Source organism: Bombyx mori, chromosome 21 (assembly GCF_030269925.1).
Source record: "Bombyx mori chromosome 21, ASM3026992v2".
In the NCBI taxonomy this organism is placed as follows: domain Eukaryota; kingdom Metazoa; phylum Arthropoda; class Insecta; order Lepidoptera; family Bombycidae; genus Bombyx; species Bombyx mori.
The window spans coordinates 3,467,331-3,539,419 of record NC_085127.1 but is presented as its reverse complement, the minus strand read 5'-3'; the positions used below and the strand labels follow the sequence as shown (position 1 = coordinate 3,539,419).

At 38.6% G+C, this 72,089-nt stretch overlaps 2 protein-coding genes and 1 long non-coding RNA gene across 3 annotated transcripts in view; 2 read left to right on the top strand and 1 right to left on the bottom strand.

The window, feature by feature from the left end:
• Positions 1 to 23,165: 23,165 nt before the first annotated feature.
• Positions 23,166 to 39,191, bottom strand: LOC134200842 (uncharacterized). The gene is made up of 2 exons (XR_009975913.1): positions 36,800 to 39,191; positions 23,166 to 23,441 (listed from the first exon to the last, which is right to left on the bottom strand). It is a non-coding gene; the product is annotated as an uncharacterized LOC134200842 (long non-coding RNA).
• Positions 39,192 to 44,602: 5,411 nt separating this feature from the next.
• Positions 44,603 to 51,480, top strand: LOC101742057 (uncharacterized). The gene is made up of 3 exons (XM_004926698.4): positions 44,603 to 46,016; positions 47,870 to 48,430; positions 51,059 to 51,480. The coding sequence occupies exons 1-3, from the start codon at positions 45,567 to 45,569 to the stop codon at positions 51,164 to 51,166; spliced, it is 1,119 nt and encodes a 372-aa protein (XP_004926755.1). The 5' UTR covers positions 44,603 to 45,566; the 3' UTR covers positions 51,167 to 51,480.
• Positions 51,481 to 69,128: 17,648 nt separating this feature from the next.
• The window catches only part of LOC134200832 (mucin-2-like), a 6,525-nt gene continuing 3,564 nt past the window's right edge, over positions 69,129 to 72,089 (top strand). The window contains exons 1-2 of the mRNA XM_062674609.1: positions 69,129 to 70,243; positions 71,127 to 72,089. The exon at positions 71,127 to 72,089 is cut by the window's right edge and continues 3,564 nt beyond it. Coding sequence (XP_062530593.1) covers positions 69,854 to 70,243; positions 71,127 to 72,089 — 1,353 coding nt within the window. The 5' untranslated portion in view covers positions 69,129 to 69,853. The remainder of the gene's footprint in view (positions 70,244 to 71,126) is intronic.

The following is a 72,089-nucleotide window of genomic DNA, read 5'->3' as shown; positions in this document are numbered from 1 at the left end:
AGTAATCATATTATTTACTGCATACTATTTTTTAACGAGTACTTACCATGATTTTAGAATGTAATGTAAATAGCCGGAAAAGTGTAAAATAATTCATGTTCATTTATTTTAAGAATCCAAGTCTCTGCAATTTATGACCCAGCCCCTAAAACTAAAAATATACATGTTTTTTTTATATATTTTTATTACCCTTGTAGGCAGACGAGTATGCGGCCCATCTGATGGTAAGTGATTACCGTCGCCCATGGACTTCAGCAATGCCAGGGGCAGAGCCAAGCCGCTACCTACCACTTAATACTCTCCACAAGCCTCGTTGAAGCGTCGAAGAAGGACATCTATGTCATAGCGCTCGGAAAACACCGTGGAGGGGGAGCTCATTTCATAGCCGGATAGTACGTGGCAAAAAAGACCTCTGGAAATGCACTGTGGATGACCGTAGTGGTAGTATGGATGAACTCTACTCCGGTGGCAGGCGGTGCGATGGTAAAAACGAGATGACGGTATCATCTCGAACAATTCCTCAGAGCATATGTGTTTTTGGAATTGTCATATCCTAAATATGCCATAAAATAAAATACCAGATGCAATATTATCGAGTGATTGGTCTGTACTAGTGTTCGAATCCTGCAATTAGATACCAATTTTTCTAATGAAATACCTAAGTTCTTAACAAAATAGCATCGTGTTATAAACATCAAACTCGCCAGTAAAATATTATGTGTAGTTACTGACCATCGGTTGTATTCCATGCATTTTGGATTACAAAGGCAAACCTTATATCAAACAATTCAGATCTTATGTCTCAAAGTAGTCCTATAACTAAACATCGATGCAATAATAAATAAATAAATAAACCTACAAATAGATTTGCTTTTAAACACAAATCAACAAAATACCCTAACCGTAAAATTAGCTTCGACCTCGTCAATTGATCGCCGAAGGCTCAAAACTTCATTGAGGGGCAAATAGCAACGGCGACTGATTGGCCATTATGCAAATCCCGCGCCAACAACACACCCTGGGGTGTCTTGCATATTCTATGCGATTACCTTGTTTGTCACCAATAACTGACAAGCTAAGGCGGCGTTACGTCACTGGGAGCGTGCTGATAATTTTACACTATCTTTCTTTATAATGGGAGAAACAGATGGAATACCAATAGAAGCGATTATAGAATTTTTAGGTTCTGATTTTTGATGTGAAACATCTATAGCCGCACGTAAAGTCGATTGATAGTATGGCGACGCATGTCGTGGCGACGCATATCGTAGCGACTCTTCGCCGTGCTATATTATAGTATATACGGACTATATGTACAGTCTATATGTAGTGGGGTGCACAACAACAACAACAACGTGACACTTTACAAAACTTGCATAAGACCCGTCACGACATACATGAGTGTGGTGTTTGCTCACGCGGCCCGCACACATATAGACTCTCATACCCCTACAATCCCGTTTTTGAAGGTTAGCCGTCTTATCGTTGCCGCCGCTGACTATTCCCAGATCCCGGAGCTAGTCATCGCTGACCCCCTAGACACGGCCTTACAGATCAATCAGATCCATTAACCACAGCACTAGACGCCTTCACCACTAACACTAGGAGCAGGCTTAAGGACCCTGGAAACCGTACTCATCGCACTCGGCAAAGAGTTCGACGTGCAACCTAATCCATACATCAGCCCGCTAAGTTTTTCGCCGGATGCTCTCAGCGGGACGCGATTCTGATCCAGTAGTTGATTCATTCGCGAAGCAGCTGCCCTTGAGTTGTTAGGAGTCCTCTGGAGGCGCTCGGGTAGCTGTTCACAGATCTCTTCCCTCGGCCTTGCTCGCCCACCTGTCCTGGTGAAAGTGGAAAGGCCTCCGAACCACTAGTTATACTTCGTTCGTAAAAAAATTCAACTAATTCTCCTGTCTACAATTCAAGAGATCTTAATTTATTATTCGGTTCTGGAATTAAATTCGCTACGCTGTATTTCCTTAGCGTCGTGATATGTTTTTGTTTGAACAAGGCTTAAATAGATTCTCAGAAGTAGACTAAGTTAACTAACTAGCAAATTTTGAAATAACATTCCGGCAAGAATTACTGAAGCACCAACTAGTTTCAAATACAAGTATTATATTGGAGTAGCACGCTACCTACGAATTATCAGGGAATACAATATTTCCTTCCGTAGTCCATTGAGAATCACATCAAACCAACGATCAATTAATATCAAGTCTCCGTCTGTCATTGACAAAGTAGACGACATTCACGCTGTTCGATCCGAACCCAGCGCCCTCGTGGCAGCCTAGGGCTCCGGAAACCAGCACGAGGTGCCCGTCGAACATGTGCCGCGATGTATATACTATTTTAACAAAATATCGTCTAATCACTCACCGGAACCGATGACCTCGTCGACTCACGCCGTATCACTTAGGGAGAAAGAAGGCTTTAGGGCAGGAATGGATAAGGATTAGTGATAATGCCAACCGTAGCGTAGACCGTCACACATGAGGGTACCGTTCGAGAAGCAAGCCAAAGTGTAACAGATGTCAAGTCGTGAAGGCACCGTCAAATTGCGACCCGTGTTGCCGTGGTAAAAATTCAAATACCCACAGATTGGTTTCGAACAACGCTGTATATATATATATACAAGCTCTAGTAAGTACTTAAAACGAAGCGAGCCGTGAGCTCAAAAAAGAGCATTCCATAACATCATATATACGCTCGAAAAACATTACCCTCTTTCGGCTACATTTCAATCCTTGACCCATACATTACAAGAAATCCCCAAGTCCCATACGACGCCACTAAAAAATATTTACCTCGAACCCAAGGATTCTATTTAGGAATGAGTGCGGCACGAAGGGATGATACCACAATACAGTTGATCCTTCTTCAGAGTCAGTAGGTCAGTAATCGATTCCGCCTTGTCTTGTTTTTTTTTCGACCAATAGACAAGTTCATTGCTTACTTACTGCTACATTTTATACTGCAGTCCATAAACATCTCAATATGAGATATAAGATAGAAATTCCATTAATATTCTGAATCAAGTATCTTACCCTCCAAATCGGAACGCATGACTGCTTCAGAGATAAGCAAGATTGCGGTATCTACCTGTATGGACACGCTATACGTGCTGTCAGTAATACGAGTATTAGTCTTCTTAAGTTAACACTTTATTCGAAAAGTGAATTGCTTCGAATGGCTTCTGCAAATTATACATTTAACCCTAAGTGATCAGACATCAGACCTTCATTATTCCATTATGTGTGATCAACTAAATTTCCCCGACTTTATTAACTAGATTCGCTTCAAGTACGCGGAAATATCAAGAGCAATTTTCACAAACAAAACATTTCTCTGTCGGAAAGAATAGAAACGTTCTCTGGGGGCTCCTTTTTGAAATGCCGTTAGACAAAGCGAAGATCAAATAACTGAACTGAAGTTATCTTGTATCCCTTGTTAGTAAGAAGGAGCAACTTGTAACAAGCTGCTTTCAAAGGGCTAAAAGCTTAGAAATGTTCCTCGTTATCCTTTAAGTTTGGTTCCATAATCGTCTTGCACGAAGCCGTGGATTTTTTTCGAATAGAATATCATTGTACATCGCGAAACGCCCATAAGCTGATAGTTAAGAGACCGGGTGTTTGGATTGTAATCAAATTAGACAACAATAGGGTAACTCAAATCCACGTGCAGCACGTACCATTTTTTCCTGTCCGCAAGAAGCTAGAATAGCCCTTTAGGCTACCAACCAAAAAGCAGGAAAAAGAAACAATGTCTCAGTTTTGGAATTTCATGCAATTTCATGTTTTAAGTCTTAATGACGCGATAAGTCGCGACTTTTTTTTTTTTTTTTTTTTTTTTTTTTTTTTTTTTTTTTTTTTTTTTTTTTTTTTTTTTTTTTTTTTTTCCACAGGAGAAAATCGCCGGATCCCCACCCGCGCGGCAGGTGGGGTATGTGGGAGTTGAACCTCACTAAAAACTCCTGCCGCTCACAACCGGCGCCCTACCTCGGACCGGGCCAGAGCCCAGTCGGGGCTATTGAAACGGCGGGACAGGGTTGACGCAGAGCACATTACATCCATCCCACCGTCCCACGGACGCCGGACCGGTGGCCGCCAGCGAAACGACCACCGGTTCCCTCGTTCAGCGGGCCGAGAGCCCGCTTTGATGGCGCCGCGTTACACCTTCCCCCAGAGCGGTCGGGGGAACGCGGTCTACCATCACCCGGCTTCCTATTGCGGGTGAGCGTGCAGAGCACGCCACCCCTCGTCTGGGTCCCTCCCCGCACAAAACGGGTGGGACCCCTAGCTCTTAGGGGGCCAGGTCACGGATACGACCCCGGTCCCGACCCCCTGCTCGGCGGCGGCGGGTTTCTGCGTAGTGAGGAGAGCTTTCCCTCACTCGCCCCGCCGCCTCCTTCTGCGAGATGGTGCACTCGCAGAAGTCGAGCATAGCCTTCCATGACTCATCGCTGCCAAGCATCGACGCCACGACGCCAGGCAGCGACAAGTCAGGTCCTATCTTTGCGACCAGGACACGGCGCTGCACCTCCCAAGTGGGGCAGACAGCGAGCGTATGCTCCGCCGTGTCCAGGTCGTGTCCACAATGGTGACACCTCGTCGTCGGCTCAGCCCCTATCCGGCGCAGGTACTTCCCGAAGCATCCGTGCCCGGTCAGCACCTGCACCAGACGAAAGGTGAGACGTCCCTCGCCACGATTCACCCAGTCATCAAAGACCGGGTAAACCGCCTCGACGGTCCGTAGCCCCCACGTGGGGTTGGCCAATCGCCTCGACCACGACTCGAGCACGGACCGCCGAGAATGGGCCTTCCGCGCCCGCAGCTCACTCTCGGGATAAGTCGCGACTTAGACTAACCACGAAAAAAATCTGTAAATGTTGCTGTATAATCCAATAGTTTCCAATATACGGTTTGCTTTTGTTCATGAATGACATTAACTTCCAATCAGGTAGGCAGGTAGGTCTGCGTTCGATGATAATAAGTATAAAAATAACTAGTGGTCCCTCTGTAGTCGAAATTCGACTATAATTAATTGAAATTATACATAACTTCGAACATTAATAAGGTTCTATTGTCAAAGACTATCTATCATACTTATATAATCACAGATTTTGCCAAGACTACACTACTCATATAGACAAATATTAACAAAGATAAGCAATATTAATCTATTCTCAATTTGACCACAGACTTTAAGCAATAACAAAAGTTTGACAATTAACAAAGAGTGTATATGTGTGTGCGTGTCAAATACATGGTAGTGTGTGTAATGTTTTTTTATTTGTATTCTTAATGCATTTTTCAAAAATATTAGCTTTCTACACTCCTTCTCTATATTCTCTATAAGTGTAGGAAATTTCATACTCCTCCGTCCGCGCAATTTGCGTAAAAAAGGGGGTACAAAGTTTTTGCTTCACGTATTAATATATAGATAAAGCAATTTTTGGCACGTGACCACCTCTCAGTCTCAATTAAAGTCCTGAGTACTATTCGTGAACAATATTATTATGCCTGTTAAATTAATGGGGCCCAGCTGCTCCGTCTGCATTTCAATTATACGTATTGCCGAAACAATTCACTAAGGCACGATTAATTTGATCGGAGTCCATTTGTATTTAGCTGTTTAATAAACTCAGCTTTATCAAGCGCTTCTGTCCAGTCTCAAGCTTCGGCATTGTTGGAATGCTTGTCTCATTTCCGAATTTAGATGTAAATTTGTAATGTATGTAACTTTGAAATTGATCAGTCCGCTTGTGGTTCTGTTGTATAGATATTGGGTATCTTTTGGAAAAAAGAGATCCTTAAAATTTAGTTGACACCACACAAATTTTATTCATGTTTTTGCAAAAAATAGGGCTAATCTAAGGATCCAGTTATTGACATATTATGGATCACGTTTTTCGTACAAGTTGGCCTTAATAGACGCTTTTAATTATAGTCATGACTTTAGGATCGATTCGGAACGCAATTTCTCCACTTAAAAAAAAACGACAAAAAACTTAGGGCTTACTCTTTTCCAAATAAATGTATCACATCACACAAACATTTACAAAATTTAATTAATATTAACTAATTAAAAATGGATTGCTATAGAAAAATCGCCTTAGACTTGCATTTACAAATGTCACAAAATTTGGTATAGACTGTATTGTTCTAGCAATTGGTTTTTTTTTTGCTTAGATGGGTGGACGAGCTCACAGCCCACCTGGTGTTAATTGGTTACTGGAGCCCATAGAAATCTACAACGTAAATGCGCCACCCACCTTGAGATAAGTTCTAAGGTCTCAGTATAGTTACAACGGCTGCCCCACCCTTCAAACCGAAACGCATTACTGCTTCACGGCAGAAATAGGCGGGGTGGTGGTACCTACCCGTGCGGACTCACAAGAGGTCCTACCACCAGTGATTACGCATATTATAATTTTGCGGGTGTGATTTTTATTACATGATGCTATTCCTTCACCGTGGAAGTCAATCGTGAACATTTGTTGAGTACGTATTTCTTTGGAAAAATTGGTACCCGCCTGCGGGATTCGAACATCGGTGCATCGCTAGATACAAATGCACCGGACGTCTTATCCGTTAGGCCACGACGACTAGTAACAATAGTCCATAAGTACTCGTATTTTTAGCATGGCTGATTAAAAATATACAAACGTAATATAAACAAAACACTAATCAATAAACCAAATGACGGAATTCGAAAATATAATTCGATATTTTGAAGATAAAATTAATTTGAATTTAATCTTTATTGCCAGCGATATATAAATTACGTTTTAAATAGCCAGCCTTATAAAACGGCAAATTCTGTAGAAATCTATTAAAAAGGAACGGCTTGAAACTTATTTACATCGTGCAACTGGTATCAGAATAGGACCCCGGTAGAGTCGAGTGGCTCGATACGACGAACACTTCGTTCTTATACGTATTAACAGCTAAAACACAAGATATCAAATAACGTTACCTGAAAGATCCGATCAGTCAAAATTGTAAAACAAAAACACACGCGAGCAAAAATTGAAAGCACAAACACCGACTCACGGAACTCCCAGACGAACTGGGGTAATAAAACAGTTTCGTCGGTAATATTACCCCATTATGTCCACCAGCTTAATTTATGCCGCTGTTCAGTCATAAGGTAGAACAAGACAGTAGTGCGGATGTAAGTTTACCTAGATGAGCTACGAAATTTTGAAGCTCTATTTTTTTTTTGTCGATTGGTCTGTTTGCTGCTCTTAACACGCATTACTGCTAGGTCCACCCACAGACACAGCCCACTGAGTTTCTCGCCGGATCTTCTCAGTGGGTCGCGTTTACGATCCGGTGGTAGATTCTGCGAAGCACTGCTCTTGTTAGGGCCAGTGTTAGCAACACTCCGGTTTGAGCCCCGTGAGCTCACCTACATGTTAGGGCGAAGCTGAAATAGCCTCTATAGGCTATTTATTAGCTTAGGAACGAAAAAAAGGCTGATGTTAGAAGCAGCTGTATTCTATTCCAAATGCAGGCAAAACTGATTTTGGATGACTGCGTTTGATTCTTTATAGATAATTTATGAATATTGTTAATTTCTTTATCAGTTGACGAGCTCATTCACGATCTTTGTGGGTGAAAGTTTAACTGTAACAATGAGCTGGGACCGTGCTTGCCCTTTTTTATTGCCCTTATTGATTAGCAAACGGCCCATCTGACGGTAAGTGGCTACTGTCGCTCATGGGTACCAGCAATGCCGGAGCAGAGCCAAGCCGATGCCTACCATAAACATCCTACCGTTTTTTTGTTTCGGTTTTAGCAATGTCGTTCACATAATTAAATCTACACAATCGTCCGTGACCACGAAAACTGTAAAGTATTTCCGAAACGCCCGGAATAATAATAATATGTATAATGGCAATGAAAACCTATAAATTAAACCGTAAAATCGGGTTTAGATATAGAGTGAAATATATGTTTTTGGTTTTATAGTTTTTTCAAGATTTGCTATTAGAATGTCATTTTGAAGTACATAAAGTATATGAAGTATTATATATATCGATGCTTGAAAGGCAAACGTGACTAAGCGACAATGCGTGAACTTTACAGTACTTTAGTCTACTAATTTAAAGTTGAAATACCTGAAAAAAATTATATTTTAACGAATCTAGCTGTAGGATTGAAATGATTTTAATATACCTAGAAATATATATTTTTTGCGCATCATATATGGTTATTGCCTATAATTTATGTAGAAAGCAGTTATTGTGCTTAGTCAGGTTTGCCTTTCAAGCGTCGATATATATACATTCTTGGATATTGTCACATCTAGTTATCGTATGTCGAGTTTAGAAAACTTGCAGGCTCCGAGAGAAACTTGACGATTTATTATCATACTGCTTTCTGAAAGTTTTATCTTGCACGTTAAGCGGTGTCAGCTTCACGTCTTGTATGTAAAACGCTCCCCCTCTCAATTGTGATAAGGAGTTTGACATTGTTAACGGCTGTATGGACATCTTTGGAGTCTTCCTTGAGGATATCGTGTATTTAGCGAAAGTCTGTTTCACGTTTTTTGTGACACTTTAATATTATACATAAAAAAAAACTTATTTATTGAAATAAACAAACAGCTTGAAGTTAATTTACTAAAGCACATTTGTGCCGTGAAGCATTTACGTATTCCAGCTTGAATAGTAGGACAGCTTTTTTACCATACAATTGAGATTTTCATAGTGATGTCTATGGGCTAGTATAACCACTTAACATCAGATACGTAGTAAGCTCGTTTAGTAATTTAATAAACAAAAATAAATTAAAAAATTATAATAATATTAATAAGTAGTCAATAACGTACAAATCATTCAAACTCCGTTAGTTAAATTATTTGAATTTTAATCTCGAAACCGTCACTTAGCATATTTCTCAAATCACCGAAGTTTCTTTGTTAATGTTATTTCAACGGCGGATGATTTTCACAAGATTTTCATGGGTGACGTCAACAATTAGGGTAATTTCACAAACTTAGGATGAAGTTCGGAGCGAAAGTTGTTTATCTTGTTGTTCAAATGTTTGTTGGAGATTTCATAATGTGAATTTCATGTGTGTCACGGGTTCATTTCGATCAGTTTTGTACGCAACTACCTTTTTGCTCTTTGAAGTAAAAATCACAAAAGATCAAAGGTTTGGAATGAGCGAGCGAGAGAGTAGTGGAAGGGAGACAAAAAACATTTAGTTTTCGGACCAAATTTGTTCACGCATCATCTGTTTTTCAAAGACTAAACGAGCCGATAAAAATCACGACTTAAATTTACCAATTAATCGTACTGCTCAAAGAAGGTCCCACTTAACAGAACATGCGATTGCTTCGCGACAGATCCAGACAGCGTAGTAAAACCTACTAACTAACAAAAACTTACAACTTTTTTGAAGGGTGGAGCAGCCGTTGTAACTAAACTTGAGACCTTAGAACTTTTATCTCAAGGTGGGTGGCGCATTTACGTCGTAGATGCCTATGGGCTCCAGTAACCACTTCACACAAGGCGGGCTGTGAGCTCGTCCACCCACCTAAGCAATAAATAAATAAATCGGTGGTCTGTAAAGTCGGTTTATTGACGATAGTTGAACGTGACAATGTCTTAAGAAAATACTGATGGAATGGTTTCATTTTTCAATTATCGTTGTTATAAACAATTGACACCACATTCACTTTTCACTGAAATTTATAGTTGACGAAAACATGTAAATGTATTATTGTATAGCAGCTGTCCACGCGGATGCATCGCTCACTCAAGTAGGAGAGAGACAGATGTCGAACGCTGCCGAACGCGGAGGCCGATTGTGCCTCTTTGTCGCACGTTGCGCGCTCTCGCTTGCACTTCAAGCCTTAAGTGGAACGCCTCAATGAGTCATGTTTTTTCGTGCGTGCAACCGGCTCCATCGAATTATAAGACGTTGTCACATCAAAAAGAAAAAAACAAACAAACATTAAGACCCACCCGCACAACCAATAAGTCGCACAATTCAATCCAAACGCGCACATATAAATCAACAATGCTTATTGAATTCTCGAATCGCCGTACCCTATTCACAATCCCGATACCCAGACACGAATCGTACCACGTCAGCCTTCCATTTTCATGACAATAGGACAACACGAAATTTTAATTAAAATCAAGTCTCGTGATGCGCCGTGTATTTTCACCTGAGTATAAATTTAAGCGAGAACCAACAATTCTTATTTAATAGGCCTCCACCCGACGGTCCTCTGAGGGGCGTTATCGCTGAAATTTAATAACAGTGGAACAAGACCGCTCGGGACACACCATTGTCGAGAACGAGACTAAAGTTCTCCACAAAAAATGTATTGTAGACGAAAACTTTATAAGGAACTAGCGACCCGCCCTCGCTTCGCTTCGGAAACATTAAAACACACATGAAACCAAAAAAATAATAATAATAAAAAATTAAAAAAAAGTAGCCTATGTTCATCAGGGACAATGTCGGCTTCTAATGGAAAAATAATTTTTCAAATCGGTCCAGTACTTTCGGAGCCTATTCGAAACAAACAAACAAACAAATCTTTCCTCTTTATAATATTAGTATAGATAGCATAGATTTCTTAATAATTTACGAATAACTTAGCTTGTTTTTTTTTTGTTTTCTAGTAATTCAGACGGGCAGATGAGCTCACGGCCGGTGTAATATGAAGTGGTCATACAGGCCGAAAATACAGCCACCTGAAACGCATTACTGCTTCACGGCAGAAATAGGCAAGGAGCGGTGATACCTACCCGTGCGGACTCAAAAGGGGTCCTACCACCAGTAATTACGCAAATTATTATTTTGCGGGTTTGATTTTTATTACACGATGTTATTCCTTAACCGTGGAAGTCAATCGTGAATATTTCTTAAGTACGTATTTCATTAGAAAAATTGGTACCCGCCTGCGGTATTCGAACACCGTTGCATCGCTAGATACGAATGCATCGGACGTCTTATGCTTTAAGCCACGACGACGACCTTAAAGGTCGGAGTTTCAACAGACTGTAACCGCGGGCATACTTCAAACCGGAACACATGATTGGTTCGCAGCGTAAATAAGTAAGATGATGGTACCTACCTGTGATTGCCCACAATTCGCTCTAGTACCAGAAAATGGCAAGTAACGATCGCCATACGCAATTCTAAAACTAAGAAGATCCTGCTGGTTCATTCTTGAATGAACTTCCTCGTCTTTTTGCGACACACAGACGTCCACTGCTGGAGATAAGCCTCGCCAAGATTCAATGCAATGACCGGACCTACGAAGCCCGCATCCGACGGATTATTAAGTCATCGATCCACCTTGTGACAGGCCATGACACACCACCCGAGAACTTTTTGGCTCCAGTGGCCATCTGTTCTTCGAGCAATGTCTCATGCCCACTGTTACTTCTTATATCTTTTGTAATGTATGCTTATGAGCCACAATGCTTCATTAATTCCTGTTCCGTTTTAAAGGCCCGTGTGTATAACACGAAAGGGCCATACATAAATCTAATTAAGTACTTATTTGACGATCGTATGAGACCCACAACAATGAGCCTTGAGGCGAGTGGCTTAATGAACTATCCGACATCCGTGGCCGGAGGGCTGCTAATAGTGCAAATTTCGTTTAGAGATATAACCGATTCAGCCTGGAATATTCCAGAATTTTTCCAGACTGTCCATTGTACTATAATTCCAGAATTATGGTCATACTATCCCATTGTATTAAGCAAGCTTTACTGTTAGGTTTCTTTTGTTAGTGGTACAAATGAAAATTACATATTATTTAGACCGTTTATTTATCATCCATCAGAAAATGATAATCCTAGTAATTTGTTGCTAAATTAATAATAAACCTTCACAAATGAGGGCGTCATGTTAGCGTAAAAGTGGCCTAAGCTTACCACCGTAGTTAGTATGGAGATAATGAGGTTCGAATTTACCTTTACAATACTTCGTAGGCAAAAAAATACGCGCTAAAATACTGTTTACAAAAGCATCTGCTATTTATGGATCAAACTAAAGATAGGCCGTTTTTGCATTAAAATTTATTATGTTTTAAATAAATTGCAATACATAAGCACGAATATGAATTGTGGGTTAAGCCACTTTTGCGCTGACGGCCTCAAATTATAGTTAATTTGCGACGCATTTGGTCTCATGACGTTAAATAATATCATCATTCTCATTCATGTAGCATTTCGATAAATACGATTATACGGAAGCAAAAATCATTACATAATGAATACGTAGCCTGGATAGGCCTCCCGCGAGGTAGACCGACGACCTATTGATGAGATTCGCGGGGATCCGCTGGATGCAAACAACGTAGGACCGATCGTTGTGGCGAGGCTCGGGGGGACCTATGTCCAGCAGTGGACGTCTCTGGGATGATAGATGGAAAGATAGAATGACTAAAAAACTAGAATATGTGAAAGTAATGATTTTCGACATCATATTTATCGATATACTACATAGCTTTGATTGATTGTTTAGCGTTTTCAATTTATTATTCAACGTAAAGGCATCAGGTGCGTTGTATTGGTATTAATTAATGTTATGGCCCCGGAAACGGAACGGGAAGGTAATTTTGGGTTTTACAAATTGTGAATGTGGATTAAATTTAATTACGATATGGCACAATAGGTTTTTATATTTCATATTACCGTTACTACACAGACCAGAGGTTTCATTTTAGAATAATTTATTTATCTTCCCTATTTTGAATGGCTCAGTGGTGCAGTAGTTAGTACTCCTGACTGCTGCGCCCAGGGTTGTGGGTTCGATTCCCACATCGGGAAAACATTCGTGTGATGAACAGGTTTGTTTGCTCTTTGTCTGAATGTTTATTATCTATTTATGTAAATGTCAGTACAACGTCGCTATTTAGTTAACTAAAAGTAGTTAAAGTTAACTGTTTCCTTAATGTAACTTATGTCAACAACTGTTTAAGATGGTATTCAAGAGAATTCATGACTAAGCTCATCCACTTTCTACTATAAATACGAGTGACTATTGTCATTTAAAACACTCCAACTCGAGCAGCCGAACGAGGCGGAGCTCTCTGTTTTTTAACCGACTTCAAAAAAGGAGAAGAGAATGGCGTCAGCAACGTAGACGTCATCTCTTTAAAAACTCCATGGAACCAGCCTCACTCCGTCATATATATTTAAACATATGTCAGTATTTATGTCGGTCTTTGGTACCCATAACACAGGGAATCCTAATTTGGGGTCGGATGACCGTGCGTGATTTGTTCCCACTTATTATTATTATTGGAACGAAGTTTCTTATCGCGCGTTGTGAAAGGGGGCTAGACGGAAAAAAATTCTTACGAAAAGTTGTCACGACACTTTTTGCTATAAATTCTTACGAAAAGTTGTCACGACACTTTTTGCTATAGTAAGCTATTGGAACGAAGTTCCTTATCGCGCGTTGTGAAAGGAGGCTAGACGGAAAAAATTCTTACGAAAAGTTGTCACGACACTTTTTAGATCCGTCATTCTGACCAATCAACGTGTAGGCGCTTATTGCGTGACATTGCTCGTATCCGATTGGTTCACGTAATGAGTACATTTTCTCGAGATAGCGTTTCAACAATAGTAATTTAGTTCATAGTATTGTTTTTTTTTTCTTCGTAATGCCTTAATTTATTATTATAACTTAAAAAAAATTACAATTCCTTCACTAATTAATCGAAAGGAACTTCGTTCCATCCGGGTGTCCCTTGACACCTCTGAAGTTTTTTTATTCTCTACAAAAGACCCCTTTTTTTCCAAAGTCGTAGTAGCTTAAAGCAAAAGAATCCTGCGCTGCACTCGTATCGAGCGATGAGACTACCTATCAATGCCATGAGCTATTAACAAAGCCGTGTTTGGCGTCATTTCAAACAAGTTTCCCTCTATCTATGAGCAATGGTCATCATTAGCTTGTATTTCACAAACTTTACGTTAATTATAAATAGAATGATCCGTATGCCTGATAAGGCAATAATTTTAAATTTTCTTTGTTAGCTTTTTTGTTTAACACATTTATGTTTTTAATTAATTTTAAATTGGTCTATTTAATGCGGCAAAAACCGTGAAGATCTTCTAGCTATTTCATAAAATTTCTCTTCAAAATCTAAAATATTAGAAAGATGCTTATCGAATTATTATGAAAGTAAATGTGTACTAAGCTTGGAAGTCTTTTTTACAAATATTTCATAAGACTCATATCTCATCAAACGATCTATTGGAAGCCCGACAAAATTCAGAATATTCGAAGATACCAAAAAGTGGAATACGTCAACGAAATTCGCAAATTCACAAGCAAATCTCATTAAGGCATCTATCATATTTTACCCAATCTTGTAACAGGTATATCCGCGAGTAAGAAGCTCGTTGACTGCAAGTCGCACATTATTGGTCCCAATATCACGGGGTTCTATTCCGAGCGAGGCAGAATCTTATAAAACTCAATTTAGTTAAAATCGGATCTCGGCTTCCCCTTGCAACGGCAAGATCCTTGCCTCCAACGCAACGAATGATTTCAATTCCAGATAAGTAGATTTCGCTTCGCCGCCGCCGGTTTATTTTTTTATTATTAATGGCTTCTATTTTCCAGGTAGGTAGGTACTCCTTGTGTTTGAAGTCGTGACCCTCTTAAATTTTATACTTCGATGTAACGTGATTAGAGGGGGCGATAGGAAAATCTGTGTACCGTTTACTTTCGTGAACTCAAAATATAAGCTTTAAAAACCCATTCTTTTTTTTATGTCACCAAATGGAACTTGTTAACACAATACTCTAATTTACACTTTTGTTACTCTCAAACGAGATAACTACTTCAGACTGTATAAATATTGGTAATTGTTTAAAATTAGTTATACTCTTACCATATGTAGAGCCTTAGTCAAGAATGTACTACAATTAAAAGAGTGTCAAAGGCTAAAAAAGGGGTTGATATTGTTACGCCGGCAAGAGTAACGCCATCTATCGTCGAATAGCAGAAACACATATCGAAACGACTGGCCTTGCCGAGAATGTTCTCGATAATTGTAGAGTTGTCGTATCGACTACAAAAGCGTTGCAGCGATGACACGAGGGTAGTTAGTAATCAGGTCTACTCGAAGCGATTGCTTTGATGGGTAGACGAGCTCGCAGTCCACCTGGTATTAAGTGGTTACTGGAACCTATAGACATCTACAACGTAAATACGCCACACCAGTAATTACGCAAAATTATAATTTGCGTAATTACTGGTGGTAGGACCTTTTGTGAGTCCGCACGGCTAGATACTACCGCCCCGCTTCTTTGTGCCGTGAAGCAGTAATGCGTTTCGGTTTGAAGGGTGGGGCAGCCGTTGTAACTATACTGAGACCTTAGAACTTATATCTTAAGGTGTGTGGCGCATTTACGTTGTAGATGTCTATGGGTTCCAGTAACCACTTAACTCCAGGTGGGCTGTGAGCTCGTCCACATAATTAGGCAATAAAAAAAAACCCCTTGAAATATAAGTTCTAAGGTCTTAAGTATAGTTACAGTCACAACGGCTGCCCCAATCTTCAAACCAAAACGCATTACTGCTTCACAGTAGAAATAGGCAGGGTGGTGGTAACTACCCGCTCGGACTCACAAGAGGTCCTACCACTAGTAATTACGCAAATTATAATTTTGCGGGTTTGAATTTTTATTACACGATGATAATCGTTCACTATGGAAGTCAGTCGTGAACATTTGTTGAGTATGTATTTCATTAGAAAAAATGGTACCCGCCTGGGATTCGAACACCGGTGCATCGCTCAACACAAATGCACCGGATGTCTTATCTTTTAGGCCACGATCACTTCAAAGTATTCGAAGTGTTTAATAAAGTTTTAATCTGTACTTCGGCGGAAGTGTTATTTATCCCGAACCCCAGCGCGTAACAATATTAAGCTGCCTTTTGACATCATTAATAAGTTGACTGCTTATTAACATAACGGCCACATCGGATACAATCTCGGTGGTCGTCAGCCACAGTGCCGTCCGACCTCTGGATGAATAGGCTATTCACAGCCCGTTTAGAACAAAAAATATCTCCGAAACAGGCTGAGCTAACATACTTTGCAACAATTTACGACTCTGAAACCAGCGTAAAACTGTAGCGTGGGTTTCCTCTGACTTGGTCTCTCTCTATCATGCCCCTTTACCAGACCCCCAAAACTATGGCGAGTAGGGATGGTATAAGAACTGAAATCCGGCAACGACATGTCTTCGCTTGTATGGGAAAAGGCTTTAAAACAAAACTCGCATAAATCATCACTATACACACTTAGAACAAAGTTGTTTAGGCAGTAATACCGTTTAAGTTCCGTTGTTTCGCGACGAGATGGCCGGTCCATAGAACGCCTCGTTGTACAGGGAAGCGTTGATGGTACAAGACCGCGCGGGAGGCCACCAATGCGGTGGACCGACTAAATTAAAACTGCAGTGGGAGGTCCCCTAAATGAGTGCAGTAGAATGGCCTCGAGCAGGGAGAGATGGCACGACATCGTGAGATGCATCAAGACTGCCCCTTCCAACACTACATGACGATCACGACCACTCTGTCAAGAGTGACACGACTGAGAAGAACCGTTTAAGGCGATAATATACTTCGTAAAATAAATCAATACCCAAAAAAAGCTTAAAGATCTAGATAACAGCAGGAAATTTATAGCAGCAGAATATTTTTGTATAATATTGTATTCAAAGAACACTGCTATATCATCAAATTCTGGAAACCACAACCACAAGACTAATAACTGCTCGCTTCATTCATCTTCTGTTGATTTGAATATGAATCGCGGTTAATTTTGCGGTCTGGTATTAAATTCGTACTAGTGCTTGCATAGTTAGTGATGCACTACGTACCTGCGAGTTCGCGTTATGAATAACTTAAGGTTTTCATTCACCTTGGCGACTTTCAGACTTCACCTTTCTCGAATTTAAGTCACGATGAATCACAATATGTCTGAGAATTTTAATGGAAAAATTCCGTTTTTTTTTAAATACATTTTAAAGTTAAACTGACTTATATTATGGACTTCGAACAAAAGAATTAAGAGTCGATTGACCTTAATGTATATTCCACGTAGACAAACTTAAACCCAATAGTGTGTATGGTATAGGCTACATACGAAATCTAAGATTAAATCGTATTCCGGTTCCCCAAATCGAGTAGTAAAGTAATATTCTGACCATTCAGTTCCTATACTTCTCTAACATTTCCTTAGTTTTAACCTTTTATCCTTTACTTGCTTGAGGACGGGGCATTTTGTGGACCCCAAACGTACAAACTATATACTATCCCATCCAAATAGCAAACCTGTTGATCCTTCTTAAAATGGATGAAGTAGTCTGGATTAAATACTTCATTATCATTGAGCAATGTGTACTAATAGACAATTATTATAATAATTTCATAAGAAATTCACTCCATTTTCAACTATTACCTACCACACTAAATAACCCCTCAAGAAGATTTAAGTCAAGTAAGATTTAGGTACACCATATAGTGCACAAAACTTCAATGTCGAATTAACTCCATCATAAAATATGAATCCTACAAAAGATTCTGGTACAACGAATCAATTGAAAATCTACTCGGGTCTTTAAGCAAGCAAATTCCGCTAGAGAATTTCAATCGCAAAATTTCCGAACGCCTCGGGGAAATAAATTTTGTATGCAATATGTCAAAGGAGATAGTACTTTGTCTTTATACAAAACACTGCTATTGATCATACGAATATCTCATGTATACTGTTAATATAGTCTTTACTGAACTTTTAGACACAATCTTAATACAATAGTTTTTTTTTTTTACCTTGGTTTAAATGTACGTTTCTATTTGAATTCTCTTTGATAATTAGACATTTTATTTGGATAGGTATCTTATTTTTTTTTAAAAATGTGTCCATGTTTCTGGGTCTAGGTTTTTACAGTGTGGATCCCTTAATTAGCCAAGTCAATTTCATTTTTATGAAAACAATCCAATTAGAATTTATTATTATAATATCTTCTGATCTCTTCGAATTCAATTTGAAGTTTGCATAAGAAATTATACGAGCCAATAACATTAGCCCGTTGAGTTTCTTACTGTTTTATCACAGCCAGGCTATTTCTGATCCGTTGAAAGATACATCCTGCTACCATTAAGATATTATGCCTCATTCACCGCATCTTAGACTATGGATGTTTAAATATTTCTGTAACTCAATTAAATCATAAATTAATTCAGTAGTAAAGCGTTGTAGTATGAATTATAAACTGACTATCCTCCTACTTATTTCTGCCATAAAGGAATGATCCATTTCTATAATAATTGGTAGAATTGCTGATATTTTAATTTAATTGAAACTTCAACCTAATGTCGCTCATACGATGATACCAAAACTGTAGTGCCAGTAAACTCTTGTAACTGCTTAGTACAAAGCGAACCCTGAACTCATTTGCCTATCTACTCTTATGAAACACGAAATTCTTCCTTTATTCCAACAGCGGACGTTTATGACATGGATCAAGCATTTCCATTGGTATGCTTAATTCGTTTTTTCAATTGTCGTTAAAATCCAATGTCATAAAAATTTAAAAAGGTGGCACGAAAATTTATATTTATTCAACTAGTGAAATATTTTGTCGAATCTATAGAGTATTTTTTACCATTCTATTCATCGTTGGTTTATTATTGGTGTTATTATTATTATTATTATTGTACTACGATAAAAAGCCTTACTCAAGTGCACCCAATTACTGTAAGTAGAGTCACTGTAATTGGATATTTATTCCCATGTCCATTACATATTCTTATCGTCCAAGATGGAATGTGTTTCTTTATTGTCTCCCACGATCTCCACCTTGACACCAACCGTCTTTAGCACTTAGTTATATGCTCATGATGGCCAATTTAATCAAGTAATAGGGGATTACCCTAGGAAATTTTGAGGTAGATTACAAGCACTGAATGGGGTTGTTCGAGATAGTAAATTCGTCATCTTCTTTTATTGTTGTCTTTTGCGCTTAGAGTAGTTTATCTTTACTACTTCAATCGTTCGATCGCTACGCATATCCAAACTACTTTTTCACACATTTCTTGATTTTAAAATAAAGTTAATTATATTATAGGGCGAAAGGTGGGTAAAAAAACATTGTATTAAAATATTAGTGTAATGGAAATAAAAGAGAAAAACGAAAACCATAACAATAATATTATTGGTTATTGGTTAGTCTTAGTTTCGCAAAAGTGAAGATCTAAAAGTCGCCACAGAAGTGGAACTCAGAAAAACACCAGTTCCAAAGATTTATGGCGTCCGTGGACACATTTCTCGCAACATTGCCTTTTTTTGTCTCCGACGTCCCTAAAGGTTGCCGTGACGACTGTCCTTTGTGTTCTGAATTTCACTTCATAATACCGTAGCTGCAATACTAAAAATTAATAAAAATAAAAATTAATAAAACATTTCAGTGACTTGACTAGTATATTTCAGCTTTACTAGGTTTTTGGGAATTTATACAATTAGATCTACAGAATATTGCAGGATCACAGAAAATAACCTTATCACCTTTGAGGATTACGTTATAGATACCTTTGCTGAATAATAATACTATGGATGTACTATAAAACAAACTAGAGTACGCAGTAAAAATGTAGCATCTTAGAATTCAGAGCATTAGTCGTCGGAGCACCGTGGTATGTGAGGAATGTAGATCTTCACGACGACCTAAATCTAGTAAGTACATAAGTATCCTAAGGAAATTTCAGAACGGTACTTCGATAAAGCGGTGCGATACGAAAATCCTCTATCGTGGCCGCCGCTAACTACTTATTCGACCGCGACGGGCAACGCAAGGCCGCCTTAGGCCGCAAACTCTCTTAAACTACCATACAACAGGGTTTTTTTACCATTGCTGTTAGAGCTCATGGCCAAACTAATGGCGAGTGGTCACCGTCCATCATGGGCGCCAGTAATCCTAAAGGCATCAAGTCTCCACATCAAGTCTCTGTTTGCCACTGCTTAGAGTTTAAAGTTCGTTTAAAAACTCAATAGTGCGTAGCAATAAAGTTTTGTGAATCAACGCAGTAGTTACAGATTGTGGGATCTGTGTGATTGATACAGATTGTATGGGTGAACTCTGTTCCGATGACGGGTGGCGCGATGGGGGAAAACATGATGAGGTCATTTTAAACACCCACTCAGGGCGTTTCCGTAACTTCGATAGCTTCTTTGAATCCGGTGAGCTGAAAACTTGTATAATACATCGACATTAATGTCAACAATCAAAATATATTTATTGGAACGAAGTTCCTTATGGGACGATGCGGAAGGGTACCCTAACCGGGAAAAAACGTCCGTAACGTAAGATTTTTATTAGTAATGCACATAGTGTACGACTTAACTTTGTAATAACGTACAAAAAATAACATATTTTTTATCATTCATTGACCACGATCTCGAGCGTTCCTTTGCGCAATACACTAACCCTTATGCAAAGAACCGTTAATAAAGTCTACCGCAATAAGTTTTCACGTTACCGAATGACCGTGGGTTGTTGCGAAACCTCCAGTTTTATTTTTTTTATACCTCGAATAGAACTTAAAATTAATATTTTTATAATAAGGAACTTCGTTCCTACCCGGTGTCCCACGACACCACACATCTTTTTTTGTTCCACGGTGTAATAAGCGGACTGGCGAGTAATAAAATCCGTTGTGACGTCACCTTGACCGGACTCTCTTGGCCCCTTTACGGGCTGTAACTTTTCGGTCTCGTCGCTTGTATTTTATTTGAGCATACGTTATCCAACTTTCTTTGTTTCATTATACTTTTATAGCCAGTTTACAAGGTTTTAGAGGTAAGTCGGGACGATGAGTTTTTCATATATTAATACAAACTTCCGTTTTTTTTTAATAAACGACTAATGAACCGTAGCCATACTCCGCTGTGTGACGGTCTTATCTAGCATTTTTTTTCTGAAAAGTCAACAAACAAGACTGATATGTATCGAATATGTATAAAACGCATACAAACAAAAGTTAATTTATTTTTCTAAATGACAAAACATGACCTTCAATCGTCCTTTAAAATAATATGATATATCTTATAGAAGAAAAAACCATTCACTTATACTGGTGAATTAGCTCGTAGCCCAACTGGTGGTCACTAAAACCTATGGACATCTAAAAGTGAACACCGCCAAACTTGAGACATGGAATGTTCAATAGTATTGTAGAATGGTAATCCCAAGCCGGAATACACGACTCATTCGCGATAGTAATAGACAAGATGCCTATCCATGTTAGATAACCTACCGCCAGTGAAAAAAATAAAAAAATAAGAACACCAGAACATACCTAAAACATTGGAAATATCGGCTCAGTTTAAAAAGAATAAATAAGAGAAGCGAAACTTCGATTATTATACAGACATATTCAGTCCACGATACAGCTTTGCCTTGCATCTACGGGTACCCAGTACAAATAAAAAGAACACATTTCTGACAACAACAAGTTCACAATAGGTTATGAATACAGAAGTTGGACGTTTTGTCTACTTAGAACAGTTTCAGTCGCCCGTAGTTAGCATAAAATGGGTTATAACTGAAAAACTAAACTTTATAATGTCTTTACTGCTGTCATTCATAAACTTAACTTAGGTACCTACATCTTTATGTAGACGATTGATCAAATATTTACGGTACACGCAAAATATTGTGCCTTATGTCATTTAACAGTGACAGATAATCTTAAGATTAGTCAATACGAATGTATATCATCGATACTGAATCCATTTACTGGTGGTAGGACCTCTTGTAACCTTTGTAGGCAGCGGCTTGGCTCTGCCACTGGCATTGCTGAGGTCCATGGGCGACGGGAATCACTCACCATCAGGTGGGCCGTATGCTCGTCTGCTACAAGGGCAATAAAAAAAAACACGAGTTCAAATCACTCAAATCAAACTGAAACGTATGGTGGTGGTGTGTACATACATACGTAAGTTGGTGGGAGTGGTATAGGTCATATTATGGTAGTAAGTCGTGCCAGAAATACTTTTGATATCAAGTTTTGCAAATTCAGCTGGAAAATGTGTTGGAAATACATCATAATAGCAGTCACACAGCCTATTATTCCGTAAGATGCTTTGGTCTACTCGTATGCCATTTAGTATCTTAAAAGGCTTACAATATCCATGTATATAGGCAAAGACAAAACGCTTATAAAACTTCCTCCCGAACCACTAACGATTTTAGGTACCTCAAACACCGGTCACCGTTCTCATCGAACTAAGGGTTCGGCGAGTAAATTAACCCACAGACACAGCCCACTGAGTTTCTCGCCGGGTCTTCTCAGTGGGTCGCGTTTCCGATCCGGTGGTAGATTCTGCGAAGCACTGCTCTTGCTAGGGCTAGTGTTAGCAACGTCCTTGGGTTAGAGCCCCATGGGCTCACCTACTCGCTGGCATAACCCTCTAAGCTTAAGAGACAAGGTAGGAAAAAATAATAATTAAGAACCATATTGACATCTGGCTGTCAATCGATTCTCTTGCTTTTTGAGTTTTAGTTTTTTATAGTGAAAATAAGTGTTTTTTTTTTGTTTAATAACAAAACAGCAGTTAGAATGAGCTACATAAAATAAATTTAAGTCTTAAAACAATCTTGATTATGGTCCAATTTCGATAATTGGTCAAACACTAAAATCGATTGTGTTATAATACGTGAAGAAAAGGATAGGTAGTAAAACCCACTTTATTCCGTTAAATGCGTCAGTCTGAGAATTAATGGTAACGCAACTTCTTTGCGGGCCTGGGGTGACCAAAATTTATGAAGCACAATGCGATTTTTTTCAATATTGAATTGTACTGAACTTTTTTTTTTCTTAGATGGGTGCACGAGGTCACAGCCCACCCGGTGTTAAATGGTTACTGGAGCCCATAGACATCCTCAACGTAAATGCGCCACCCACCTTGAGATATAAGTTCTAAGGTCTCAAGTATAGTTACAACGGCTGCCCCACCCTTCAAAACGAAACGCATTACTGCTTCACGGTAGAAATAGGCAGGATGGTGCTACCACCCGCGCGGGCTCACAAGATGTCCTACCACCAGTAAAAACGATCACATACTATGAGCAAATAGTGAATTACGAATCGGCATAATTGTTGTTTGGGGATTTATTTTTCTTTATCAATCTCATATCATATCAGTAATCAATGTAGAAACACAGAAACAATATTATAAACTACAAACAGCTAGGTTTCGACACCAAAATCCGATTTATTTGGTTACAAGTTTGAACACCTGCAGGATCGTTCTAGTTTAGGACCCTGAAGACATCCTTGGGTCCGCGGTCTGCTCCCAACATCTGCAGACTGTCAAGTCCCACACATCCTGTGCGCCCCTAGGCGTGGACATCTCGTACGTGGGTCGGCCCCCTGCCCGAAAATAAATAAATAAGATAAGAATATAATATACTGTTAAAGTAAGAAAACAGATGGGTCATAGTGGCTGGCTTTTTTTTGTTTAGATAGTTACACCATCAATTGTTATAAGTACTACTGGTTTTTTTTTTTTTTTTTTTTTTTTTTTTATGATTGAAAGTTTACTGGTGGCCCGAAGGCCTTTCCAGTTTCACCAGGACAGGTGGGCGAGCAAAGGCTCAGCCAAGAGGGGTGGGATTTGCTAACAACTGCCCGAGCGCCTCCGAAGGAGACCTAACAACTCAAGAGCAATTGTTTCGCGAATGAATCTACTACCGGATCGGAATCGCGACCCGCTGAGAAGATCCGGCGAGAAACTCAGCGGGCTGATGCATGGGTTAGGTTGCACGTCGACCTCTTTGTCGAGTTCGACGAGTACGGTTACCGGGGTCCCTAAGCCTGCCCCTAGTATTAGAGCTGAAGGCATCTAATGCAAAGGTTATTGGATCTGATGGATCCGTAAGGACGTGTCTAGGGCGTCGACGGTGACTGGCTCCTGCATGATCAGGATTCGGGGAGTAGTCAGCGGCGGCAACGATAAGGCGATTATCATGACGCATAGCCTTATCGAAGTATCGTTCCGACGCTGACTTCATGTATTTCCGAATTGATTCGAGGCCCAGGTCGTCGTGTAGGTCAACGTTCCTCACGAACCACGGAGCCCCGACAGCTAACCTGCAAAAGCGGGATTGTAGGGATTGGAGGGTGTCTATGTGTGTGCGGGCCGCGTGAGCGAACACCACACTCGCGTAAGTCATGACGGGCCTTATGCAAGTTTTGTAAAGTGTCACCTTGTTCCGAAGGGACATTTTACTCCGCTTACAGATCATGGGGTAGAGTCTACCGAGAATAAACGCGGCACGGTCACGGACTGATTTTATATGCGGGCGGAATGTCATCGATGCATCCAGGGTAACGCCAGGTACTTGACCTTCCTGGCCCAGGGTATGGGTTGTCTAAAGAGAGTAATCGGGGGTGTGAGATTCCTCCTCCTAATCCGGGAGGAAATCCGTGTGGAGCTTCCCCTCTGAAATAGCACCGCAGTACTTTTCGCTGGGTTGATGTCTATGCGCCATTTTCGGAACCACTGTCCTAGGGCTAGGGCTGCGCTCTGAAGCTTCTTCGCGATTAGGGACTTATTTCTACTAGAATAGTAAACAGTCGTGTCGTCGGCGAATAAAGCTAAATGGGTCGGCGGCGACCGGGGAATATCATTGACGAATAAGCTAAATAGGAGGGGTGAGAGGACAGAGCCTTGCGGGACTCCAGCTGTGAGAGGTCGTGGGGAGGAGCGGGTTCCCTCGACTCGATATCGAAAAGAGCGGTTCGACAAGAAGTCCCGTATGATGAACACGAGACTATCCGGCACGCCCATGTTGAATAGTTTGAAAATCAAACCATTGTGCCAGACTTTGTCGAACGCTTTTGCGACGTCGAAGAAGAGAGCTCCCGTGTATAACGGTTTTGGTCGATTAAGCCCCACAAGAATGTGCTCCGTGAGGCGGTGCACCTGTTGAACGCATGAGTGATTTGTACGGAATCCGAATTGTTCATCGATAAGAATGCCCTTGGATGAGACGAAGTCTCTGAGGCGTTTGTAGAGCAGACGCTCATACAGTTTGCCTAGAGACATGAGGAGGCTAATCGGGCGGTAGCTCGTCGGATGATTTTTTGGTTTACCGGGTTTATGTATGCCGATAACGTCCGCTTCTTTCCACACCGCGGGAAAGATACAGTTCGCCATAGCGGCATTGAAAATAGATGCCAACATCACGATGAGTTGGACGGGTAGAAGTTTAATAACGCGGTTGGATATACCGTCGGAACCGGGAGCCTTGCGAGGACGTAGGTCTTTGATCAAGTCTTTAACTTCCATCGGGGTGACGGGTGGTAACGCATCAGAGGGTGGCAAGGAGGCTCTGCGTTCTACCTCACTGTCTACTAATTCTACATGAACAGGGTCCACGGATTGAGTGCTGGGCGTGCACTGGGTTTGCAATGTATCGGCCAGCAGCTCTGCTTTTTCGTCATCATCGAACGCCGCGAGTCGGCCTGAGGGGCCTACGAGGGGGGGCATAGTTACTACCGTATCCGATTTGAGAGTACGAGCTAAGCGGTAGTAAGACCTTTGAGAGGGCGCGAGTCCTTCTAAGAAATCAGACCATCTGGCATCTCGGATTTCGGTGATGCGAGACTTTACGTCGCGTTGTAGGGCACGCATTCGAATACGATTTTCCGCGGTAGGATACCTATCGTACGCACGGATCGAGGCGTTCTTAGCTCTAAGGAGTTCCCTAATATCGTCGGGCAATTTGAAGCGGTGAAGGAAGTCCTCCGCTACAACTTGCTTCGATGACCTATCTAATGTCGAGGTGATGTGTGACGTTACGATGTCTATGGCTTCAGCGGTATCCTGAGGAGACGGGATAGAGTCCGGACTAAACGGAAGCGATGGTGGATCAGATTCAGCCAGGCTGATGCCCAGCGTGTGCCAATCCACCACAGTCCTCGTGACGGGAACGGAATCGGGAGCGCGACCGAGCTTCATAACGACGGGACGGTGGTCTGAATCTAACTCTGAAACTACTTCGATCGAGTGTAAGCGCAGAGTTACGTTTTTTAATAACGCTATGTCGAGTATATCCGGGCGATGCGCGATATTTAGCGGGTAGTGAGTCGGGGTTAGCGGAGCGACGATATCGAAGGCGAGATCATCGACTAACGCGTCAAGCCGCCTGCCATTCGGGGTTGTGGTGTGTGAGTTCCACCTGATGTGTTTACAATTTAGGTCGCCCGCCAGAATGACAGAGCTCCCCATACCGAGCAGCGCCTCGATATCACTGCTTAGAACGATCTTATCCGGTGGAAGATAAACGGACGCGATAACGATCGGCGCGTGTCCCGTCAGTGAGATTCGGCACACTGATGCTTCGATATTAGCGAGCGCGGGAGGATCGAGCGGGACGCAATGCAGGGCTCTTCTATAGTAAATGACGGTACCACCACCACGGGCAGAGAGCCTGTCGTTCCTGACCATGTTATAATTCGCGAGTACTACTGGTGCGATGGAATAGTATATACTATAAAGTAGCAACTAGTCCTAACGTGACGGCTTCTGGGGGCCATTTTGCTTTATTTTAATTAATTCACGGGCTTACTATAACGGCGTAAGATCCAGTGACCAAAAAAATTTTTGAAGTCGTCGTGGCCTAAAGGATAAGACGTCCGGTGCATTCGTATGAAACGATGCACCGGTGTTCGAATCCCGCAGGCGGGTACCAATAATGAAATACGTACTCAACAAATGTTAACGATTGACTTCCACGGTGAAGGAATAACATCGTGTAATAAAAATGAAACCTGCAAAATTATAATTTGCGTAATTACTGGTGGTAGGACCTCTTGGGAGTCCACACGGGTAGGTACCACCACCCCGCCTATTTCCACCGTGAAGCAGTAATGCGTTTCGGTTCGAAGGGTGGGGTAGCCGTTGTAACTATACTGAGACCTTAGAACTTATATCTCGAGGTGGGTGGCGCATTTACGTTGTGGATGTCTATGGGCTCCAGGAACCACTTAACATCAGGTGGGCTGTGAGCTCGTCCACCCATCTAAGCAATAAAAAAAAAAACGATATATTTAAAACATTATATTATTCTCCTGATTTTTTCGTTCGTTTTTAAATAATAAAATAATACGACAAACATTCTTCGATCTTCTTTATTACGAATACCGGAAATACTCATTCAAACAGAAAACGTGGACGTGTTAAGCCATGGTCCGAATGAAGAGTCTGACTCCATTCAGATATCGAAATCAGACCACGTTGTATCAGGTGATGGGAACATCATCACCGCTAATATCTCCTAAGACCCAAAAACCCATTGTCACAATACACCAAAAATAAAAACGCTCGAGTAAAACTTTGTCTCCTCAATAATTTATTGTGGGTACCCTCCTTCGGAAGCCTTAGCCTTTTTACAGGCTTCGTCTAATTGTTACATGAATTGGAGACCTTTTTTTTCCTTTCTGTAGGTGACACTAAAGGTACCGGAGCCGCGGGAGATAAATTATTAGACTACGCGGGAAATTCATGGCTGCTTTCCATTCAATTAGCTTGCTCAATGCTACAACTATTTTATATCTATATATTAATACGTGAAGCAAAAACTTTGTATCCCTTTTTACGAAAATTGCGCGGACGGAGGAGTATGAAATTTTCCACATTTATAGAGATTATAGAGAAGCAGTGCACAATGCTAATATTTTTTTTAAATAACGCATAAAAGATACATTAAATCAATAAAGAAAACATTTCACACATACGCATGCATACTATATGTTTATTGTCAAACCTTTCTTTGCAGTCTGTCAGATTTTTTTTTTTTTGGTCTGGTGGAAATCGCCGGACTCCCACCCTCCACTGGGGATGGAGGGCGGGGCATGTCGGAGTCGAACCGACTAAAACCTCCTGTCGCTCAACAACCCACGTCCGAGCCTCGCATGAGACAGAACTCATGAACAGGCAAGGGAAGGATAGTGAAGCGTTTAGTGCGGAGCACATCTCTCGAATCACCCTCCCGTCAGTTATAGTCTGTCAAATTGAAAATAGATTAAATATTGTTTTCTCTTTATTTGTCTAAAGTGTAGTCTTGATGAAATCTGTAATTAAAGTAGTATAATAGTCCTTGAAAATAGAATCATAATAGTGTACAAACTTATAATTTCCATTAGTTATAGTCGAATTTCGACTACCAGGGGACCACTAGTTTACTTTAAACGCTCTCAATGATTTAGTTCTCAGTTTACTGATAGTAAGACTTCTTGTGAGTCCATACGGATAGGTACCACCGCCTTGCCTATTTCTACCGTGAAGCAGTAATGCGTTACGGTTTGAAGGGCAGGGCAGCCGTTGTACTGGTCAAAATGAGACTTTACAACTCATGTCTCCAGGGGGGGTGGCGGTATTTACGCTGTAGATGTCTATGGGCTTCGGTAATCTCTTAACATCAGGTGGGTCGTAAGCTCGCCCAACCATCTAAACACCAAAAAAATATATTTGATTTTGAATAATCATTCGACTGATCCATTATCTATCATGTGTCTTTCTTAAACAGTAGTAGTAAAAGCTAACAATGTTTGTACAGTTTTTAATCTACCAATGGTTTTCAAGCGTCGACGCCATCATTAAAAGACCAACATTGTTTAATCTCCAATTCGTTCTTCATTAATTTTATTTTTTAATGTATTCCTTGCAAATTCAATTCAACTGATTTATTAGTTTTACTTTAGATTTTCCAAAATCTCTTGACCTATTACCGACAGCGCCAGCTTCCAAATCCCAGACCTGGCGTCTTTTGTTAACAGCCTAACAAGTGTTAACGACCGACGTCATATTCATTATTCCTTCCATCGTGGGAGTCAGTAACAAACTGGAACATTCTAAATTTATAATATTACGTTACTACTTGTGGCATGACGTATTTTGAGACAGTACGTTTAGGTAACACCGGCCTTCTTGGTCCTACCGTGCGGGCTTTTAATTTGGGATTTGGGCGATTTGCCCAAAAATCAAGATCTACTAGTGCTAAGGGTATCCAGAGCCTAAGTTAGACGTGTCAATATACACCTACGATCGTACTCCCCATGTCTGAGGGTCGTGACCACCTCCACTCATGGCTTTCATCCTGACGATGCTGTGCCATCTCATCCAGTTTTCGGCTACTCGAATAGCATCGTAGGCAGTGGAATCAAGGCTAATGCAGATCTGTCAGGCCACCGCATTATACAACGGCCGGCAATATTTTTTTCTTTTACTTTCCTAGTAATCACTAGCTTTTTCAAGATTTTCTCCGTCTTTCCTTGCAATATACACACTAACCGATTTGAAGTCGTCGTGGCCTAAAAGATAAGACGTTCGAATCCCGCAGGCGGGTACCAATTTTTCTAATGAAATACGTACTTAACAAATATTCACGATTGACTTCCGCGATGAATGAATAACATCGTATAATAAATATCAAACCTACAAAATTATTGCATAATTACTGGTGGTAGGAGCTCTTGAGTTCGCACGGGTAGGCACCACCGCCCTGCCTATTTCTGCGTTAAGCAGTAATGCGTTTCGGTTTGAAAGGTGGGGCAGCCGTTGCAACTACGACTATACTGAGACCTCTTATCTCAAGGTGTGTGGCGCATTTACGTTGTAGATGTGTATGGGCTCCAGTAACCACTTAACACCAGGTGGACCGTGAGCACGTCCATCCATCTAAGCAATAAAAAAAACCATCTATTTCGTGATAAAGGTACAAATGTTAATATATAAATAATTAAATATTGTATCAGATATCTTTCAAGGGCCTAACAAGTGTTTATCGTAAGTAAAAATTTTTATATTTTAAAAAGGAAATGAAGTTAGCGACCATTCGATAAAATAGTGTGATTATGGTATCGACGGTTAGATCATTAAGTACATTAACACATATTGTATTATATTATAATCTACCACATCGGTATCTAAGATTATGATTACAAATCAAACCACAAAATAGACGCCAGTATGCGCATTCTAATCATGTGGTCAATATTTTCAATTAAATTGTAATCGAAACATATAAATAAAATTGGAGTGTCTGTTTGTAATATTGAAATAACCGCTTTTTACTACATGCATATGAATATAAATACACCAAGATAACATTTTTTACAATTTTTGGCTGTCTGCCTGTCTATCTGTTTGTTCCGGCTAATCTCTGGAACAGCTGTATCGATTATGACGAGACTGTCACTGATAGGTAGCTGATGATATAAGAAGTAACTTAGGCTACTTTTTTAAGACTAGCTTCGCCCCGAGGCGTCACCCGCGGTATGACAATAACCGCGGAACTCAGCTATCAATAATAAAATTTAATGTTTCCGAAGCGAAGCGAGGTCGGGTCGCTAGTTGTAAAATAAGAATCTTTTGATTGTTAAACATAGCCGAGCTACCGACCTATATATAACTAATGCCCAACAGAACATTGAGGCATGAGGTCGCAGTTTGTGAGGCTTAAAGACGTCATAGCCTATAGAATCAGACGCCCGGTGTTGTCCTACCAAGCAATGCAAATATGCCGGGGTTCAAATCCTGCAGGCAGGTACGAATTTTTGTTATGAGTTACATACTTAACTTTTTTTTCCTACCTATGCTGATAGCCTTGAGAGATCTACCACCGGATCGGAAACGTGACCCACTGAGAAGATACGGCGAGAAACTCAGTGGGGTAAATCTATGGCTTAATTAACTCGTCGAGCCCTTCGTCGCAAGCGACGGGTTCGACGAGGACGGCGACCGGTGCTTGTGATACCTAAAAGCACCGTTAATGGATCGGGAGGATCCGTAATAACGTGTTTAGGGCGACGTCGACTGTTTACCATTCGGTTCACAGGATCGGGTATGACTTCGTACTTAACTCATGTTCACCAATTACTAGTATAATGAGATTTTCATTAGATGGAATAAAAATGAAACTGGCAGAAAATAATTGTTCGCTTGGTTTATTATATAACTAGCCGTACTCGCCCGCTTCGCTGGGGATTTAAAATTAACATTATTATTTATTGTCATTATTATTAGGGAGTCCAGCACTCATATAAATATTAAGCCTATCCATTAAGTACATGTATTTTCTACATGGATACCAACTTTCAAGTCAATCGGATGCATGGTTCAGTAGTTATAACGGAACATCCGTAAAAACCACTGTAGATTTATATATTATTAGCATAGATTCGGACTCTAAACTCAAGTGTCAAATTGACATTGTGATTTCTATGAGTTCTGGTAACAACTAAAGCCAGATAGACCATGAATTAGACTTGAATCTTGAATCTTCAGCAATAACAATAATTATTTATTAATCAATACATTTCGCAATCAACATACAAACGGTTTCTTAATGCAGTTTTATTTTTTAAACGAGATTTACACAAAATTATTGTGGCATTAACCCGCTCAAATGATGCCGAGACTATATATTATTGTGCCAACCCTATCCTAGAAGCTAATTTACCCTATAAATTTTATGAAAAGAACAAAAACAGACATTATTTCAGTACGCTTAGGTCGGTCCATCAATCTTTGCAGTACCTAAGAATAAAACTAACTTCTACTTATTGTAATGGGGTTTGGCGACAGACTTGTCTTTCGGACGTGACGAACAGACGTAATGATCTGTTTTTGCCGGGCTCCCGCTTCTACTGAACCAGTGACGTCCAACATTTCACTAGAATTTATAAAGGTAATCTTTTATTTACCACGCATGCCTACGGACAAGAAAATACAAAGTCACTTGTGTCTACTCCCGACACGTATACGAACGCGTAGTCCGAATATGCGAGTCACGATCAATCGACGGGACATACAATTGAAGCTTCCACCAGAAACCCGACTGGTGTTGCATGGTTAGCGAAGCCCATAGACATCTGCAACGATAAGGTCTCACTTGTAACACTATAACGGCTGCCCCGCCCTTCAAACTGAAACGCATTACTGCTTCACGGCAGAAATAGGCAGGGCGGACTCATAAGACGTCCTACCACCATAAAACATTAAACGTTGTACATATTTAATATAGTAGGTATCTATACATCCAAACAGGATGCTAAATTACCCGCCATGGTGCACAAATAAAATACGCAGTTTTGTTCGAAACAAAAATTAATATAAACATGGCTTTATTGTTGGATTCCCAATTCAGAAACGAACAAACAAAATTAAAAACAACCAACCGCGAATTGCATCGAAGTAGTTAAACTTGTATACGGACAATAACGGCAAGCAAAGTTTCTAGAAACAATTCGATACGGTTCATTGAATTTCGTATTAAATGTAGCTTGAAAATTATTCATATTTATTTAGTGCCATTGGGATCCGGCTTAATGTATCAAATGAATCCATTTGTTGAAACCACACGCGCGCTGCACACAGTGATATCGCTATAACAGAAAAACTTCTATGAAGTACCCTCAACCGTATGCAGATTTATCGCAATCGCTTGAATAGTTTAGGAATGAACAGAGGAAAAACTGAGAAATATACACTTTAGTTAAAGAGATTTTTTTCTTAATAAAAACTACAAACAGGGACGTCTTAAGCTAGGATGAGGCCCTTGGGCACACAAGAATTGAGGCCTTTTGGAAAGTAAAAAAAGCGAATTATAATAACATTTTTTTACTGAGTATGACCATTTATTATAGGTACTCAAATACAGTATTATGTAATATGTCATTAATGATATTAGAATACTGCTGGTTTTTTGGTTACGATTTCGATAACGGTTTCTTTCAGGATTTCGGTTGAGCAAAATCTTCTATTGTAGGCATAGTATATGCCTTGTAAATACCTTCTGATTACTGATTTGTGAAAAAAGTGTAATGTGCCCGACAAAAATGTTTTGAGAATAAACGTGTGAGAGAAATTGTCGGTCTTTCGGGGCCCCCTGAGAATGGGGGCCCTGGGCACGGGCCCCGTGTGCCCTTTATGGTAAAGACAGTATTGACTACAAATGTTAATATTTCGCTTCATTCGATAAAAAGAATGGTTTTTTTTCTAAACTATATCGACTATACTACTATAAACTATAAGGTATATAAGAGGATAGTCGCACTATAAGCTATATCCATATTCTGATTTAACAGGCAGATGAATGACATAATTAAAATTCTGATATTATTATATTGTGCTTTTTTTATTGCTTATACGAGTGGACGAGTACACAGCCCACCTGGTGTTAAGTGGTTCCTGGAGCCCATAGACATTTATAACGTAAATGCGCCACCCACCTTGAGATATAAGTTCTAACGTCTCAAGTATAGTTACAACCACTGCCCCACCCTTCAAACCGAAAAGCATTACTGCTTCACGGCAGAAATAGGCAGGATGGTTGTACCTACCCTTGTGGACTCACAAGAGGTCCTACCATCAACAGTTACGCAAATTATAATTTTGCGGGTTTGATTTTTATTACACGATGTTATTCCTTCACCGTGGAAGTCAATCGTGAACATTTGTTGAGTACGTATTTCATTAGAAAAATTGGTACCTGCCTGCGGGATTCGAACATCGGCGCATCGCTACATACGTATGCACCGGACGTGTTATCCTTTAGGCCACAACGACTTCAAATTGCTGCTGCTGTCTGCATATTATACGATAGATTTCTCACGAAGCGTCAAGTTTCCACTTGTAAGCTTTAGTACTAACGGAACAATAGAGCTTCTTGTAAGTAACGCTCAAAAAAAATCAGGGTCAAGAATTTACTTAAAGGGTCGAGCCTAGACGCGGGAGAGCCTTGGAATTCTTAGTTTTTCTAAGCCAACTTGGAAACACTCAAATTGGACGTCCCATCCCACCCGCCATATTCCCCAGATATTTCGCCGTCTGTTTATCAATTGACCCATTCGACGGCACTTGGTCTAGCTGAACAGCAATTTTTCTCACGTACAAACAACTCGTCTACAACAACTGTCCTAACTCGTGCATGACCTTAAAAGACGAATACATACGAGTATATCATCAAGATCTTCGAACTCTGCCACGAAGATAAAAAATCGGTTGTCTGTAAAGTCGGTTTACTGACGATAGTTGAACGTGACAACGACATAAGAAAATACTGATGGAATGGATTCATTTTTCAAAAGAAAATTTTAATTTTATTTGTTTGATAGATAGATATTTGTATGGACAATTGACACCACATTCACTTTTCACTGAACTTCATACTTGGCGAAAACATGTAAATGTATTATTATATAGCAGCTGTCCACGCGGATGCATCGCTCACTCAAGTAGGAGAGAGACAGATGTCGAACGCTGCAGAACGCGGAGGCCGATTGTGCCTCTTTGTCGCTCATTGCGCGCTCTCGCTTGCACTTCAAGTATTAAATGGAACGCCTCAGAGGGAGGTAACGCCGCACGAGTCATATCTTTTCGTGCGTGCAGCCGGTTCCATCGAATTATAAGACGTTGTCACGTCAAAAAACTCGCAGCTAGTAATTGACAATACCTCGCATGGTCCATTCGTAAACAATTTTACCGACAAACTCGAATTTTCATTTTTTTTAAAACGACAGCTTAGTTGCGGATCCTTATAATTATGAGTATATCTTTATAATTCATTATAGTTATAATTAGCCTTATAATTCGGTGGTTTATCCTTCAAGGTCGAGGTCGGTATTTATATTGAGATACCTTCAAGCTAGCGCAACCAATGTTACACTAGATGCTCTACAAAGTCACTCACCCAAATACTGCTTTAAAATAAAATTTGATTGATAAGTAAAAAATCCACTCTACTAACAAGCTCTAAGAATTTAAAGAATTGGTCATAAACATCACTCTTACCGCATCACGCCTCCGTTCTTTAACCTCAACGCTATAGGGATGTTCAAGCAAAGAATCTTAGCTAAGTAGATAAATCGTCTCAATTTATATCTGCCACGCTTCTTTCAGTGATTTTACATACGCTTAGCCAAACTGTTGTCTGGAGAATTCGAAAATATTATGCAACATTAAATTACAATTTTCTGGGTTAATGAAATGTTTGTGAGTAATCTGAAACTTTCCTAGTCGATTTGCCTTTGGAATATTTTACGACACACTCTTAGATGTATCTTGGTTGTAGTTTGTGGTATTACGTTTTTCTTATCGAACTTAAGCTTTAAGACTCAAGACGAGTTGTCAATTTGTACTTTATTATACACTATTTGAAGTACTTTAATACAAAAATGTAAATTCAACTATATTTAAATATAAATGCAAAATGTATTTCATGAAACCAAATAAATAATATGACTGAGCTACTGGCGCCATGTTGTAATTACAAATGATGACGTCAGCATTGCAGTTGACGTCATTCTTTCCATTATTATCATTGCCTTCTATAGTGACAGGAGTGACAGTAATTAAGACTTACTTTTCGTATGTCGAGTGAACGAAAAGCTCCACCTCGTTTAGCTGGTCAAGGCGGAATGAATGGTACGGTTGTTTTTTTGTCCACCTATGCTTCCTGCGCGGGGGTGGCCTTCGTCATCGGCAGGATCCGAAGGTTGGGTCTGAAGGTGGCGCGAGTCCACCATCTTGAGGTAGGAGACAGTGGAGCGGGAGAGGGAGAGCTCTTCTTTCCTCTCGGCGCCGTGACACCGCTACCGCGCCGGGGTTCAGAGGAGGGCGTTCGTCCAGCTCCGACCTTCATGAGGAGACAGTCTCCTTCCGATGATGGTCACGAGGCGACCTAAGGGAGTGCAGGCTGCGCCACATACTACCGTCACTATATATAACAAGTAATTGAATATTTTATGAGAAATTGTTGCAAAAGCGCACAATCCTCTCAGACTCACATATTTTACTTATTCAGGCCATCGATAATGTAACATTATTTGTATGTTAATTTGTGTTTTTAAAAATTTAAATTTCTTAACTACTTTTTCATTCATGTTTTTTAAAATTTTACACTTCAATAAAATCTTTTGTTGGTCCACCTTGATATAAAATGAAATAACTAATTTTCTGTGAACCATCGAATTCAGGTTAAAGTTACTATAGTAGGGAGTATAGTTATAGGCTTGTTTATTTTCCTGACGATAAGCATTTATTTTGTCATTTATTATGTCTCAAACAATTAACTGACAATACATACGACATCCAATACAACAATATCTACTAATAAAATTATTAACAACACTAGAATAACTAACATAACTAAGAACTAACAAACACACAATACATAACTAACAAATATATACAACATCTAATACAACAATATCTACCGATAAAACTATTAAAAACGCTTAAAAAACAGATCTATGGACTCTTACCAATGATACTGGCTGACGACCACGACCGCTCTGACAAGAGTGATACGACATACGATACGATACGATACTATTGTTTACTGCAATTTCACGTATGCGCCCCATTGTATGTATATGATATTTAAAATTGTGTTTTCTTTTTTTTTATTGCTTAGATGAGCGAACGAGCTCACAGCCCACCTGGTGTTAAGTGGTTACTGAAGCCCATAGACATCCACAACGTAAATGCGCCACCCATCTTGAGATATAAGTTCTAAGGTCTCAAGTATAGTTACAACGGCTGCCCCACCCTTCAAACCGAAACGCATTACTGCTTCACGGCAGAAATAGGCAGGGTGGTGGTACCCACCCGCGCGGACTCACAAGAGGTCCTACCAGTAATTACGCAAATTATAATTTTGCGGGTTTTCTGTCTGCAATACAGTATTAAAATAGACATGTTTTCTAATTTATTATCATACCTGATCAACTATTTCGGTAGACCGGCGCCAATTCTTGTCGCCAGTAGTATGTTCGGTTAATTGATACAATACATAGTTCGTGTTACGTAAAACATTGATTATCTAATACAAAAATCTATTAAGATTGAACGCAAAAAAATGCCGATAAGATTTCATTCGATAAACACTAGGATATGGCGATGGTTATTTTTGGATAATAAAATAGCTATAGGAAAAAAAAAAGATGTGTGGTGTCGTGGGACACCGGATAGGAACGAAGTTCCTTATTATAAAAATATTAATTTTAAGTTCTATTCGAGGTATAAAGAAAATAAAACTGGAGGTTTCGCAACAACCCATACGGTAACGTGCGAACTTATTGAGGTACACTTCATTCACGGCTGTTTGTATAAGAGTTAGGACACTGTGTGCATTACTAATAAAAATCTTACGTTACGGACGTTTTTCCCGGTGAGGGTACCCCTCCGCATCGTCTCATAAGGAACTACTCTTTATAACTGAGGTATCTGCGACATTTGCAACTAGTATCTTCTTTTTCAGAAGATTCAAAAATAATGTCATGTTTACAAAAAAATTAACAAAGCAGCGTCTCCACGCGCTGATGATTTTAAAAACCAAAGGAACTGAATTTAAAGAAAAACATATATATTTTTGTTTGTACTTATAGCTATCAAAATATAGCTATATAATATAGCTATATAAAATAAAGCTGTGTGTAGGACTGAAAAAGTCCGGCGAAAACTTGAATCGCGGTACCGACATTTTCGACTTAAAATATCACAGGTACACAGGTTTCATGGAACTTCAGATTGTGCATCTACCAAGTACTATAAGCCGCTCGATCTTGGTCTTCATAGCAATTTCTTAAAAATGGTATTTTTTAATTACTTCCTAATGCCTAGTGATGTTTAACTCGACCACTGGGCTTTGGATTTCTTATCTAAGTCTATTTGGTTTTAGATGTCCATTATACTGGAGAAGAAAAGTATTTAGGTTCGGGCGGTCACATACGATAATTTAATTCAAAGTCGCGGTCGAATTCTAGTCGATTTTACATCAAACACGCTAACAACTAGGCTTGGCTACCGAAAAAGAAATGATTCGAACGACGAAATATTATCAAACTTATCATTTCGGAATCTCAATTAGCGAAAATCTATCGGCCGATTTATATCGGTAGATTGTTATTAGTCGTGATTGCTTTTAGATGTTCTCGAGATATCATTTATCAGAGATATTACTTTGAAATTAAAATTTGAAAGATTTCACAAAACATTTACATTGAGGCGCATCAATGATTCGCCATCAATATTACTGCTGAAACCGTAGAAATAAATGCATACTTCAATACGAAAATTCCTAATTAGCTCAAATAAATTATTACATATTGTAAACGCAATGAGAAAACGTTATAAACTTTACGAACATTATTGGCATGACATGTTGACATGTTAAAAGTTGTATTACATAATGTTTTTGTTATATTGTTTGGACAGATACTGGCACCTGTTTGTTGTTTTCAAAACTGTTGCTAGTGACAGCCGACAGTTAAATCACCGGATTCATAGAACAAAATCTCTTTTATAAAAGAATATTATGTGGACTTTTGATTTTGATTTAAATAATCTATATATATAGTATAAAAATGAATTGCTGTTCGTTAGTCTCGCTAAAACTCGAGAACGGCTCGACCGATTTGGCTAATTTTGGACTTGAATTATTTGTGCAAGTCCAGAGAAGGTTTTAAAGGTAAATAAATATGAAAATTCTCGGAATTAAATAAAAATAACAATTTTGTTTTTCCTTTGATGTGTCCCTCGTCGGACGGATTCCTTTTGTTTGTTTGCTTTAAGTTTATTTTATACAAAAGCTTAGTTCTTTTATTTATCGATTGAGGCACTACGAAGTCTGCCGGGTCAGCTAGTAATTATTATAAAATATTTGTCTTTATCACGCCCGTATGCCACAATAAGGGATCAGCGTCGCATGTTCTCTTTTTTCATTTAAGCCTATCATGCGTCTTCTCTTTTTTTGTTTACCTGCGCTGGGAGCCTCTAAGGGTTATGTCAGCTTCACCGAGTGAGTAGGCGAGCTCACGGGTCTCGGCTTGGCGAATTTGCTAACACTAGCCTTAGCAAGAGCAGCGGTTGGTAGAATATACTACCGGATCGGAAACGCGAGCCACTGAGAAGATCTGTACGTCAAACACGAAAATCTATCGAGTTCGTAATGTTAATGTATCGAGTCCTCGATACGAGAACGGTAATTACATTAGAAGGTAGTACTCGATAGTCAGCCTTCGAGATTTACGTCACCGCATTTGTAGCGGTAGCCATCACAGAACACAAGATATTTGACAGATGCGTGAATCTCGCTTAGGACATTTTCAAGATAAGTCTGCATACTTACTGGTGGTAGGACCTCTTGTGAGTCTGCGCGGGTAGGTATCACCTCTCTGCCTATTTCTACCGTGAAGCAGTAATGCGTTTCGGTTTGAAGGGTGGGGCAGCCGTTGCAACTATACTTGAGACCTTAAAACTTATATCTCAAGGTGGGTGGCGCATTTACGTTCAAACCGAAACGCATTACTGCTTCACGGAGAAATAGGCAGGGTGGTGGTACCCACCCGCGCGGACTCACAAGAGGTCCTACCGCCAGTAAAAAATAATAGATATAAGATAATAACGATTATAAAATATACAGCTAATAACGATTATAAAATATTCAGCTGTTATAAATTATTATTTTAGTTAATTTGCACTTGTTCAATACATTCCTTTTCATATGTATCTAATACATTCACTTGTGTTATCTTCGATCTTACTTTTTGCTTTTTTTTTTCGCTATCGTGATTCTCATTATTGGTTTGTTCACGAATTAATCAGATTTAGGACGATACCTGATTATCTTAGAATTCGAATTGATTGAATTGATTATAATTCATTGAATGTAAATTAAATGCATATTTAATCTTTAATCTTCTGAACACGCAAATGGTTCGTTTGTTTGTTGTGTATGAGTTTATGATTGTTTTTAATTTATATTATATTATGTATTTATTTTATTTGGGAAATATATTATATTAAAAATAGTCAAAACAAAAACGAAACAAGTTTCCACCATCAATATCGCATATAAGTAGAAAGTGAACAAAGAAATGAGAAACTTACAAATTTTAGTTCCACGAAGAAAAGCAACACAATACGCACATATACATCTGTACATCCACCTCTATGATTTTGTTGGCCCACCTACTATGAAATACATGCTTCGATGCGGCAAATAATAAGCTAGGATTATCATTCCTACTAGTTTAGGCTTACAATTAGCCGTAACATTATTATTCTTCCAAAACTTTTAATTTTTTTGGGAATAAATGTCAGTTTCGTATTTCCTTAAAATGATGACTAAGAGATGTATGAGAGATAAGAGATAATTGTAATGCAATGTAGAGGGGGAAGAGGTCGACCGAAGAAGACATGGATGGAATGTGTGAATGACGATATGAGAGAGAGAGGAGTGAGTGCTGAGATGACGGCTGATAGAAGAGAAAAATTAGCTGTGCCGACCCCACCTAGTGGGATGAAGTGGAGTAAAAGAAGAAGATTTCTTTAAAAATTAGCACACGCTGCAAACCTTACTTCGACTAAACGAATCGCTTGTTGAAAATAAATAATTATTTAAAAAAACTAACAAAATACGCTTTTATAGAAAATTCAACAAAAAAATAGAAAATAAATTTTAATAAATTTGAATTAAAAATTGTGTACGAGTAAGAAAAAATGCTTTTATTGTAAAAAAAGCGTGGGGTGCTTTTCAGGATATTATCAAAATAACCCTTCTACTCATATCTGTTCATAAAGTATTTATAACTACTACCATGCACCCCACGCTTTTAAAAGCGTATTTTGTTACTTTTTTTAAACTATTATTTATTTTTCATTTTTTAGTTGAATTTCATTTTTTTTTAAATATTGAATTGTCATTAAGGACCTTAATAAGTATACCAAATTTCGAGTTAACCCGACGTTTTGAAGGGGGTCAAAATCATGTTCAAAGATTCCGTTACAAACATACATACATACGTCTGAAGCTAATACAAGCGTGTTAATACTCGTACACTGGCGTTTTAAGAATGATGCTAACCAAAAGTAAAAAACAAAACAATACGCAACCCCAAACTCTTCATTCAAATATATACTCGTCAAGAGCATCTCAGATCTACGAGACAATCCATATGATATATTATATCACATTATGGTGTCCACAATGCGTCACTTATATAAACTATCATACATTACCGGAATGGAAATTTAAGTCTGCCCTGAGTTCTTAGTGGTGAGAACTATAAAGGGTGTAGTGTAAATATTCCCGGAAACGACTGTTCAAAATGGAGACAGGTACATTGAGAAATGTACAGGGTGTTGTGGACGTCAGAGACAGATAAAGCTGGTAATTTCATAAATAAAGAATTGTGTGTTTTTAATTCCAATGTTACAACAAAAAAAGTAACTGATGCGTGGATCTAACATACTCTAGGAATCGTTGGCGGTACCTGGGTCTTCGAGCTGCATTACGAATATACAACATTTTTTTTGTATTTATTATGAATGAAGGATTACTGGTGGCCCGGAGACCTTTCCAGCATAGCCAGGACGGGTGGGCGAGCACGGGCTAAGTCTGGAGGGGATGGGATTTGTTAACAGCTACCCGAGCGCTTCCGAAGAAGACCTAACAACTCAAAGGTAATCGCTTCGCGAATGAATCTACTACCGGATCTGAATCGCGACCCGCTAGGAAGATCCGGCGAGAAACTCAGCGGGCTGATGTATGGAATACAAAATTTACATAAATAAAGTACTGAAACGACAGATGTCACTGCTAAGATGAATACGCAAACAGTGCTTTCTAATAATAAGCCCCTAGACATCACAGTGAAACCATTATCAATCTTGATACACGAAGAATACGTAGACACAATACATGATTGTTTTGGGAGAAAAAAACAGTTAAAATGTACTTCTTATGAGTGAGCTTGGCGCCCAAAAAAATCCACTCCGCACTAGCTGTCTTCCATAAAAAAATCTCTACCATACTAAATAATGATGGCTTTGTTGATCTAATAGTCGAAAAACATCACAGGTAAATTTTGATTTCTATTTTCGGAAACGATATTTTACTACGGATCTACATATTATACTTGGTTAATTCTCGTTTCTGACACCAATAACACTGAAAAAACATGTGTGCAAATCACACGAAATAGAAGCGAAGCCTCGAAAGATACATATCTCATTCCTTCGCAGGCTAAATCATATAATGTATCTCTCTTTTTAGCGTCACTTTTCTAATGGCATTTCCGTTTCATGGATTCCGTATCTATGACAGCTCTAAAAGAGTTTTCACTTCAGTAAGCCGTTGCTTCTGACCATTGAATGTTGAACTCATTGTTCTTAAGTTGTAATAATAATAATAAAACGAAGTCCAGGACTTTATTTGAAGTGACACATCACTGCCCAACACTATCTCGTCGATTGTGCCGAAGCAACGTTCCACAAAACACATAGGCATTTCCACGAAGTACGGCATTATTCATGAGGCTATTTATTCGTATTGCTCACTTACTCGTTCTGAATTTAGTGGTTTTTGAGCTCGAACTATCAGGTAACGATGTGAGATTTGATCACAGAGTACATGGCTTGTACGCATTGTCGAATGAACCTTATTTTCTGACTAGTTTTTGTCAACTCAGTATATTTTGACAGTTTTCCTTAAAGGCCTAATTCCTTAATGCACCATTACTCGCATTTGAATGACTGTTGCGCTAATATCAATTTATCACTGCAACCATTATCAAAATTAACTTTTTGAAGTGAAAACTTCTTTAGAATCGTTGTGATTTCAAACCGGATGCAACGGAAAAAACGACAGGTAAGAGACACAAATACAAAAATGTGTAGGATGAAGCCAGCAAAGAATGAGACAGAAATATACATACTATTTAATACAGCGCCATCTGTGAGATTTTTTAATACTAACGTGTGTATGAAAGCTCTTGTAGTGAATTTTAATTTAGGATTATACGTGAAATTAAAATATCAATTCACAGAGGGCGCTACATTACAATTATTTACTAATGACAAATTTTACATATACTTAAGACGTTTAGGATAATTGTATTTTAATTTTGGAAGGTTTCACTTCTACCACGTGTGAATTGCACACATTTTGTTTTTTTATTTTTTATTTATTGCTTAGATGAGTGGACGAGCTCACAACCCACCTGGTGTTAAGTGGTTACTGGAGCCCATAGACGTCTACAACGTAAATACGCCACCCACCTTGAGATACAAGTTCTAAGGTCTCAATTATAGTTACAACGGCTGCCCCACCCTTCAAACCGAAACGCATTACTGCTTCACGGCAGAAATAGGCAGGGTGGTGGTACCTACCCGTGCGAACTCACAAGAGGTCCTACCACCAGTAATAAAAAACAAATACAAGTATACAAATATTATCACCGCAGCACGCACAGTAAGTTCGTATCCATACTATGCCCCAAATACTACCTTAGCTGCTAGAATCGCATACGTAAATAGCATTCCTTTAAGAATTATACTATTTTAACATTTCCTGGTAACATATGCAAATGAGACGTACTTTACGGTGCCGCTAAAGACAAAATATCGACTTACCTTCACCTTTTGAAGTGAGTTACTTGTACGATATATTTTAGAGGCAAAATCAGATGGTTCTTTTAATGGTTTCTTAGCTTTACAATAAATCTAATCATTAAACCAAAGAACATTGAAGAGTGCTATACTCTTAGTTACTTTGCTTGATTCAATAAAAAAATTAGGAGATTTGATGGAGAAATAACGGCCGTCTGGTGTAGTGGTAAGTGACATGGTCACTACACAATGGGGTCGCGGGTTCGAATCCCGCCAAGGGAAGATATTTGTATGATAAATATAAATGTCTTTTCCAAGGTTTTGGATGTATATTACATATTAAATACATGAATGTGTATAATAAAAATCTTACATATATATCCGTTATCTGGTACCTGTAACACAAGTTCTTTACGAACTTAGCACGGGTACAGTTAACGTGGCGTGATTGTTAGTAAAAAAAAAATAAGTTAACTTTAAAACTTAAAGAATAACAGCTTAAGTGTTAATGTTTAGTCACCGCGCACTTCAGACGTAGGATCAGCAATCTGATGAAGGTCAGAGAGTTTTACTGGATCCAGGCAGGTCAGGATCAGTCGTTGTGACAATTCTTGGAGTAGAAAGTCGTCATGGATAAGATGTCCAGTGCATTCGTGTTGAACGATGCACGGGTGTTCGAATTACGCAGGCGGGTATCAATTTTTCTAATGAAATACGTACTTGAAAAATGTTCACGATTGACTTCCACGGTGAAGGAATAACATCGTGTAATAAAAACCAAACCCGCAAAATTATAATTTGCGTAATTACTGGTGGTAGGACCTCTCGTGAGTCCGCCTGGGTAGGTACCACCACCCTGCCTATTTCTACCGTGAAGCAGTAATGCGTTTCGGTTGAAGGGTGGGGTAGCCGTTGTAACTATACTGAGAACTTAGAACTTATACCTCAAGGTGGGTGGCGCATTTACGTTGTAGATATCTATGAGCTCCAGTAACCACTTATCCAACCATCAAAGCAATAAAAAAAAATAGAAGTAATTTTATATATTTAGACTTCATAGTTGTTCGTTAATTGAATTTGGAAAAATGGAATACGTTGTATCAAAGTAAGTAATATTTACGTTGCATTTTCCTTAAGCACTTGAAAACAGGAAAACAGGAAGACAGGTGTATCTACCTATCTGAATCTAATTTTTTTAAAGACAAATGCAGTCTAAAAAGATCTTAAATGTCACTGTGGAATGAATAGTCTTAACATATAAACCTGTGAATGTGAAACGCGTCAGGCGTCAGGAAGTGGGCGTTAGTAGTGGCTATGATGAAGCGGCGCCGACACCTTCCGGGGCAGACCTGTGATACTAAGTTTGTCGTACTACATTCTATCTGTGAGGTGTTATTTACCAACAGTAGGTTAAATTCGTAGTTTTTTAATATAAATTTACATATCCAAGGGTCATCTATCTGGCTTTTATGTTATTGTTGATATTAAGGTTTGAGATGGACGTGTTCATTGGTTTGCTGTAACATTTAATTTTCATAAAGAAATACCAGACCCGCATCAGGCACTCACTAATAAACAATAATTCATATGTAATTATGTTGAAACGAAATTAAAAAGTTTTGTTTACAAATTAATAACTGGAAAAGAAAACACCTCGTATTAAATTACTAATCCGAATTTCATTAATAAAGCAATGGAAGATTATTCCATCATCTCGTAAACTTACGCAGACATTGATAGCAATTAGACAAACACCAACACCGAATGGTTTTCATGATATTTTTAAACTTTGCTGTGTAAAAAACTCATCTTAGTTCCAGAAGTGATGTCAGAATTTTAATTCTGTTAAAAAAAACACCACCAAAATCCCATAACATCACTTTATAGTTAACTAGACGTTTTTATTCACATCTGATATTTGAGTGAAAAATCTTTACCGAGTATCTAAAAAAATGCCATTAAAGTTTAAATGAACATAATTATTAACAATTTTATCGCAACAGCTTCGATAAATTCATCCAATCTTATCCTTGATAATGACAACTGAGTAATTATAGCATTCAGAAGTTAGAGTTCCAACAAGACATACGGGTACAATGACGCGTTTTCTTAGTTTTATGGTATTAATAACGTGGGCCACAATGGCCAGGAGTGAATGCATACAATTTACATTCGAAAGTGGTATCGGCTTATACGGAAATGATAGTGCTATGTGTAGTCCATTCCCGATTTGGAATTTGGGGACGTATTCCTCTATAGAAGTGGAAACGCCTCATGTCAAAAGCACCCATTTCGTGGAGCCTAACGATAGGACCAGCTGTTTCACATCGCCCAAAATACAAATGGAAAATGGTGGACGTTTAGAAATTAATGTCTTTGTGGATTCAGTAGTTGGACGGGACATAAGTTTGTCGGTCGTGGTCTCCGAAAATGTTCCAAATGGTGTAGATTCAATTGTTGCTGTTTCAAATCTGCCTCAATCAACCACTCCAGGCTGGCACGTCTTGAGTGCAAACATTGTAGGGAGTGTGGCTTTCGAAGGATACGTAAGTAGTTCTTGTTATAAAAGTTGCAAATAAATCTCTAAGCACCCACCCTGACAGATAACAAAATAAGCCTGTCAATTTAATACGAATAGGTAAACCTTAATAGCAAATCATAGGTCTATACAAATAGATAGAAGAAGAAGAGAATAGAAGTGTCCGGGTCCTAATAGGTAAGATTTTTTTATAAATAGATAATGTGTAAGATTGATCAATGCTTGTGTGTCACTACTTCCACCACAATAAGACAAGTCATAAACCCAGGCTCCACACAATTTTGTTGGGTAATCAGGTTCTGTCCCTATGATGATCGAGCGTTTGGGTGAAAAAGCAGTCTTGGGATTCAATTCCCTACACATTCACCTGACAAGACAATCCTAATAAGTAGAATTATAGTCAAGTAATTTCTCTTTGTACATTAACAAGTAAAGGGTTATTGTGAGTCTACACCCCACGATAAAAGTCTTAAGTCACAGGTATTGTCAAAATGTCATTTACGTTCTAACTGTTGGGTTCTGTTATGAAAAGATACAACTGTGATCCATCGATGACTTCAACAATAAAGAGATATGTTGTTTGGTGGCTAACAATATAACAAAAAATCAAGGTTTTCATTATTTTTATTCTGGTTATCCTGATCAAGATGTTAGACCAAATTAATATTGTTTTTTCATCGGTTAGTCGTACTTCTTAAAGATCTTGAAAAATTCCCCTGAAATATTACATTTGATAAATAGATATTTACTGATATAGACACATAATAATATGTACAAGTCAAAAAAATTAAATTCTGTTAGAAATGTCTGTTAGAAAAAATTTAATTCAATTTATGGTAATTGATTAATTCCATAGCTGAAAGTATAAATTTTTTATTAACATGAGACATAGACAACATGCAACTTCAGAGTTGTTTAGTAACCTGATGTTGCATTTAACACGAAATTTAAACAAATTATATGATTTCAACTAGTGTTTAATTTTGTATTGGTTTAGATCGTTCGCGTTTATACATATTCAGAAATTTAATAACACTAAAACATCAGCCAACCAGAAACATTAAGGAAAATTACAGTTTCTTAATTGAATTAATAAAAATCTAGTAATTAATTCTTTAGCAGCGGTCGAAGTCAAAGATATATATTTATTTATCATTGTACGTTCTTGATATTGGTTTGTTTTGTTATATTTTATTACGAAATCAATTTTTTTATTTCTTGTAAATGGAATTTACAAAAAGATTAGCGCTAATACGTTAATTTACATAGAAAGTTGTGATATGAAAATCAATTAATATGTTTACTTTAATTACTGGTAATTACTAATCAATACATTATTGTCTACTAGATCGATCAATTTTATAACAACAAGCTCCGCTTCCCGTGTACAGGAAAATAAAATTGAACTTTAAGTGGTTGTAGTAAGAAATAAAATTTAATTCGGAACTTCTAGGCTGCTGTTCTAATAGTGTTTTATTTTTGGCACAACTGTTTTCTTCTTTTTCCTATCCAATGGCCCATCGAAATCAGTATAAATCTTTTCAGTTTTATTATCGCGTTTATACTTCGTTCAAATGCTTAGAGAAAGAATGCATTTAGGTTGGAAAATATTATCAGATAACGACGATATCAATGTTTAGCTGCATTACACTACAATATACAGTATTTCAATTGAAACTTCCTCAAATCAAAATACATTTACGATTTTAAATTCGTTTGAAAGTATATTTTTATGTGTCTCTGATATCAACAGCACTGTAGCTGCAAAATATGATCGATTAAAGTTATCAGTACAAGCAATTTTGATTGTACACAAATCGATGAGTGTCGAAGTGAATAACTTTATAAAATATTTTTCAGGTTAACTTCATCGGTCACAGATCAACGGGGTCCCATATTTTGATCGATGCCATCCGTTACATCCCTCCACATGTTGATGTAAACGACTGTGTTTTGTATGAAGACGACGAGACAACCCCACAGCCAGAAGCGACGACACCTGAAGCAAATGACGTTGAAGAATGCATCACGTTTAACTTCGAAGAAAACACGGAGAAACTCTTCGATGATAACAATTATTTGTGCGACGGCTTCGTTCCTTGGAATATTGGGAACTATGCGAACATCAGAATAGAGAGTCAGAACGTGGGAAGTGAAAAATTCTTGACTCCAAATCAGCAGTCCAGTTGCACGGCTTCTTTCGCGTTCCCAATGACCCCCGGCGGCGTAATAGAAGCCAATGTATATGTAGATCACACGTCCAATTTAGATCATGTTATAATTTTGGTCAAGAACCTAGTTTCCAACGGAGTAGATACTGTTGCAGGATTCCAGATTTTTGAACCGTCTCGTGCTTCTTTCGTGACAGGGTGGAGCGTAATTCGCATTCCCATCGCTAACTTAATCCCTTTCAATGGATATGTGAGTATTAATAGCAAGTAAGTTAGAAATAATATTTACGTTTAGAATTTTTACGGTCATTTCTTCTATGATCTTTCTCCGTCTAATAATTTCACTAAAAACGATACCCATACAACTTGTTCCAACGATAACATCTAAAAGAATTATTTTTTCTTTTAGTTCCACAATTATTTATGCTATACCTTTTGGACAATCTACTATAATGTCAATTCATATTACATTAAACCTTTATAATGTTAGCGATTTGGTTAAGAATTCGACATTATAAATTACAATTACAATAACATCATTTCCACCATGTACCTGCTGAAATATCTTTATTCCTGTGCTTAATAGAGCGTATCGAAAACTTATGACCTCACGCGAGCTTGTACCACCATTCTGACTATGTATGTCTGCGGCAAAGCCATTATGTGGCGTGTTCTTTAATACACCGGTAATACAGGCCACTTGTAATACTTTAGCAAAAATTATGCCATAGTCACGCAAAGAGCCATGGAACGGGCTATATTAGGCATTTCTCTACGGGATATAATGCGCAATACCGAAATCTGCAGAAGAACTGGTTTGACTGACATAGGCAAAGTGATTGCTCGGAAAAAGTGGAAGTGGGCCGGCCACATATGCCGTCGCACTGGCAATCGGTAGGGACAAAAGTACTGGAGTGGAGACCTCGTACTGGACGTCATCACCGGTCATCGTACTCCTCGAAGCCGTTGCTTGCGATGAAGGGCTCGACGAGTAAATTAGCCCACAGCCACAGCCCACTGAGTTTCTCGCCGGATCTTCTCAGTGGGTCGCGTTTCCGATCCGGTGGTAGATTCTGCGAAGCACAGCTCTTGCTAGGGTTCGTGTTAGCAACGTCGTCAAGTTTGAGCCCCGTGAGCTCACCTACTAGTTAAGGTTACGCTGAAATAGCCTCTCAAGGCTATCAGCTTAGGTAGGAAAAAAAAGGCCGTCCTAACCTGGGCAGCAGGCAACGAGGTGGACCGATGGCCTGGTCAAAGTGGTTGGTAGGGACTGGATGAGAAAGGCAAGAGACCGAACAGAATGGGGTGCATTCGAAGAGATCTACACTCAGCATTAGGTGGACAAGGGTTGAAGAAGAGAAGATGCCATAGTCAGCCCAATTACGTTCAATAAAAAAACAAATCTATTTACATAATATCTACTAAACATACAAATAATCTTCTGATAAATACATTAAACTTTTAGTGTCGTTTTACCGAGAAACGCCAATCTAATCTCATTTTTATAACTTCCTCAACAGACGACATAGATTCTGTTTATTATTAATGTACATACATTGTACTGAACGTTAACTATTTATCAAAACATGAGATATCGATCGATCTATGTTTTGAAATGTAAAAATAATTGTATTTTAAACCAACTAGATGATGAACGGTTTTTTTTTTGATAACGCCATCTTGTTGTGTCTTTAAAGCGGTTAGTTGGCCTCAATTAAGAAAAATAGTATTATTATTCGCCAATAGATGTCGGGAAGAGTTGATTATTGAAAACACAAACAAAACAACATTTTCTGAAAATAAATCGTAGCTAGATCGATTTATCGTCCCCGAAATCCGCTGTATACTAAATTTTATGAAAATCGTCGGAGCCGTTTCCGAGATTCAGATTGTATACATATATATTAATATACAAGAATTTCTCATTTAAAGGTATAAGATAAAAACGTTACGTGTAACTCGTCAAATGTATGTAAAATTTTAAGGAAATTCTACTACACATCAGTTTAGCAAATGAATTGATGGTTTAATTCTTCCATCTGCTTGCCTTACTTCTGAACGCTGTACGATCTTTTTTTTTATTGCTTAGATGGGTGGACGAGCTCACAGCCCACCTGGTGTTAAGTGGTTACTGGAGCCCATAGACTTCTACAACGGCTGCCCCACCCTTCAAACCGAAACGCATTACTGCTTCACGACAGAAATAGGCAGGGCGGTGGTACATACCTGCGCGGATTCACAAGAGGTCCTACCACCAGATCTGGTAACATCATTGTGGTAAAGGCCTGTATTTTTTTTCCTACCTAAGCCGGTCTTGAGAGGCTTGCCAGCGTAACCGATCGAGTAGGCGAGCTCACGGAGCTCTAACCTGACGACGGTGCAACCACTAGCCCTAGCAAGAACAGTGATTCGCATTATCTACCACAGGATCGGAAACGCGACCCGCTGAGAAGATAACTATGGCTACCCTACAATGCCCGTCGCTCTAGAGTGCATATTAGCGGCATAAATCTATTACTTATAATAACATAAATAAATGTTAGCTTCACGTTTTTTTTTTATTGCTTATGTGGGTGGACGAGCTCACAGCCCATCTGGTGTTAAATGGTTACTAGAGCCCATGGACATCTACAACGTAAATGCGCCACCCACCTTGAGATATAAGTTCTAAGATCTCAGTATAGTTACAACGGCTGCTCCACCCTTCAAACCGAAACGCATTACTGCTTCACGGCAGAAATAGGCAGGGTGGTGGTACCTACCCGCGCGGACTCACAAGAGGTCCTACCACCAGTATACAATGCTATCAATAATATTAGGGTTACTGTGTATGATTTTTTTTATTGGAACCTGTTTTACCTTCTTCATTCTTTCACAGTTGGTGTTCCTCGGAGCAGCGGCTGAAGGTTCGAAAGTTCTAGTTGATTCGTTCAGATACATTCCGCCCGGCACTCCTGCGGACCACGAATCATGCGCTATATACTAAAACACATACGAATTCAAGCCTTAACGCAACCCCTTCAATTAATTTCTAATTAAATTGTTATGAATAATCTTTAAAAAAAAAGCAAAAAAAAAAAAACGCATTTCAAAAATCTCCACTGCTATTTTATTTGTTACTTCAAAAACAAAAATGACAAATTTATTATTTTTAATTTATTGAATTTATTTTTGTAGCCTGTTTCTTTTCAAAGGAAATTATTAAGACAAAAACAAGAACAAAAAACAGAATCGCAATTAAGCGTTCTCATATATTTGTAAATTTAAAGAAGTCAACTGATAAATGTGTATTAACGAAAATCGATTCTTTTATTTATCCTTTTTACATACATAATATATTAGATTTTTTATAATTTTGGGTGGTCCTATAGACGGTCGCCTAGCCGTTCGTCGATATTAATAATTAAGAGATTCTCATTAACCTATCAATATGATAATTGAAGTGAAGGTGACAAGTAAAGGTAGACTAAGTTATGTACAGCCACTGAGCCGAACGTATATACATATATTATATCTATTGAGTGATGTGACAACGAAAAAAGTTTTCATAAGATATGTTTATTGATTTGATGGGAAGACCTAACGGCTCATCTGGTGTTTAGTGTACAGAAACCTATCGAATTGCAGGTCTAGACATGGAACCACAATTCTATTGGGTAATGGCTGTCTCATCCCTCAAACCGAAATGTGTGGCCGGGGGCCGAACCTCCTACGAGGTTCCCGCCAAACTGTCTCTCTTTCGCACATGCAGCGCGGTAAGGTACTGGTAGCGGCCAAGGGACTATACTTGAAACCTTAGAACTTATATCTCAAGGTGGGTGGCGCATTTACGTTGTAGATGTCTATGGGCTCCAGTAAACACTTAACACCAGGTGGGCTATGAGCTCGACCATCCATCTAAGCAAAAAAAAAGGGACCTTGCCATCTCAGATCGCAATGCATGTACCACCACTCTACCTATTTCTGTCGTGAAGCAGTAACGCATTACAATTTGAAGATTGTGGTAGCCGTTGTACTGTAAAGCTGAGTTTTAAAACCACTGTCTCAATATTGGTGGCATTTAGGTTTTGATGTCTGTGATGGCTCCGGTAACCGCTTAACACAATAATCGTGAGCTCCTCCGCTCCTATCAGCTATAAAAAAGATAAGGACCCAGGGTTACTTTGTGGTTTAAATAAATAGGATGGTAGCTCTTATGTCCTATAACTAGTACTGAGTACTCATTTTCAAATCTATAGACTGATTTGTCGGTTGAAAATTGTCTGGTAAAAGTACTGTAACAATAACAACTATTCATAGGAGAATTGTTTTTTTTTTAACCTAACCCTTCGTCGGTAGCCAAAGGTGCTATTCCAGCTACACCAGTGCGGGTAAGTGAGCCCACGGGCTCAACCTAAACAAATTTTAACACTAGCCTTAGCAAGAACAGTGCTTCCCAGAATCTACCACCGGATCTGGAATCGCGACTCACTGAGAAAATCCAGTGAGCATTTCAGTGGACTGTCTCTGTGGGTTAGTTCAATCGTCAACGTTCTTCCTCGTAATCGACGAGATCGATGAGGTCGATTCGAGGGTGGATCCAGGGGATATTTTGATATCATCTCAACACAAGTCTTTCTTAAACTCCTATTCTCCCATCGATAGCAACACTATCTTTGTATAAGAACGTAAAATAATCCATAAAGGACTCTTATAGGCGAAGAAGAATCAAATCAAACGGCCGTCTGGTGTAGTGGTAAGTGACATGGTCACTACACAAGGGGGTCGCGGGTTCGAATCCCGCCAAGGGAAGATATTTGTATGATAAATATAAAAATGTCTTTTCCAGGGTTATGGATGTATATTAAATATATGTATGTGTAGAATAAAAATATTACATTTATTTCCGTTATCTGGTACCTGTAACACAAGTTCTTTACGAACTTACCACGGGACCAGTTAACGTGGCGTGATTGCTAGTAAATATTTATTTATTTATTTATTATTTATTATTATTAAATTAAAAATTCTAATCAAACCGAAACATTCCAACAACTCCGATTCTTTGTTACATTGTATGGGTAGCGAATAAAAAAAACATGCAGTAAACATTCGCAGTACAAACCATTCAAACGGTAAGTTACCACGAAAAATGTTGGCGATAACTTTCTATGGGCAGTCGACGATATTCGAAGTAACCGAAAGAGAAATTCACACTTTATCTACTTTACAATAGAGACGTAAATTCATTGGAAAGCTTAAAGTTTTCTACCTATGAACGGCTCGCGATATTGAACAATTTAGATGAACCGTGAACCGAGATAAAGGATGCACATTTAGTTTAAGCCCACGTTTATAGTATGGCTGGGCGGTTTATTAAATGCATGTTTCAAACTTACCAAATTCCAAAAGAGACGGATAATAAGTACTGAGAACTTTTTTTTATATTAGACGTAATAGCAGAGGTCAATGTTATAGATTAAGCGCATTTCTTAGCCAAGCACAACGAGATTATTCTTCGTTCTTTTCCTTCACCAGGTTCCTCTTGACATCTACCTCGAGATGTCGGCCATTTTTATGGTCTCTATATAGCGGCTGTCCTACTCTGAAAATGGGAACGAATAATTTTATTATATCACCGCAGAATTAGACGGGAATCACTCGGTGGACAATTTTTTTTTTTCAAGATGTGCGGACGAGCTCACAGCCCTCCTGGTGTTAAGTGGTTACCGGAGCCCATAGACATCTACGACGTAAATGCGCCACCCACCTTGAGATATCAGTTCTAAGGTTTCAAGTATAGTTACAACGACTGCTCCGCTCTACAAACCGAAACGCATTACTGCTTCACGGCAGAAATAGGCAGGGCGGTGGTACCTACCCGTGCGAACCCACAAGAGGTCCTACCGCCAGTAATTACGCAAATTATAATTTTGCGAATTTGATTTTTATTACATGATGTTATTCCTTCACCGTGGAAGTCAATCGTGAATATTTGTTAAGTACGTATTTCATTAGAAAAATTGGTACCCGCCTGCGGGATTCGAACATCGGTGCATCGCTACATACGAATGCACCGGACGTCTTATCCTTTAGGCCACGACAATCCTAGAAATGAATAATAGACAAATAGCTACAGTATATTACCTGGAAACATTGCGATCACACTGCATTTGCTGAGTTAATTGAGTCACGCATCATCCAGCGCTGGAATGAACTCTCCTAGCTATTCCCTGAGCTCTAACGCTTCGTTCTTCGAAGAAAGCTTAAAGAGAGCTTTCTGTGGTATGCCTTTGGGTTTGTCTCTGAAAAAATAGCAAAAGATTTTGATTATGATACAACTAAATGTCGAATCTCAATGCGTCAACGTGTTATAACTAGAAATGTCGAACTTTTTGGCGGGAACGCAAGGAGTAAAGTTGTGCCATTTGTTTTATTTAGTGTTTATTCAGGTTTAAATGTGTAATAACGGTGGCTTATTAACTGTTTAGAATCTGTGAAAGTGCACAATTGTGGGAAAATGAAACAAAGCCGCCCGACGTAGATTTTTTTTTATTGCCCTTGTAGGCAGACGAGCATACGGCCCACCTGATGGTGAGTGGTTACCGTCGCCCATGGACTTCAGCAATGCCAGGGGCAGAGCCAAGCCACTGCCTACCTAGCTTTTCGGGATCCTCCAAAAAGTGCCCCTGAAAAAGTCTCAGTAAATGACCACCATTTTACTGAAATTATATTTCATCACATATCGTCCCATTTGTAAATTTAATTCGTTTTTAATCATTTATGTTATGTCGCGATTAGTTTCCTTCGTTTTTTATTATTCACTAGCGACCCGCCCTCGCTTCGCTTCGGAAACTGTAATTTATTATTGATTTCTCCACTATATTTAATGGATGTTATTATACATATAAACCTTCCTCTTCAATCACTCTATCTATTAAAAAAACCGCATCAAAATCCGTTGCGTAGTTTTAAAGATTTAAGCATACATAGGGATATAGGGACAGAGAAAGCGACTTTGTTTTATACTATGTAGTGATAAACTGTAAATAATTAAAACGGCAAAATTTCAATTATAAAAATCTTATTACTTGACGCTGGCTAATTCACAAACCATGCCGGAGCCAAAAAATTAAGAGAAGAACTAGAAATATCTAAACGTTTTATAAGGATTCAGAGCAACATTTTCGGAGACCACACACCAAGTTATGACATAAATTGTCTTAGAGACGACAGGTTATGGTTTAACAGCAGTTAACAGGCTTGTGCCGAACCCGGTATGAATTTACGACATCTTGTACTAAAATCCTTGGTCCATTGTTCGTAACATGCTCTCGTCTTGGCAGCTAAAGTGTGTGCAGTGTAGATCAGCTTCGTTATCGCTTGATTCTGGTTACAAAGTGACCGCTTACGAGGCCTTTATTGAATGTCTATTTGAATTATTTTAGAAGATGTTCGTTGTTGAATACTACAGTGTGTAAATTACAATATATGACGTCACTGGAAATAATTTGCTTTTTTTTCTACCTGAGCCGATGGTCTAGAGATCATGTCAGCGTCACCGAACTAGTAGGTGGGCTCACGGGGCTCAAATCCGATGACGTTGCTAACACGAACCCTAGCAAGAGCCGTGCTTCGCAGAATCTACCACCGGATCGGAGACGCGACCCACAGAATATCCGGCGAGAAACTCACTGTGTCTGTGGGTTAATTTACTCGCCGAGCCCTTCGTCGCAAGCGACAGGTTCGACGAGAACGGTGACCGGTGCTTGAGGTACCTAAAAGCACCGTTAGTGGATCGGGAGGATCCGAAATGACGTGTTTTGGGCGACATCGACTGCTTTCCATTCTGCCCGCAGGATCGGGAATGTAGCTACCGGCGGCCACGATGAAAGGGTCCTTATGTCGTGCCGCTTTATCGAAGTGGAAGATATTGCCTCGGTGGTGCTGTAGTTAGCGGCCCTGACTGCTGTGCCGAGGGTCGTGGGTTCGATTCCTACATTAAGCAAACATTGTGTGATGAACAGGTTTGTTTACTCTTTGTCTGGGTGTTCATTATCTATATGTATGTATATATTTAAACATATTTATGTAATATATTGATCAGACTCTGGTACCCATAACACAGGGAAATTTTAATTGGAGCCGGATGACCGGGTGTGATTTGATTGATTTGTTATCAGCTATTTATTTATTAATATTTTTTTTTTTTATTGCTTAGATGAGTGGACGATCTCACAGCCCACCTGGTGTTAAGTGGCTACTGGAGCCCATAGACATCTACGACGTAAAAGCGCCACCCACCTTGAGATATAAGTTCTAAGTTCTCAGTATAGTTATTTATAATCCTGTGAATATTTTATTACGTTTTAGTAACAAAATCATTTAGAAGGTTTTCATTTCCTACTACAAGTACCCCCCTGAGCTAATTGAAAGAAAATCATTGAAATTCTTAAACAACACCAAATCTGTCTTTTTCTCTTGTAATATCTACATTTTTTGATCATTCCTACAACCTTTGTTTTGCATCTCTTTCAAAGTATAATACGAAAAGCGAATTTTGACAGATGTCAACGTCACGCAAAAACAAAAAAAAAAAAAACACAAAATTATCAGATTTTCATACAATCTCGAGCTTTATAAGCTTTCAGAAATTGAAAACGTCACATTTTATCTTAGAAAAGTGGGAGTGCTATGAAAGACAATAAGAACAGCACAGTTTGACGTCAGTCATTTAGATACGAAAGACAATGGTCTTATCTCGTTGCTTCTTACACAAAAACTTTGCGAATTCATTTTGATTTATCTACCCGACAATCAATACTTTAACAACACTTTAACAAAAAATTTTTTATTGCTTAGATGTGTGGACGAACTCACAGCCCACCTGGTGTTAAGTGGTTACTGGAGCCCATAGACATCTACAACTTAAATGCGCCACACACCTTGAGATATAGTTCTAAGGTCTCAGTATAGTCACAACGGCTGCCCCACCCTTCAAACCGAAACGCATTACTGCTTCACGGCAGAAATAGGCGGGGCGGTGGTACCTACCCGTGCGGACTCACAAGAGGTCCTACCACCAGTAAAAAAAGTAAATAAAATGAAATCAATCAATATTATTTTGTTTACGGAATACAAGTACCGTGTGATTTTGTCTGCATTAAATCTATAATCCTAAAATAATTAAAACCTATTTCTTCGGGGATATTTCATTAGTTTAGTTATCTTATAATAGGACTGCCATCAAACACATTCTCAAAGTGCATTACTTAGCTGTAATAATGTTAACTGCTTAATGATTTTTAACTCAATATTCCACAAGAATTAGGATAGTGATAAGACCGAAATAGCAGAGAATGTGTTACAGTACCAGGCAATAAATATTGCAAATCGATATTTAGAAAGAGACAGTCGTCTAATTTTGTTTTTGTTGTATAGCGTTACCTGTGTGCGACGAAACACTAATGATCCGGTATCTATGGAGACTAAGGTAGTTTTCCAATTACAGAGCATAATGCGACTCAGTGACGCACAATGCCGAATTATACTTAAGCTTAATTGGAACCTGAATTAGTTTTCAAATGCATCAGCAGAGTGCGCTAAGTTAGCACAGTTTTAATTAACATTGATTATTTCTAAGAAACTACGACGAAACGAAAGCCTTACAATTTTTTTCAACATTAAATAATATTACTAACGATAATATAAACAAAATTTCGATCAATGCCAACTTAAAGAAAAAACACTTGTCAATTTTCTGTCACTGAGTCGGTATCGATTGCGAGTATCACGCAAGAGCAGTACTTTTGAGAGGTCTCGATTGTGCGAAGCGTTGCTGTAGTTGGAACATTCAACGTTGAGCATTATGCCGCATAATGCGCTCTTGTGCTGTAATTGGAAAACTACCCATATGCCAATTAGGTAATGCGCGACAGATATAACGCTCTACGAAGCAAAAATTTACCGTCTCTTTCCCAAGGGCGATGTGCAATATTTATCGCCGGGTACTGTACACATATACGACGTTTTTGATTGAAAACTCCGTAACCTTTGCGGCTGCGAAGATCTTTCGTGAAATCGTAAAAGACGAATACGTAAAATTAACTAGGAGTTCGTGATGCATCATAATTCAGAGCTGATTCTCGTCGGAATTTTCGAATTAAAGAGTATGACGTGCAACTTAACCTATAGATGCAGCCCAATGAGTTTCCCGCCGAATCTTCTCAGTGGGTTGCGATTCGAATCTGGTGATAGATTCAACGATTACTCTTGCTATGGCCAGTGTTTTTTTTTCCTAAATGGGTGGACGAACTCACAGCCCAACTGACGTTAAGTGGTTACTGGAGCCCATAGACATCTACGACGTAAATGCCGCCATCCACCTTGAGACATGAGTTGTAAAGTCTCGCTTTTAACAGTACAACGGCTGCCCTGCCCTCCCAACTGAAACGCATTACTGCTTCACGACAGAAATAGGCAAGGCGGTGGTACCTACCCGTGCGGACTCACAAGAGGTCCTACCACCAGTAAAATTTCAGTGATAGCAAATTCGCTAAGGTCGTACTCATGAGCTCACGTACCAATCCGAGAGTTGCTGAAATAGCCCCTTGGGTTACCAGAGATCAGATAGGCAAAAAAACAGAGCGGTCAATTGAACTAATTCGCAAATGTATCATCATTGATAAAGCCACTTTTCCTTTATGATTGCGAAAATTCAAAGAATCTCTTCGATACCACGTAAAGCATATTGTTTTTATAAGGAAAGTTTAGTGATAACAAGTCACACAAAGATACAAGAGAATACAGTTATTTTTATTTTCAATTTCATTTATGTTGCGAAACACATTACTAAGTTGATTGACATTCTAGATTGTCCTGTTTGTCCGTGTAAATACACTGTGGCGGGTAGCCATCATACAACGCAAGATAATTGACAGATGCCTGAATCTCGCTTACGACATTTTCAAGATAAAGCGCATATATACAAGTTCCGAACAACAAACATTCGGATGGAAAGCAGTCGACGTCGCCCCAAACACGTCATTTCGGATCCTCCCGATCCACTAACGGTGCTTTTAGGTACCTCAAGCACCGGTCATCGTTCTCGTCGAACCCGTCGCTTACGAAGAAAGGCTCGACGAGTAAATTAACTCTCAGACACAGCCCACTGAGTTTCTAGCCGGATCTTCTCAGTGGGTCGCGCTTCCGATCCGGTGGTAGATTCTGCGAAGCACGGCTCTTGCTAGGGTTCGTGTTAGCAACGTCATCAAGCTTGAGCCCCGTGAGCTCACCTACTAGTCAAGGCGACGCTGATATAGCTCTCAAGGCTATCAGTTTAGGTAGGAAAAAAAAAACAACATTCGGACCGTCGGTCTACCGAGCAAATATCACCCGCTCGGTGGAAGATCTTCCCTCCGTCGTTAAGCTTCCCCAAAACACTAAATGTAAACACAAACAGTTTGACTTACAATAAATTTGTTTGGTAAAACGAAAATTACTAGAGATCATATCCAGCACTGAAATTCTATTTGGTATAAGCGACATTTTTGCAACTTTACAGGAGGACCATTCAAAGCTTAAACTTTGAAAATAATACCATAACAAAAAAAAAATTTTTGGCTATTTGAATTGGATAAACTTAATTGAAGGCAGCGACTTGGCTCTACCCCTGGCATTGCTGAAGTCCATGGGCGACGGTTACCACTCACCATCAGGTGAGCCGTATGCTCGTCTGCCTACAACGGCAATAAAAAAGGTCAATTTAAAAAATCAATAAAATGTATATTTTAATTATGTCCGTGGTATGGACATGTGATGCGTAGAGAGAAGATGCATGTGACTAGGAGATGTATGGAAATGGTAGTGAATGGTAGAGGGGAAGAGGTCGACCGAAGAAGACATGGATGGAGTGTGTGAATGACAATATGAGAGAGAGAGAGAGAGGAGTGAGTGTTGAGATGACGGCTGATAAAAGAGAATGGAAGAGAAAAATTACCTGTGCCGACCTCACCTAGTGGGATAAGGTGGAGAAAAAAGAAGAAAATTTTAATTACAAAAATAAGTGTCGTATGTTATGTGAAACGTCGCTTAAACCAAATGGCCTTTGACACATCGATATGTATATTATATATGTGTGTGTGTATGTGTATTTATAACGTATTCCAGATATAGACAAAATTCCGCAATTAATGTTCTTCGACTCGTCATTTTGTATGCTCCTAAGAATATTGGCGTTTCGTCTAATACTAAAATACGTCGACCACTCTATCGAGAGCCAAACGATTGAGATGAAGATACTCCAAGAGATTTCTTTTGTGTCTAGTACCGTAAACATATACGAAACAAGAACAATTAGATTCAGTGTGGTTGGTGCGAGTTTTTTAACTTCTCGATCGCGTGAAAGTAAACTCATATTTGTATGGAGTTGGAACAGCTTGTTAACGAATCAACGTCGCGTCATTAATTGATGGCTGTGATTGGCCAACGTTGACGTCATATCGCACGAACCAATCACAAAACAGGAAACGCAATAGTGACCAATTCAAAATAAAAAAAAATATATTACACGAAGAAAAAATATGGACGCGCATATCAATTCTCTTTTGTAAAATAATTAAAAATAATATACAGAGCCTTCAGCTCTAACACTAGGAGCAGGCTTAGGGACCCCGGTAACCGTACTCGTCGAACTCGACAAAGAGTTCGCCGTGCAACCTAACCCATGAATCAGCTCGCTGAGTTTCTCGCCGGATCTTCTCAGCGGGTCGCGATTCCGATCCGGTAGTAGATTCATTCACGAAGCAGCTACTCTTGAGCTATTAGGTCTCCTTCGGAGGCGCTCGAGTAGCTGTTAGCAAATCCCACCCCTCCTGGCTGAGCCTTTGCTCGCCCAGCTGTCCTGGTGAAACTGGAAAGGCCTCCGGGCCACCAGTAATCCTTCAATCATAAAAAAAAAACGCACGTTGATGGATGTGGTATACTAGAGAACTATAGATCATATTATGATAGCAAGTCGTCAACCACCTATCTACGCAATAAAAAATAAAATAAAAAATATCTCGACATCGCTTGTAAAATACTCTTTCTACATCGGAGTTTGGAACTATGAGTAATCTTAACACAAAATATTATCAACCGATATAAATAAAGGAAACTCCTTGAAATGACTGATTTGTTGCGATTGATTTACGTTTTAATAAATTAAATTTCAGAATTCAGTTTTGAACGTCTAAAGAAGAAGATACCTCGTGTAGTCTTTTTTGTTTGTTGCTTTGATGGGTGGTCGAATTCACAGCCCACCTGGTGTTAAGTGGTTACTGGAGCCCATAGACATCTACAACGTAAATGCGCCTCCCACCTTGAGATGTAAGTTCTAAGGTCTCAGTATAGCTACAACGACTGCCCCACCCTTCAAACCGAAACGCATTACTGCTTAACGGCAGAAATAGGCGCAGTGGTGGTACCTACCCGTGCGGACTCACAAGAGGTCCTACCACCAATAAATTTGAGTTAAGCAACGATGTCATAATCGAAATCTCGTGTTTAGTTACATAAAGAAATATTAACCAATTAAACCTCTTTTACACCCTCCGATTTTTCGCTACACACAACAAAAAAGAAAATCGTAGCCTTGGACCGTTGAATTCGGAATGAGATTATAAAAATTATGAGCAATATAGTATTTTCATCGGTTTTAGCATTTTTTATGCCTGTGAAATTTAATGATTTGTTATTGTAGACTTAAATAACTTTATCGATTTAATGTTAATAAATACGCTAGTAGAATGAATCTAAGGGAGTTATTATTATTCGAAATTTAATAAAAGTAGTGATTCCCCGGTAGTCGAAATTCGACTATAATTAATTGAAATTATAAGTTTGTCCACTATCATGATTAAAAAATTAGGATGATGGTCAAAGACTACTTATACTTCTATAATCACAGATTTCGCCAAGACTACACTTTAGACAGATATTAATAAAGACAAACAATATTTAATCTATTTTCAATTTGACCACAGACTATAAGCAATAAGAAAAGTTTGACAATAAACAAATAATATGTATGCGTGGTGTGTGTGTGTAAAATACATGGCAGTGTGGGTAATGTTTTTTTTATCAATTTAATCTATTTTTAATGCATACTTCAAAAAAATATTAACATTCTGCACTCCTTCTCTACATTCCCTATAAGTGTGGAAAAATTCATAATCCTACGTCCGCGCAATTTTCGTAAAAAGAGATACAAAGTTTCTGCTTCAAGTATTAATATATAGATTGCACGTTCATATTAACTTTTAACAGTAAATTGTTTATAATAAAGAGAAATTAAACAGTTTACGGATAATTACAGCTTTTTATTTTAAAAAAAACTGTACGAAAAGATCCTTTCAATTAGAATGCTGAACACAATCAAACATGCATTAATATTCCATAAGTGCTACAGGGAATTTCAGCGATTCTAAACGATACGATCTTTTCATAGAGTTTAAAAAAATATTAAAAAAGTTTTAAAAAGCCACCTGGTAGAGGGACTAATATTTGACCGCAGCGACACCTGGAGGGTAGGAAATCCAACTAAAGCCCAAAAAAAAAATGAGAATTGTGAATCTATCTTAAATATTATTATTATTATTATTATTTTTATTGCCTTTGTAGGCAGACGAGCATACGGCCCACCTGATGGTAAGTGGTCACCGTCGCTCATGGACGTCAGCAATGCCAGGGGCAGAGCCAAGCCGCTGCCTAACTAAGTGTACTAGCTGACCCGGCAGACTTCGTAGTGCCTCAATCGATAAATAAAAGACACATCAAGGGGACACATCAAAGGAAAAACAAAATAGTTTGTTTTTATATAATTCCGAGCTTTTTTATATTTTCTCACCTTTTAAACCTTCTCTGGACTTCCACGAATAATTCAAGACCAAAATTAGCCAAATCGGTCCAGCCGTTCTCGAGTTTTAGCGACACTAACGAACAGCAATTTATTTTTATATAATAATATATAGATTCATCGTCCTAGAGTCATAGACCTAATTAAACCTATTTATTACAAACTTACTTTTACGGTTTATCTACTCGTTTTTTTTTTTCAACATAATAATATTATATTTTCGACGCTTTGAATAACTTATAGTTTTCTTGGTCACAGACGACCATGGCCATCATCGTCAATATTGAACCGTAAAAATAATTATTTAACATATAGCTCTAAGGAATTATTCGAAATGATCCCCTCATCTCCTTTTTATTATCGAAGCCTCCCGCCATCGGAGCAGAGTTCATTCATATTGTCTAGAACCGCCGCGTTCATCGCCAGTGCGTTTCCAAATATCTTTTTTGCCACGTACCATCCGGCTTTGGAATGAACTCCCCTCCACGGTGTTTTCCGAGCGCTATGACATGTCGTTCTTCAAACGAGGCTTGCGGAGAGTGTTTAATGGTAGGCAGCGGCTTGGCTCTGCCCCTGGCATTGCTGACGTCTATGAGCGATGGTGACCATTTACCATCAGGTATGCACGTCTGCCTACAAAGGCAATAAAAAAAATAGCTTCAACGTTTATGATTTAGATGTAACTTTGGTGTCTTATCGAATATTCCATATAGTCTACCGAATTCTTTAGTGATACTATTCAATTTTGATAGGAGAGGATTAATGTTACATGGTTTCAATAAAACGTGTCGCGATTTCTGAGAAATACGTTCGATAAAACTCAGCAGCCGCGTGACCGCAATTTATTAATCATTTTCCATTACGAATGCCTTTTCGGGTCGATTGTTTTTGTTGTAAATACGTAATACATCATAAACTTATATGGCGGTTTAAAATATTCCCAGAACAATAGGTTTATTAAAATACATCGCATTTACTGTTATGATTGTACCTACCAACCTTGAGTTAATAAACTTTTATCATTAATAAATTAATCACAAATGTTTCTTTGTGTGTTTGTCATCTATGTGCCAGCTAAGTGTATTCATCCGATTACGATGAAACTTGGTATAGGTATTTGTCAAAACCTTCAAAGAGGAACAGCTTTGCAGCAAGTTTTTTTTTATGATTGAAGGATTACTGGTGGCCCGGAAGCCTTTCCAGTTTCACCAGGACAGGTGGGCGAGCAAAGGCTCAGCCAGGAGGGGTGGGATTTGCTAACAACTACCCGAGCGCCTCCGAAGGAGACCTAACAACTCAAGAGTAGCTGCTTCGCGAATGAATCTACTACCGGATCGGAATCGCGACCCGCTGAGAAGATCCGGCGAGAAACTCAGCGAGCTGATTCATGGGTTAGGTTGCACGGCGAACTCTTTGTCGAGTTCGACGAGTACGGTTACCGAGGTCCCTAAGCCTGCTCCTAGTGTTAGAGCTGAAGGCGTCTAATGCAAAGGTTATTGGATCTGATGGATCCATAAGGACGTGTCTAGGGCGTCGACGGTGACTGGCTCCTGCGTGATCAGGATTCGGGGAGTAGTCAGCAGCGGCAACGATAAGGCGATTATCATGACGCATAGGGCAGCAAGTTAAGACTTAACACACAACGGAACTAGACTTCGTTGACCTATCATTGCAATAAAAGAAGCATTTTATTGTATTCTAATGTAATTTGGGAGAGATCGTTCTGTGATAAGATTATATCGAATAATGTTAATGACTTAATATGCCAAAATTCTGTATATTATCTTAGATCTACATGCATTCATGCACACGAAGCATTTTCATATTATTCGATATTATTATTTTATTCTTATTAAATTAATCCCATTAGTTGTAAGATTTGCGAGATAAAGAAAAAATATGATAGCGCCATCTATTGGTGGCAATCAAAATCAAAACTACTGAACAAGATTATTTTAATTTTAATCAATAAAAACATAATCGGAAAATCAAATTACTTTCCAACAAAATATTAGCGATAAGTTAAGAATTGCATTTATTTTGTCGATAACTACAAGATGGCAGTATTCACAATATTTTTTTTATTTTTTGTTATTGATTTTAATTGGTAATTTTCAGTGGATATGTGGATAAGTACATTGAATTAATACTAGATACATTTTTTGTAAGCAAATTTCACTATTTTCATAATAGTGAGAATGATGCTTAACACCGTCGGCAACGTACTGAATGTCAACCACGCGGGTTTGATATTGTGGTGCTCCGCGTCATAGGTACATTTTTTTAAAGTAATTTTTTTTTCCTACCTAGGCTGATGGTCTAGAGAGACCATATCAGCGTCACCGAGCTAATAGGTGAGCTCACGGGGCTCCAACCTGATGCCGTTGCTAACACGAAACCTAGCAAGAGCCGTGCTTCGCAGAATCTGCCACCGGATCGAAAACGCGACCCATTGAGAAAATCCGGCGAGAAAGTCAGTGGGCTGTGTCTGTAGATTAATTTAGCGGCCGAGCCCTTCGTAGCAAGCGACGGGTTCGACGAGAACGATGACCGGTGCTTGAGGTACCTAAAAGCACCGTTAGTGGATCGGGAGGATCCGGAATGACGTGTTTTAGAGGACGTTGACTTAAAGTTGAGTTATGTTTGTGCATGCCATACGAAGTCATTTCGGAAAAGAGCAAACCCAGAACTTCTTGCGAACGATTATTTTCGTCAGCCTAAATGCATTCCGAATCGGTGGTAAGATTATGACGATTTGAAAGTTTCGGTAAAGCTATAGACTGAAAAACACGTTTAATTTTATAACAAACGCAGTTAGAGGCGTTTTAAAAAAAAAATTAACCCTTTTTTTGCAATAAAATCATTTTTTTTACACTATTTTTAATAAAAATTTATTACAATTGATTTCCTATTTTTTAGTTGGATTTTCTATAAAAGCGTATTTTGTTAGTTTTTTTAAACTGTTATTTATTTTTCATTTTTTTTTGTTGAATTTAAATTTTTTCAATTTTTCTTTTCTTATTTTTTATTTATTTTAAATTGTCATCGATCCTTAATAGGTATACCAAATTTCGAGTTAATCTGACGTTTTGAAGGGGGTCAAAATCATGTTCAAAGATTCCGTTACATTCGTCTGAAGCTAATAAAAGCGTATTAAAAAGTCGAACTCGTAAATAGCATATAAACAAATAAAATACCAATATTTTTTTATTGGCCATGTAGGCAGAAGAGCATACGGCCCGCCCACCTGATAGTGAGTAATTACCGTCGCCCATGGACTTCTGCAATGCATGGGGCAGACGACCGTTGTAAAAGTAATTTTGAAATAAATCAAAGCGGTTCCAATTCGAAGAGTGGGTGGGTATCTTACAAGTAAGATATCGGCTTCATGCGTCAAGGTTTGCGACGGCATTCATGCTGTGATTGATGTCTCTTCTTCGTTAAGCCTTTGACCCCAAGTGACCCGAAACTTCGTCTGTCCGTACATAAATAATATATCGAGGAGTGAATGGCTATTTTAAGGCTATCTTATACCTTTAAACGAGCAATTCTTGTATATTAATATATATATAATCTCGAAAACGGCTCCAACGGACGGGTAGGTACCACCGCCTTACCTATTTCTGCCGTGAAGCAGTAATGCGTTTCGGTTTGAAGGGTGGGGCAGCCGTTGTGACTATACTGAGACCTTAGAACTATATCTCAAGGTGTGTGGCGCATTTACGTTGTAGATGTCTATGGGCTCCAGTAACCACTTAACACCAGGTGAGCTGTGAGCTCGTCCACACATATAAGCAATAAAAAATAAAAAAAAACATCAGGTGGGCTGTGAGCTCGTCCACCCATCTAAGCAATAAAAAAAAAGCAAAAAATTTAGTATACAGGGGATTTTGGGGGCGATAAATCGATCTAGCTACGATTTTTTTATTCGTGTTTTCAATAATCAACTCTTCCCGACATCTATTGGCGAATAATAATACTATTTTTCTTAATTGAGGGCAACTAATCGCTTTAAAGACACAACAAGATGGCGTTATCAAAAAAAAACGAGCAAGGCTCGGTCATGATCTAGTTTCGTTTAAGTGTCATTTATGCAACTTTACAGGGGAACTATTTAAAGTTTAAGAACAACTTCTTCAGCTATTTGAATGGAATAAACTTAATTGAAGTATCTATATATATAAAAATGAACTGCTGTTCGTTAGCCTCGCTAAAACTCGAGAATGACTGGACCGATTTGGCTAATTTTGGTCTTAAATTATTTGTGGAAGTTCAAAGAAGGTTTGAAAATAAATAAATATGAAAATGCTCGGTATTAAATAAAAACAACAACTTTGTTTTTCCTTTTTTTGTGTCACCCGTCGGACGGATTCCTTTTGTTTGTTTTAAATTTATTTTATACAAAAGTTTAGGTCTTTTATTTCTCGATTGAGGCCTACTACGAAGTCTGCCGTGTCAGCTAGTACTAAATAACACGCACTTATAATTACAAAGATAATTTTCGCGTATTAAGCTAAAGAAATGTTGCTTAAGCCAAATAGCTTTTCGCCACTCGATATCTATATATTAATACGTGAAGCAAAAACCTTGTATCCCTTTTTACGAAAATTGCGCGGACGAAGGAGTATGAAATTTTCCACACTTATAGAGAATATAGAGAAGAAGTGCACAACGCTAATATTTTTTAAAATAATGCATAAAAGATACATTAAACCAATAAAGAAAACATTACACACACTACCATGTATTTGACAAACACACGAATACATAATATTTATTTATTGTCAAACTTTTGTTCTGGACGTCTGTGGTCAAATTGAGATTAAATTAAATATTGTTTGTCTTTATTTATATTTTTCTATAGTGTAGTCTTGGCGAAATTTGTAATTATAGAAGTATAATAGTCTTTGAAAATACAATCATAATTGTGTACAAACTTACAATTCCAATTAATTATAGTCGAATTTTGACTCCTGCGGGACCTCTAGTATACATAATAATATTATGTATGTCCGCTTGCTTTCACAAACAACTACACGAGCACACTTTCTTAATTCAGAGAATCCCTTAATTAGATAATGAGATATAAGTTGTAAGGTCTCAGTACAGTTAGAACGGCTGCGCCGCTCTTCAAACCGAAACGCATTACTGCTTCACGGCAGAAATAGGCAGGGTGGTGGTACCTACACGTGCGGACTCACAAGAGGTCCTACCACCAGTAAAAAATCCAAATAACCTCATATAAATTCACGTGGTGTCCAACGAAATTCAGATTATTACTTGAATGTATCCGAAAATATGGCTGATAAATAATTAATTCAATCAATGTCATTATCAATTTAAAATTTGAACTTATCTTGTACGTGAGAAAAACGTGTCGCGATAGCTAATTAGGTAAATCCCATCAAATGTTACTAGGTCAGCATTCTTCACAATTTTTTATTTTTATTTATGTACGTATATTTACTTGCGATCCTACAATGACAATCTTTTCAATTACAAGATTTTTTGTTTGTTTTTTACCGTATTTTATGTAATGTTTATTCACTTCCTCCAAAATGACGCTTATTCGAAATTACGATAATTTTCCACAAACGTTCCAAATACCGGAATACGTTCTGCCAATCCTTCTGTTCGGTCACAGAAGGTCAAAACCAGCATTCAAAATTAATATAGACGGACAGACAAGTGAACATGACATAGCTGTAGCCATCGTACTCCATTTACCTCCAAATCAAATCAAATCAAAAAAAATTTATTCAACATAAATGACTCCAACTGGGAACATGAAATTGATATCTCCAGCGGATTGCAACAACGACATTTTACCTTTGAAGCCAGAACATATGTATGCTAGCAAGGAAAAGAAGTATCAATAAAGGCTACGACAGAATTTTGTTCAAATGAGTTGTGATGATACTATTGCTACCAGACGACAGGGAAGTAATAGACCAGTAAACCCAGAGTAGCTAACTGGAAGCATAAGATAATAATTATTAAACATTTTGACTAACATGATATTATGCATGCCTCTTAAAGCTATAAGTTAGCGGAAAAAAAAAACAACTTTAATTACACAAATATTTTTATCATTCCGAAGTGGGTTATTTTGGACCATCTATACATAATTATCTCTGTAAATTTAATTAAATACATCCCGTTTGATATAAATCTATAGATTAATGAATTTTTGTTGACGATTCTACTGAACAAACAGAAGCCGACAGAATCGTTCGGTTAAAATAATCAGAAGCCAGTGAAAAAAATCACTAACTACGTATTTGGAAATTTATACATACATTTTGAGCGTTGCAATCATTCAATTTATTTGAAACTTTGCATTTATTAACTAGCATTCTTTGAATAAAAACATTTGACAGTACATAGCGATCAGTGACATTATTAACTATGCGCCATAACCTTTTAAGGTTTCATATATTTCTGACACTGTTTTTGTGATAGGTATACAAAAATGGCAGGCAGGTAGGTAGGCATAGACTTTGTTATACCCCTAGTAATGCTGACATCCGCCGTGAGCACTCAACACCAAGTGATGCTCATCGGTCTTCTAATGTAATAAAATGAATAACAAATTAAACTGAAAAATAAGGATAGAAAAGTTATTAGATTTATATTTCAATCAACGTCAAGAAATCATCAAACGCCTCTAAAAACTTCACGGAACCATCTACTACAACAAAAATCACACTTCACATATGATAAATTATTATCTTATTAGCGTTCGCCAAACAGAACTTTTATTATGATTATGATATTAGTTTCACTGGTCGTCGAAGAATGCAGTGGGCAACGGAAATGTGCAAAATCCATTTAATAGTGATACTAATGGTTTGCGACCTGATTAAATCATCATCCAACAGTCAATTGTTTGATCAAAATGTGTGTGACAGAATACAAACCGATGAATTCAATGATCCATATAGTGCTCACGCGAGTGAATCTAAGCAATGCATTTCAACAGATTCCGTATTCAGTGACGGAGTTTTAGTGGCTGATTTTCTCATTGATTCGACTTCTGATGATGATTTGGTGTCGCTACTGATTTTCGAAGTGGGACACGAAGAATTGCCTGTGCACAGAGTTGACGTAGGTCCATCCAAAACTTGGTCTTACAATGGACCCTACACTATAAAAATTTTAATAAATGGAACTGGTCCTCCAAGATCTGTAAGTGCGATTTAATTTATTTAAGAACTAGCGATCCGCCCTTGCTTCGCTTCGGAAACATGAAATTTTATTATTGACTAGTTGACCCGGCAGAGTTCGTAGTGCCTCAATCGATAAATAAAAGACCTAAGCTTTTGTATAAAATAAACTTAAAACAAACAAAAGGAATCCGTCCGACGAGGGACACATCAAAGGAAAAAAGAAATGTTATTTTTATTTAATTCCGATCATTTTCATATTTTTATACCTTTTAAACCTTCTCTGGATTAGCCAAATCGGTCCAGCGGTTCTCGAGTTTTAGCGAGACTAACGAACAGCAATTCATTTTTATATCTATAGATAGCTGAGTCCCGCTATCTTATGTCCCGTCGTAACGCGTGTGATGCCGCGGGGCGAAGCTAGTCTAAAAAAAGTAAAGCCTAAGTTACTCCTTATATTATCAGCTACCTATCAGTGAAAGTCCCGTCAAAATCGGTCTAGCCGTTCCAGAGATTAGCCGGAACAAATAGACAGACAGACAGACAGACAGACAAAAATTGTAAAAAATGATATTTTGGTGTACGTACCGTATATATATTCATATGCATGTAGTAGAAAGCGGTTATTTCAATATTACAAACAGACACTCCAATTTTATTTATATGTATAGATTTTGGTTTTTATCTATTCAAAAGCTTAGTTTAAACTCAGTTGCGCTTGGTAGCCTTCGCTCTGCTATCTTATCTTAACTTAGAATCGATTATATTAATAATATATACAAATAATTAAATAAATTGTCGACCTTTTGATTAAGATCAATTTCAATATAACTATATCATCAGTTTGATTGAAATCAACCGGTTAGTTTTATATTCGTAAATTTTATTCATTGTTTTGTTTTCAGTTCCGGGCTGCTTTGGTGGGAAGTGTTTCAAGAAATTCAACGCTAAAAATTAATAATCTAAAATTAGTTCCTGTTGTAGGGACTAGTCGTAAATTGAATAACTTGAGTATTAGATTTCATAATTTGCTACGGATACTATCTGAAAATGATAGAAAAAATAAATCATCACTGATTTTTTTCTCTATTTCTGTCAATAAAGGAAAAAATACACTGATAAGAGAGGTTATCGAGAAAGCTATTATACCGATGGCACTACTCCCAGGCCCCATTTTTTCTGAAATTACCACTGACGACCTGACTACTACGATTGTAACTATTCCATTTCCCACTGTCACTGATATTACCACTGAAAAACCGAGTACTCCAATCATAACTGTTCAACTCCCCACCGTCACCGAAATTACTACTGAAGACCCGACTACTCCCATCATAACTGTTCCACTCCCCACTGTCACCGAAATTACTACTGAAGATCCGGCTACTCCCATCGTGACTGTTCCATTTCCCACTATCACTGAAATTACTACTGAAGACCCGACTACTCCCATCGTAACTGTTCCATTCCCCACTGTCACCGAAATTACTACTGAAGACCCGACTACTCCCATTGTAACTGTTCCATTCCCCACTGTCACCGAAATTACTGAAATTAATACTGAAGACCCGACTACTCCCATCGTAACCGTTCCATTCCCCACTATCACTGAAATTACTACCGAAGACCCGACTACTCCCATCGTAACTGTTCCATTCCCCACTGTCACCGAAATTACTACTGAAGACCCGACTACTCCCATTGTAACTGTTCCATTCCCCACTGTCACCGAAATTACCACTGAAGAACCGACTACTCCCATCGTGACCGTTCCATTCCCCACTGTCACCGAAATTACTACTAAAGACCCGACTACTCCCATTGTAACTGTTCCATTCCCCACTGTCACCGAAATTACTGAAATTAAT

Excerpts from the sequence above, each read along its gene's own strand:
- LOC101742057 (XM_004926698.4), top strand. The coding sequence starts at position 45,567 with ATGACGCGTTTTCTTAGTTTTATGGTATTAATAACGTGGGCCACAATG. Across the intron at positions 46,017-47,869 it reads GTGTGGCTTTCGAAGGATAC|GTTAACTTCATCGGTCACAG; the intron begins GTAAGTAGTTCT and ends AATATTTTTCAG. Across the intron at positions 48,431-51,058 it reads TAATCCCTTTCAATGGATAT|TTGGTGTTCCTCGGAGCAGC; the intron begins GTGAGTATTAAT and ends ATTCTTTCACAG.